The 72,089-nt window shown below is 43.5% G+C and overlaps 1 protein-coding gene across 1 annotated transcript; it reads right to left on the bottom strand.

Annotated features, from left to right (window-relative positions):
* Positions 1-19,240: 19,240 nt before the first annotated feature.
* PTCHD1 (patched domain containing 1) lies at positions 19,241-57,648 on the bottom strand. The gene is made up of 3 exons (XM_079304922.1): positions 56,695-57,648; positions 44,064-44,724; positions 19,241-26,133 (listed from the first exon to the last, which is right to left on the bottom strand). The coding sequence occupies exons 1-3, from the start codon at positions 57,121-57,123 to the stop codon at positions 24,479-24,481; spliced, it is 2,745 nt and encodes a 914-aa protein (XP_079161048.1). The 5' UTR covers positions 57,124-57,648; the 3' UTR covers positions 19,241-24,478.
* Positions 57,649-72,089: the final 14,441 nt, after the last annotated feature.

Below are 72,089 nucleotides of genomic sequence, written 5' to 3'. Positions count from 1 at the left end.
CCAATGTAGAAGGTCTTTAATAAATCACAGAACTCAAAACATTAGTTTTTGGGGACTAATTTTTACTTACTTAGCACTTGCAGCCTGAATTATTGTCTTTCTTGGAAAACCTCACAAATGTCAAGTTTTAAAAAAGATACTATGTGGTGAACACTTGAGGGTGATACCACATGTTTTGCATGTTAAACTACATGATAAAACTTAATGCATCTTAACTATGGCATGGCAACAGGTCTTCCAAAAATAACTGTGCCAGTTGCAAATGAGTCTCACCAATTTGTTCCAGACTAGGCTGGGGCACCAAAGTAGTTTAACCAAAGTCTTGAGAAGGAACAACCCTTGGACAAGTTAGAAAAATCCAAGAAAAATATAGGATGATAGTCGGGGTTGGTTTTTAAAAAACTTTTTCAGAATATTTCTTCTCTCAATCTATTAAAAACAGTGTTATCAGTTAGATGTGGACTTAATAATCTCAGAGAGCTTTTCCAACCTTCATGACTGTATGATTCTTCCCTGTCACGAATGCCATTTCATAAGCAGTGCCAAACAGCTGCAGAGCACTGTCATTATTCAAACATCCATAAAAACAACCTGGTTTTATAAGAGAATCTAGAGAATCCTGTAGAAGAAAAATGAATTGGAGAGTGACTAAGCAAATTCAAAGTCAAATGGATCCTTTTGATGCAGAACCATCTTATGCTGTTAATGTCTCTTATTTAGATAAATCTTCCACACTTATGGATCAATGCTCTGTGGTTGTAGGGCTGCAATAGCAATGGTGCTTCCATGGGGATGAGCAGCACAGGCAGCCCAAAGCATTTAATGGCACCAGTGTTTCCTATAAATTAAGTGTGCTGTATTATATTTTATTGACAGGAAATAGCTAATTTGTCTCAAGGCATCTGGCTCTTGATTTCATTAATCTGCAGGATGCCTAAACAAAGAAGCATATATATATAACATTATGTCAAAAGGATAATTATTTCTGGAAGAGTATTGCTTACATGAGACATGCTGGTGTTTCATATAACAAGCAGTGGAATAATTGTCAAGGCTGTACATAATCAGAAAGTATCTCAGAAGGGGATAAAAGTCAACTTTTCACTGGCTTCTTGAGAAAAAACATTATGCATATATACATACATGCATATATAATTGTTATATATCTTTATAGGTGCACTTCATTCTATCTTTAGCTATTTTTGTGCATTTAATAATAGCATTTCATATTCTGTCAAATTCCCTCCATTAACTGAGATCCATGGCCTCACACCTGTCACTTTGATGAGAGATGGTGGAGTGGAAATGGAAGGCAAATGAGGGGTCTGACAGTCAGAGGGGAGGGTGTCCCTGGGTGAGCACTGTGCTGGGAGTCTGCCTGTGATCACTTCCTGGTGCTCCCAGCTCCGAGAGCTCTAGTGCAGCTTTTGGAGTTTTCCTTGAAGCTTCTCTGTCTGAAGTCACATTACTGTATTGCATTATAAGGAGGCTTTCATTGTCAAAGAGACCAGCCTGGATAAGGATACTCCAAAGGCTCAAAAAGCAGGGTTTAAAAGAAGCAGTATCCTTTCTATTCAAAATATAATAAAGAATATTTCACAGGTTTCATAGAATCATAAAAAGGCTTGGGCTGGAAGGGACCTTAAAGATCATCTAGTTCCCACTCCAGTGAGTTCTGCAAGTGCAGGGCTGTTGGGATGTTCCCCTGAGCCAAACAGCAGTCATGAATCTCAGAGAGCACCAGCAATTTCCAGGAACAGGCTCCAGACCTCACATTTTTCCTTCCCAGGACTTTCAGTCCAAGCCTGTGGCTCTTGGCTGGATGGTGACACCTTCAAGCTCCAGTTGGATCAGTTCTGCTGATCCAAACACAGGGATTTTGGAACTGGTCCTTTAAATCTGTGCCTGTGGTACCTGTGCCTGCCAGCATGAGCCAGCCCAGGGCACAGGCACAGGTACTGGCAGTGGCACAGGCACTGGCACAGGCACAGGCACAGGCACTGGCACAGGCACAGGTACTGGCACAGGCACAGGCACAGGCACAGGCACAGGCACTGGCACTGGCAGAGAGAGCTCAGGGCTGTTGAACAAGTTTGAGCTCCTTCAGCAGAGGTTGTAGCACCCAGCTGAGTGAGAGAGAGCTCAGACAGCAGCTTCTTTAGCTTCTCACACATTTCTTTGCAAATGAACATCTGCCCTGCTTGAGCCGTGTTCCAAAGCTCCCCTTGTCCTCCTGGATGTGACCTGGAGCTGCAGGTGTGAGGGCTCCAGCCAGAGCCTTGGTCTTAAGCCAGATGTTTGCTGATGAGTTTGTCACAGCAGAGGCAGCTTGGGAGCCTTGCCAGCTGGTTTCTTGTCCAGAGAGCCTATAGCTGTCCCAAACTTCAATGTACACTTGAAGGTGTAGTTGGGTTAACTGATTATAAATTTATTACAAAAACAACTAACCAAGCAAGCAAAGAAATAAAGCGACCATTATGTTATTTATCATTGGATTGTATTTTTCTAATCTATTATTTGCTAACTATAATAAATAAACACATACCTAAAAAACAGATTATATAAGTGAATACTATACAGCTGGGCTAATGTTACAAGAATAATGCTTGTCAGTCAGCCAAAATCACTTTTAGGTGTGGATAGCAGGTATGATGTTTGCACAGCAGATGCTGCTTATGTAGAGTGAAGCTGTCTCCAAGTGCCTCTACAGTACAGACAGGCACAATCATCTGATTCAGCTGGGATTAGGACTGTGTAATTTAGTACTGTAGAGAGATGAAAAGATTTTTAAGAGGATGCTGTCTGTTAGTGGAAGGGATAAACTGGAAGTGCTGCTAAAAAGCTTTGGATTTTGCTTTCAGATACAGAGAAAGGACTCTATAGAGAGAATTCATCTCTTAATCTCTGACTAGTATAGGACTGGCCACCTGACAGAATTAAACTGAGTACTGTGGTCATTTAGTTACTGTTTTATTTCTGAGGTTATCTGGTTATCCAGAGATCACATGCATATCCTTTCTGTTTGAAAAAGCTTTCTTTAAATAATGCAGCCAGGTAATCAAGCCTCACTCCAGGATACAAAAATATTTATAATTGTTTTTCTATGTTTAATAGCTTTGCTATATATTATTATATTTAAAACTTTCACTGCCAAAAAATGTGCACAGTTTCTATTCTCTGAAACAATTTGCCTGTTTGCAAGAAAGAGGGGACAGCCTCGCTCAGGTAGGGCAGGGCTGGAAAGCTGGATGAGGAGCAGGGCTGCTGTCAGGATGTGTCCATTGTGAAAATACCCCTGAAATACTGAAGTTTCTGCTGGCTGTGTGCAGAGTGCTCATGGTGTGTGTGTCTGTGGTGGAGAGGGACATGGGAATGGGTGAGGGAAGGCTGGGATGGGGAAGGGGGAGGCAGGATGGAGCCCTGTGGAATGAGGGCTCAGGTGGGACTGAGCCAGAGGCATCGAGAGCCACAAGGTGTCAGGAGGGTTGAACCTGGCCTGAGGAATAGAATAGCTCAGGGTGCAAGGGCAAAAATTCTCTTTCTGCCATTGTGGAGTGTAGTTCCTTTTGCTGAGGACCCATTGTGGCCATTTGCCATTGTCATCTTTGGGACACCTATGCAGAAGATTATTCCTGCCTAGGGTTGCTTCAGGGCTGCAAGCATGAAACCTGGGAACTTGCTAGCCCTTTCTGCACTTGTCCTAAGGGTTTTCTTACAGAACCAGAAGGAGATATGGAACTAGAAAAAAAAAAAAACAAAAACCAGTTTTCAACTTGCCTGTGCAAAGTTGACTTTACAATCTTGAATGGTAACAATTGCAGTTTTGGGTTACTTGCTCACTCTTCACACACAGGGTTTTCCACATTGTTGTGAATAGTTCAGGGTACATGGGCTGGGGGATATGTCACAGCCATGGGGAGGAACTGTCACCTCTGCTTTATTTGCTGTAGGAACTGGGAATCTGTGCAGTGAGTAAGATGGAACAAGAGGAAGTCTTCTGGGATGGGCTGTTAAATACTGCCCTGGAGAGCTTTCTTGTCTTCCTGATGTGCCAGAATTCCTCTGGGATTTAAATCACATCACTTCACTAACATTTCTCTCAGGTGATGCCTGTGTGTTCTTCAATTTCTGGATGTCTTATCTGAGCCCTTCAGTCTAACTTGTTGAAATGAAATGAGGAATGCTTGGAGTTTCCTATGGAGACAAGAAACTCTGCACTGCTGTGGAGAAATGTAGCTCAATAAAATGCCTGGCTCCCTAAGCAAGTCAAACTATAAACTTTTAAAGTGAGTTAGCCCTTCTGGCATTAGTATTTCTGCTTTTCAAACCTCTGTTTGTAAAATGGATGTAAGGAAGTTTCCTCATTTCACATGACATTTGGGAGAACGAGGTCATTGTTCTTGAGAAAATGCTCATATGCTGAGAAGTGGTAGGGAGGTGAATAATTCTGTCTTACAATGTAATTTGAGTAATTTGTAATAAGGGTGGCATTGGTGGAGAACTGAACGAAGATGGAAACAATGCAGGGAATTAACAATGTGCTTTGTCATTCCCCCAGTGGGGAATATCAGGGGAGCAGTGCTGCCCTGTCTGTTCTGTGTGAAAAGGACAGGAGTGGGTAGGGAGGATGGTTTGTGCAGTTCAGCAGCACACAGGGTGGAGCTGAGCCAGGTTTGCAGAGCACAGCCCTGTCCCTGCTCCTGCATGCTTGGCACTGTCCCTGGGCTCTGGAGGTGCTGCACAGCACAGCACCCAATTAAAGGCACCAAAAGAAGTCCAAGGAGGGTGACAACAAAATCTGGTGTAGCAAAGCCAAGTGTCCTCATCCTTGGGTGCTCTGTGCACTGAAATGCTGCTGCCTAAGGGTGCCCCTGCACTCAGAGCCAGCAGGCTGTGGGAGCTCAGGTACCAGTGCAGACACACATGCAGCAGGGCTGAGGTGGAGAATTAATTTGCAATTCAAATGCAGTTACTGAGGTAGATAAATTTAATTATTTAGAGACATTCAAGCCAGATTTCTGAGTGCCACACTCATGTGTATTTGTCAAAAACGATCATTTGCTTCATTTACTCTGCAATGATTTTCATATTTTGAATTGTCACCTCAGCTCTTAAAGTTGTGATGTATGGCTGGCACTGAAATATCTGAGGAACTCCAGACAAAGAGTAAATGCTTGGGAATGTGGCCGAGGTTGTTCTTGCTCCAGTGTGGCAAGGGGCAGGCTGCACCTCTCAGTGCTTGCCATCACACCTCCATCTGCCAGGGCTGCCTGGGGAGAAAGCCAGACCTCCAGCATGCCTGGAGGAGGCACAGTTTGGTGCTACACATTACAGGAATAAAGCCATACATTACAGGAATAAAACCTCAGCAGATGAATTCCCTGCAAGGTAGTGGGGAAATCTTGCTCGCCTTATTTACCTTGGTGATTTTATTGAGGTGAACTTTCATGAGAAAGGCAGGAGAAAGCTCTGTCAGTCTGATGAAAGACTCAGAAGGAGCATGCTTAAGACAGAGATGGAAATTGGAACCCTTTGGTAGGGCAGAAATGGAAAGAAATTGGGAGTAGATGTGCAGCAAGTTTTCTGAGAGCATACATTTAATGTTACTCTTTTCAGATGCATCATTGTGAGCAGTACACAATTTTCAGCCCAGGCAGATCTGGCACTGGCATATTTTAGAGGCTTTTCAAGTGGAGTGGCACACTGCAGCTTCAGGCCCTCTGTTCCTCATGATTAATGCATCCTGCTTTCTGTGTACAAGGAACCTCAAGCTGCACAGGTACATCACAGGCACATAAACGGGCAGAATTCAGAAAGGATTTTTCTTACAACCCTGGTGGCTGAAAAATACAGAAAATTTTCCTTCTTTTAACCTAACCTCATATCTTTGGTGAACTCCATTTATCTCAAAATAAGAAACCTGCTTGTTTTGCATTTTGATGGATGATTCTGCTTTATGACATGGCATTTTACAACTAACAGAGAGTATTTCTGAAAAGAGTCTTATTGTGCAAATCAAAAATATGATTTTGTATTATAACCAAAAAAATTGTGGGACAGTGTCCTTAAAAATAATATTTATTCTATATTTTTATTTTATCATATTTGTTTTCTACCTGCTGTACATCATTGTGACACATTCTTTTTTTAAAAGACCTCTAGAGGGAAATAGCAAGTTTTCTTTCCTTTTATATTATTGCTTAGATACCTTGACTTTTAAAAGGGAGACAAATCCTCACTGTTTTAGGGCCTAGATATGGATATTTTTGGTTATATAGGCCACTCAGGAATATATCTGAATTTTTTCTGTTGCTTAGGTGTAAGAAGCACACAGTACAGGAAGCTGTAAGTCACTCCCTAGGGCTAATCAACATGATTGTGTATTATCTGTCTTCCCATCCCAAATGAGACATACAGAGAAGCCTAGAAGCATGACAGATCTCTATGGATCATCATGGCTATGGTATCTAGACTGATATTCAAATGCAGAACCATTAGGTTTATGCACAGGCAGAATGGTCTTGAAGACCCTGTCAGATTTTAGGATGTGCTTTTCAGGATTAGTGTTTGTGACTCAGGCTGATGCAAGGGGTAATGTGCTCCTCCCCATGTCCCAGCAGGCAGGCAGAGGGACTGGCAGCTGCTGGGAGCTGTGCCTTCAGTGTCCTGCTGCCCCTCCCAGGTGTGCAGCACCTGAGCTCACATGGTGGAAGCCACAAGGAAGGAGTGGGGCTCCCCTTGTGCAGCTGCACCCCTGGGGTGGGACAGGGCAGGGACAGCCTGGCAGCAGGGACAGACTGACAGCAGGGACAGCCTGACAGCAGGGACAGCCTGACAGCCCAACCACCTCCCCCAGAGGCCATGGGCTGGGCTCCCCAAGGAAGCAGGGCTGGAGCTGGTGCTGTGCCCGTCACAGACCAAAGCCCCACTAGAGATAGAATAAACTGGGAGATCTTGTGTAAGCACCTGTGAGATCAATGGAAAGGTAGGAAGGAAACAGGCATCCCCAGAAACTCCAGAAACCCTCTGACCCTCTGCCACTCCTTCTGGATTGTCATGGCCCCTCTCAGCTCTCTGCCCCTCCTGTCACACTGTGCCCCCCTGTGCTCATCCACAGCCTCCACCAGCCCAAGCTCCTGAGCTTCAGGCCTGAAAGGAGACCTACCCACTCATTTGCTCCTGTGCTGTCAATGCTCAGGATTTGTCTAATCAGCCAAGAAATCTTTGAACTGGTTCCACTAGTGAAACATTTATCTAACTTTTATGTGACACTATTGCTTCCTTGTCTGGCCCCTGTTTCCAGGTGTCTTGTCAGACCTACCAGGTGGATGGATGGATGGAAACATCCCTGGTCCAAGAAACGTGGCCTCAGTGTGATAATTCAAGCATTTGAGTACTCACTCTATATGATACATTGTAAGTCTGAGATATTGAAATGATTGAGTAAGTTTGGGCTGCTCATAAATTTTTCAGTGTCCCTTGCAAAGGATGGGGGAGAGGCCAGGCAGGCCTGAGTTGGCATTAAAAGAAATAGAAAATACCACTATTAATAGGTAGTGGAGAGGTGCTGGTTTACTAATTTATTTGGTTTTCCTGTACCTCCAGTTCGCATTGGGTCCAATATATTAATGAAATTTGAAAGAGTTTACAATATTTTTCAGATAAGACCAGTCCATGCACAGAGAAAAAAAGAAAGTAAGAGGTAGTATTCAATTATGCAAGAATAGGGAGAAAGTACAGAACAGCTGACTCAAGGCAAATAGACTGACAGTGCTGTGGTGCTGCCAATCTATCCTTTAATGATTATTTATTAAGAACAGACAATATGTGAACTCTCCCTCACTGGCTTCTCTTCAGCTGGATGCCATCAATTCAGGAAGGCTAACAACAGTGGCCTTGGAATAGACATATGTTAGAAAGTGTGTTAGAGGCTGCAAAAAGATGAAGAAATGGTGCAGGTATGGAAAGAGTATTGTATTTACCTTTTCTACAATGAAACCAGCATGGATTTGAATGCTGCTGTTTCTATTGATTCTTGTTGACTTCATTGAGAGACACATGCAGTCAGGGACATGGAGTTTGATTTTATGTGCTAAACATTTAAGCAAAGCTGTCTGTGGCTTTTCAAGGCAAAAATTCAATTACTGGGATTCTGACATCACTATCTATTTTCTCAGAATCATTTTAAGATCTTGTATCATTCCTGCCTTTCCCCAATACCTTTGTTTTTCTTCACTGTTTCTTCCTTTCTACTGATGGCATCTCTATATTTTGCCTTCTTTTTCTGCTTTTTCCCCATTCCACTTATTTCTTTGACTTCCCCCACTCTTTTGTTAATCTCTTTTCTCTCCCTGCATACTTTCTGTTCTTTCATTTGCCCCTTTTTGTTTCCCCCATGCAAGCTCTCTTACTTTTACATTGATAGACTAGCCACAAGCAGTCAGCAGTTTAGGCTGGCTTTTTACAAGAGTAAAGAGAATGATCCTTTCCATTTGTGAATAAAAATATTCTTGATAACTTTGAATGACTTCTGGCAGTCTGAGATGGTGAAAGAGGAAGTCTGAGGTGAGCTTCTGGGGCAGATGATTGTGAAAAGGCAAACACTGCAGTGTACATGGCATTCTGCATTCTGAAAATGTTAAAGAAGGAATTTGAAGTAGCTGGACACAGTAAACTTCTAATACAGTGTGTTTCCTTGTCAAGTGGCTCTAGCAACACAAATATTTCATTGTGTTCTTTTACCAAACCCCTTAACTGTCTGCACTGAAGTCACAAGAACATTTACAGAACTGCCTCTGTATAATGTGATAATCAAAAGATCTGACTGCATCTGGAAAAACAACTGCAGTTCAAGCTTTCCTTCCTATTCAGACTTTGTTTGCTGAAGGACCTTGCCAGTTCTCTGTCATCATTTGGCATTCTCAGTGTTTTACATGACAGGAACAATGCCTGTTGTGCTATCTGGTCTGTCTGGCACCCTTAAGCTTCATGACAGAGGTGAATTGAAAGTTCTCCACACATGCATTTAATTCTTTGTTCCAAAGAGCAGGACTTCCATGGACTGTGCCCAAAATGGCAGAGATGTCAAGTATGGTGGCAATTTCCTTCAGGTAGGAACTATTAAAATCAGATTCAAAACTAACCAAGTGTGTGCAAATCAAGTCCAAGCATACATGTACTATGCAGTTGGACTGAATGACCCTAAAGGTATTTTCCAATCTAAAGTGTTCCATGATTCTATGATGATGCTGACTAAGAACAGCCAATGGAAGGGACAGTGAACATTAACAGCAGAGATGGGATGCCTGGAGGAGTGCTTCTTTTCTTCCCCTGGGTAATCTTGCTTCTCTTTAGCCAGTTAATTTGGAAAGTGGGAGTTCAAGAGGGTTCTTTATTTAGCACTGGCAGTAATTCTCACCAGCCAGCCTAATCCAGACACATCAAATCCAGATGCTCAGATTAGGAGCTTTGCCCCCTCCATGTCATCAGTGGGCAGAGATATCCTGCAGAGCCTGGTGAAAGAGGGACCTTAACTCATCCTGAAGGAATCTTTGCCCTGAGGACCAGAGGAATTTGGTGGGACTCTTGCCACATGTAGGTGGTGTGATAACTGAATTGTGGAGCAAAGCAACTGCAGTGAAAACACACTCACCGAAGGCTGAATTAATATAATTTTGAATAATGAATATGTGAGAGGAAACCAATTTGTTTTAGATGTCCCACAAACAGAAAAAATATCAGATAAATTATTCATTGTGAATTATTTGCATAGACCGATAGGAACTCATTAAATACCAAAAGATAGATTTGCAAGAAAGAGATGCAGAAAGTATTTAATCTGGTATGTCTTGGCTCCTAAGCTTCCAATAATTGTCTATCCAGCAAATTAATTTGTCTCTCTTCTGATGTTATTCTGTACTTCATGGACCCTTCTGACTGAATGTTTTACAACAGAGATTTTCTGTGAGCTAAAGAGCTTGAATTTCACAGATACATATTGAAGTGCATCAGGAAACAGTAGAAGACATCACATTTTCTCCACTTATTGTGGCTGAATTGCAACAAATTTTAAATTGCCATACTTAAAAGTATTAGCTACAGATACATAAATCTCCCCCTTTTTTTTTTTTTTTTTAACACATCCCAGCCTCTACAGGCCAGGAATTCAGCTTTTATGCTAAGTAACATGACAAGCAATTCAAGGTGTTTCTGTTTCTGAATACACAGTCTGAGCCAATTTAAAGGGACATAGCTGGGGGCAACCTAAATTGCTATACCATACTTGAGTTGGAAAACACTGGATTTTTGTAAAAAAGGGGCTGAATTGGTATCTAGGTTGTATCAAGCAGTTTTTTGTGTAACCTCCTCTTTAAACCCTGCTAAACATGGTCCCACAGCCAGCCCAGACATATTCCCAGTGCATGCCTATTCTTGGAATTAGGATATACAAATTGACTTATATTTGCTGCAAATTAAACTGATTGTGTCTTGTCCCACCTTCAGGGCACACAAGAAATATTTGATACCTGTTCTTATATATCATTTTCATACAGAAAAGTGTTAGTGTGGTTCTCAAATTCATCTCTCCTAGAATAAGCAGGCTTTCCTGAAGAAAGTTCATTTTCCTGACTCCTCATTCTCATTTAATTCCATACTCTTTCCAAGGGTCATGCCCATAGTGTTCAGTTGAAGATTTATCTCCTCTAAGGAGAACAGAAAAAAAATGTCATCCATGTCTTCTGTATGTGATTCTTTTAATAAATTGGGTAAGGATTAGCTGTGGTGGCTTTGTAGCATTGCCACAGTTTTTATTCAATGTGAAGGAGTGACCAAGTGCAATCTCTGATACTCTTCTGCAAAACTGCTGTTTAATCAGTTTTTCTATATTTTGTGTTTGCACCACTGATTTATCTCTCTTCCATGGACCTGGCTTTTCTGAATTTCTTATAGTTGATTTCACATCATTTTTTCTTTCAATGGTATGAGTGTGTTTTGACTCTGTTCTCGGACTTCAGAATGCTGCAGTTCTTTCCAAATTAGGCAAAGAATGCTTTATTAATATATTCTTTTGTGCACTATCCATGCTGGTAGTAGTGAAAACATTGAATGGAGCTGGCCCTGAATAGCCCATGTGGGATCTCCCCCTCCTGTCTCTGCTAAAAGTACCACTGAGTTCACCAAATCTGAGCATGCACACACATGCAAAAGTAGAGATGGATTTGAGATGTGACCTGATAGTTCCTATTGTACCACAATTACTCTGGAATAGGAACACAATTGAATTTCAGAACACTTATCTTTTTTCAAAATAGTGCCATTTGACATTGTAATTGCTTTGTATTCAAAGCACAAACCAAAACTGCTGCCACAAAACCCACTGTAAGAAATAATGATATGCCCTCTCCACTCACTGTACTTAAACTCACAGTACATATTTTGTAAAAATTAGTAGCATGCTTGACTTTTGTTCCCTCTGCAGTATTTTGGATATCCATCATTAGAGCATCTTTCTGTTTCTTGTGGTGTATTGAGGAAAGGAGAAAATTGACAATTTTGCCAGAACTGTGGATTGCTTTCCTTTGCCAATGGAAGTTATGTTGGCTTAGGCCATAGGGGAAAGGACTGAGATCAGCCTTTTGCACAGGAATCTCTTCTGTGTGTCTGTGAGATAAATGAGGATGAGAACAAGCAAGGAGAGAGGAGGAGGGTGGCCTTGCAGGAGGGCAAGGTGCCAAAGACAGACAGAGAGGTTGAAATGTGCACTGTCACTGCCAGAGGAGAGGGGACAGTCCTGCTCTGCAGCAGAGTCTCTGTGTTTCAGATTTGGTGGGATAACCCAGGGCTCCTGGAGCACCCTGGCAGGACCTGGCTCCCTGAGGAGCTATGTCACCTCCCCGTTTTGAGGGTATGCCAGAGATTTATCAGCTCTCCAGTTGTAACTGGGAGACCTTTTTCTCCTTTCCTTTTCCCCCTCAGACTTGGTAACCGAGGGAGGAACCCAGGAATTAGAAACCCTTTGGTATTTCATTGCTGGCACATTGCTGGAAAAATGCAGTCCTTCAGGCAGTGACCTAGTTAAGGCTCCTATTTCTGCAGGAATTTGGAGTTCCCACCTAGGAAGCTCCTAGCAAAGAGCTGGTGAGCCATTCCCTTTGTCTCCCACACTCCCTGGAAGGTTGTATCCCTCTCTTTGCAGGTGTAAATCAATCCAAACAAGAGCTGCATATTCCTTGCTAGTCACTGCCCGGTTCCCCAGGCACTGATCGAGTCATTGCCTTCCCTTCAGCCTCAAGGGGAAGTTGCATAATGCTGCAGAGATACAATGGAGAAATTGATATTTTTAAATGTGTGCTTTATTTTTATATTTTTTAAACCTGTATAAATAAATACAAAATGACAAAGAGGTTCATGTTTACTAAACATTGCATTTGATTGTATGACATTACACAGTGTGTGTCACAATAGTTCACCTTGTAATTGTGTCCTTTTAGCTGTTGGTGCATAATTCTATAACTCATAGGATACAATTAGTCCTGAAGCTGCATCCAGCCACCCCTTTAGTGGAACCCCTGAGTACTTAAAATTGCAAGAGTGTATTAGGGCAGCTCTTGAGTCAACTGGCCAAAATTGGGGAATTTAATAAGGGAGGTCTGTCATAGTAAAAGGAGAAGATAATGGGAGGTGTAGGATAGATTCTTGAGAAAATAAAGAGCATAAAGTTCTGGAGCATTTCTATTTCTGTTTTTTTGGCCCTTGGTGGTTAACAGAAACATAATGTAATTAATCAAAGTCAGCAGAAATCACAGGCTCATTTAGGAATATGATTTTTTTCATGTTCACTGAGAGCCGGCAAATGGACAAACCTTGCATGATCAGTTTTTACCTGATGAGTTGCTTCATATTTGAAAAGGGTAAAAATATACTCAACCACTTGATGAAATGCTGATCCTCCAAACCACTTACCATCCTCACCCACTGAAGGTCAACTGCCAAGGTTTTATAGACATTCCCTGATCATGATTCGCTTGCTTGCTTCTTTAAATTGCACTCCATGTGCTTTTTCACATTCATTCTCTTGTTCATTCTCTTCAAAAGGCTTGAATAGAGCTACTTTACCCTCGCATTTTGAGCTTATATGAGCTTAAGTATTTGCTGCAATCAATTTTTCAATTCTGTTTGGCCTGTTTAAAGCAAATTGTTTTCACATAGGTTAGAATTTTGTACAGATTTTCCCCAGTATTCTGTGAAATTAATATAAGATTGCTGTAAAGGATGACCTTTGACTACTTAAGATCTAAGGTTGGCCACCTGAGTATGGTTTATATTTGGTCAATGGCTCAATGTATATGAATGGTAACTCTGTGTCTAAAAAAAACCAGTTACAGATTTGAATTGATTGTGAAAGCCATGGATCTGGTGACCTTACAAATAAGCCACAACAAGAAGTTAGAAACCGTATAAAAGTTTTTTTGCCAATCTTTTCCTGATGTTATTTCTGCTGCATCAGGACATTTTTGGTAACATTTAGCTGATTTTACATTCAAATCCATGTTTCCATAGAAGTGCAATGTTTGCTATTGTTTGCATTTGTCTTGATATCTTTTCTCAGTTCACATCTGGCCTCTCCTCTCCTGAACAGAAGGTTTTGTATATGATTTTATATGCTTTGAGTTTGTTAGACTTCTCCTTTCAGAACAAAGGTAAAAATGTGAAGTTCCTTTAAAAGAAGAAAACCCAGTCTTTTCTGCTGAAAATTTCAAAACCAGCAAAACTATTCACTTCTTCTCCCCTTCCCAATGTTTTTTTTCCACTGGACAACATAGTTTCAATACAGTGGTTACACTCTGCTTGGAGTATCCTGAAATCCATTGTTCTTCCTGGCTTGGGAGTGGAATAGTGAGCACCTTCAAAAATTTTTGTACTGGAAAATGAAGTTCACAAAATTACTGGAAACTGATCCTCACAAAACTAGCTGCCACTTTACTGAAATGATGGGACTTATGCTTGCTTTCCAGTTCTCTCCCTCCCACCTTCATTTCCAGATGTACTGAGAGAGAATAGAGATGGCAGGTGTGGAAAGCTTCTGGGGCGAATAGAAGAGTTCATATTTTAAAAAGATTTGTTTGTTTTCAACAAATTCCTTTTCACCAAAAAAGTATCTCAATGCAAGTTGCAATATGAGTGTCAGAGGCATGGCATGAAGCCAAAGGCTGAGGGCTAGTAAGACTTGGGAAGGCACAAGTGTGAGGATGCCTGGCCAGCATCCATGGCACATCCACTGCCTAGGGCAGCCACAGAGGCCAATTTTTCTTGTAAGCTTTTAAAGCACATTAGAAATTGGAATGCCCTCCTTTGCACAGCTGTCTGCTGAAGCAGGAGCAATGCTTTGCCTTGCCTTGGCTCAGGAATGGGTTTCCTGGGCTCGCCTCTGTGTCTCAGGTCCTTTGTCACCCAGACATTGTCAGAGGGATCATCTGCCTTGAAAGCAGACTGACAAAATGAAACTCAGCCTTTGGCTGCCAGGGGAAGGGAGAACAGCTGTCTGCAATGTGCAGGGTGGTGCTGTATTTAATAACAAATGTTATTAGCTGTAACTCCTGAGGAGTCTGTAGAAAGGTTGATGAACAGAAATACTTCAGTATTTTCCCCATAATTTCTCCATTTCTCCCCTACCCAGGTTCCACACTTTAAAGCTCTGTTGGTTGTAGTTGTCAATAATTTAATATTCTTACCTTATTTTTGATCTGGTGCTGGAACAGACCACCTGAAGAGCTCTCCAGGGATGTGAGAACATTTAGGAGATTTCTGTGCAGGTTTTCATGGAGTTCTCTACAATAAATCTAGACATTTCTCATCTGAGTTGATTTTTTTGTCTCCCTTCACTTTAAAGTTTCCAATATGTATTTGTCATTCCTACCTTTGAAATGTTCTCCATGAATTTATTATTTGCTTCTCACTTCAAATGTTTTGTACTCTGAGATTCTGGCTTGGAAGCATATGCTGGGAAAAAAAAAAAAAGGAACTCACAGATGTTAGCAATCTTGTCCATAATTCTGAAGTCACATATCACTACTCCACATTTCCCCTTTCTAAGCCAAATTCTTTTAATATTTTCCCATAAATTAGGTTCTTCAGCTTTATCACCACTGACTGTGAGGGAAGAACTATTCCTTTGATGGAGAGGTTTGGAAAATGCTGAACGAGCAGTTTAATTGATATTCTCTCTTTCCCTCTCCTCTCCCACTTCTGCAAATTCCATATAATAAATCTGCTGTATAAACATCCTCACAGATGGTGATATTAAATATATGATGTCCTGAAAGTGAGCTTTGGATGGTTCTCCTTGCTAGATCTAATAATGTTATGTCACTCATGTATATATATCAGAAGCATGGCAGGTCAGCAAAATGTTGTTGGCTGTCCTGTGACAGCTGTTGTAGGCAGCCTTCCAGAAAGATCCAAGATATTGACAAAAAGGGTCCCATGAGAGGGGCTAATGAGCAGGAATAATACTGAAATTATAATGTGGCCACTGCCTCTGGAGAGGCTTGGCAGAACCCCACCTCTCTTGCAAAAAGATATAGATATACTGATAGGATATACTGATTGGTAAAGCTGTCATTAGACAGCTTTGGAACAGCCTGCAATATATGCAGAGGGGAAAGAAAAGAGAAATTCAATTGCAGATGGATGTCCTTGAATCAGGAATCACCTTAGGAGAGCTGGAATTTCCCACCTTTTGCTGTAGGTTATGTGCCTGAGGGCTCACTTCGTCCAGAGAGAAAATTGATCGCATCTTCAAAAGAAAAGAAAATAAATCCTTCCAACACATGAGTATTTTGTCAGGAAGGTATGGCTATTTCAGAACATTAAAGTCAGCTGCTGTTCTCCAAGTAAGAGCTGCAGTAAAATAGTGAGGGTCAATTTGTCATTTTTAAGTAAGTTATGAGCCAGCATCCATGACCAATCTCTTTTTCTGTATGATTCTGTTTATGTATCATGTTAAATTCTCCAGCGCTGGGCTCCAGATTAGATTAGGAGTGATATCCTCCTTTTATTCCAAAACAATGAGGTACTGAATCTATATTTGCAATCATATAATTAGGCAGCTGTGATTTTTCATATTCCTTGTAGGGACAGATTCTGTCTTTTATTTAACAGCCTTAATATACATTACAGCTGCTACTCTTACATACGTTCATATGATTTTTCTGTCTCATACTAGCTTAGACCTTCCTTCCCTTTGCAACTCAGAGGTTTTATATAATTTCCTTCTCAACCTCCTGTCACAAAAAGCCTGAGTTTTTTGACAGCTCTGCATTTTTGCAGCCAGTTTCTTTGTTCCTAAACTCCTTACCAAACTTCTCTGTTGCTCCTCCGCTGCTGATCCATTACTAATCTCAGTACAGATAAACTATTCTTCCTACCAGCTTTCAACAACATTTCTGGGTTGGCTTTTCCTTCTCTTTATACAGAGCCAACTTGTGTTGGGCGTATAAGAAATACATAATTGGTATGGGGGTGTATGCACTATATATACATTAGTGGGGCATCTCATTTTCCTAAATATAGCTGACAAATAAAAATCATTTTTTACTTGTAGCATCAGGGAACAGATTGCTTATTATGAAATATAATCAGTATGTGAAGGCATATTTTTTACAAATTGTGTTTTCTGGCATCAGTTTGTTTGTACACATTTAAAATTTTGTTTCCAGCAAACTTCACCTGTGCAAATTGGTAATTTCTGAGAAGATAAATGTCATTTTTGCTCAAAAGTATGCCTCCTCACAGAACAAAGCATATTTTAGAGGATTCAATGTGGGCAAAAAGAATCAGAATGGGATATTCTGCATTAATATATAACACATGCTATGTTAGTCTGGATACCCAGCTAAGACCTTTAATATGATTCTTACATTTCTCAAATGTATAAATTTTCAAGTGAACTTTTTTTCCTGCTGATGGACTGTTGGATGTCTTATTCCCTGGTTCTTTCTAGCTAGTGCTTGGCATATATTTCAGTTATATTCTGCCAGTAAACTGAAGTGAGAAAAAAAATCCTGTTCTTCTCAATGAGTTCTATATTGCCATTAACCTTTACAAGTTTAAGTGATATTTACAGGATGAATGTAAACATGAGCATACTTCACTGCTTTGGGTCCACAAGCCTGCCTAGTTTCTTTGTGCAAATTAGTTGTGTAAATTAGAAAATATGGTATTTTGGAGTGAAAATATTCTGACTTGTATGCAGCAGTGTAAGAATTGCATGTGGAATTCAGACATGCTGCTCACGAACATTTGTCAGGCTGAACTGTATTCCTTGATAAGCTAAAAATCAGATTTAACATGCCTTTATTTTGAAGATATACGTACAGATGAACTTTCAGAATAAAAAATGCTGATTACACATTTGGAAAGCCTGAATTTTGTAAATTAGATCAGTGCAGATTGGCATGAAGGAGCTCTTGCTAACACAAATGAGGAACACCAGCCTGGTAAGGAGGTTTTGCTTTTTGAGTTCCTGTGTGATGCTTAGACATAGCCTCTCTTACATTTCACTTACAATTAGGAAAATTGATATTGTTTGAGTTTCAGTTTCAGACAGAATTTTTGGCGACTGCTTCTGGATTCTGAATTTAAGGCAATGACAGAAAGAATGACTGAAAGGGACAAGGCCAGCAGCCATAAAAGGTGACAGGAATCACCTTTAAATTGCAACCCCAAACTTCCCATTAAGTTGAAGTGGCTGAAAGTCCTTGGTAGCCAAAAACCCCAAACCCCTGCTATTTGTTGCAGTGACTTGGGATTGGATCTGGCTCACCTGCTTTCACAGTAAAGTGATGCACATCTTATTTCTGCAGTCAGGTGTGACAGACCACCACATCCTTTGGTGAGGTGGTTTGCCTCTGCTTTGAAGCAGTTTGTCCAAATGGGCTTGTAGGGATGCTGCTCCCCTTCTCCAAAACATTAGGGGAAAAGTGTAAGTGGGTGATCTGCTTGGGCATGGGGAGAAGATGATTGAACACAGTCATCAGAAGGTCCTGGAGCAGCAGCTGTGGTTCTGCTGGTGGGAGAGGTGGGTCACTCAGTGATGATGGGGCTTCTAAGTTTGTGGATGGTAAGATCTTGGTAAGAAAATTTTTAATAGCAATAATTATGTTTAATTGCAATACTTCTGTTCAACAGTAATACTTCAGGTCTACCTACCTACCAGATCTTAGAAGGTCTTGTTCTTGTTTGAGGAAATAACCTGTAGCTTTTGATCAAATCAGTTTCAGATTTTTGCCTTAGCTGTTGGTTTGCCTGCTGGGGTTCTGCTGCTGGATCATCTAGAACAGCCCCAAACAGCACTTGGGTCCCAATAACATGGAAATGAATAGATGTGAGGTGGTTTTCCCTGTGCTTGCTGCTGAGCAGTGTGCAGCCTGGAATGAGAGGGGGTCCTGGGGAAGCAGCATCATCCTGGGGACATTGCTGGCTCTGTGCTGAGCACGTGCCCCTGAACTACTCCACCACCCCTCTCTGTGGGGACTTGGAGAGAATGCTCCTCCTGACTATTTGGGTTAGGCCAGGAAAATCAGTTTGTTGCATTGGTGATGGCACGGTATTTCTGTAGCAGTTTGGGAGCACAGGAAGCAAAGAGAGAGACAGCCATTTTATTTTAGGCTTATGCTATACATTGAGATTCATTATACAATTTTTTCCCCTAAATTAATACAAAAATAGTAAAAATAGGTTAAAAAAAGCCTAAACGAAAACCCCTGACATCTTGCAAGCCATTTATTTGATGCACAGATTAAGACTTCTTGGAGCTTAAATAATCTAGAATTGTTTATGCCGATGATTTTATTTTTTTTTTCCCCCAAAAATTAAAAAAAGGTAATGACTTGCAGAATGCCACCGACATCAGAACAATTTGTGCCTGAGAAGCGGCTGCCCCAGGCAGGCGCACGTGATGCTGAGGTGCCCTCTCTCCAGGCAGGAAGCTGTGCCAGGACAAAGGGCAAGGGCTGGCATGTCAGGGCAGACCAACCATGGACAGGAATTTGGGTTCAATGCCCTCCTGGGATCCTTCTGCCATCCCTATCTCAAAAAACCCCGACCGAACAAGAAGGTGGCCCTGCGCTTTCCTGGCAGTGGATGGGCTTCACAAGGGCTGCCTGGGGGCTCATCCCCACAATCTGGAGCTGAGGCTTCTCCCTGCTCTCTAATAAGATTGGGGAGGGGGGATTGCACCGAGCTGGGGTCACTGGGGGTGCCCTTCAGTGATGGTGTAGTGCCTGGCCATGAGTGGAAGATGCTTCCTACCTTTGGGAAGGGGCTCTCCCCCCTTCCTGCCTCCTTCTCATCAGACTTATGTGTACCCCAGAAAGGCTTACTTATTTCACAATATTTATAAGAAAATAAATGACAAGTATTTTTAGTGATAAATGTAGGGATAAAGCCATGGAAGAAATACTTTGTCCCTACATAGCTGAATTGTACAATCTGATTTTTATGGATCAGAGTTTTAACGTGTGCAAAGGCAGGGGAGGAAAAGGCTCTGGGTAATTTTTTCTAATCAAGAGCTTCCAGAAAGTGGTTTCCTACAGGCAAGCACTGGTTCAGGAAAACCCACCAGCAGGGCTGCCACAGTGTGAGAATTGTGAGGAGCTGATGCTCTCTGCAGGTTGCACACCACAGGAACTCCGGGGCAAGGCTGTGGGATGGGGACAAAGGAAATGGCAGCACCACAGCCCCTGGTCTGGCATCCCCAGTGCCCACACAGCAGTGCTGTCCCTGCCCCTCCCACACTCCCATCCTGCTGGCAGTTCCCAACCTGGAGCCCACAGCAAACCCAGATCTGACCCTTATTAACTCAGCTTCCCTTCCCTGTGTCTCCCTGAACATGCTGTCTGCTTCCCGAGTTAACAAAATAGGAAAAACTACCACTTTGCTAAGTTTTGAAGTCACCAGGTCTTCCACAACCCAGTTGCTTTGCTGGCTCTCTGTTTTTCAGAGAAGCCAGTTTTCTTTCTGGACTCCCCTGATCTCTGCCCAGTTGTGCCACCACTTAGTTTTGTTTTCCCTTTGAATAAAAATAAAGGTGTTGGCTGATGTGGGATTTCATGGCTCACAGGAGGACAGTCAGCCTAGGGAAAAACATTTAAAAGTACACCTTTCAATTTACAGTACATGTTTTACCTGAATTCAGCGCTGGCTCAGAAGGCTTCTGAGAGCAGATGTGAATCCTCTTGTGACTCACCATAACCTCAGGCCACTTTGGTACTGTATTCCCTCCAGCTTCATGCAGTTGACCATGATAAACGTATTTGCTTGTCTTTGGAAAAGAAGCTCTTTTTCTTTGATAGACAGGTTTTTCTCAACATTTCCAGCTCTAATTTTAATCTACCTAGAACACTTCCCCATTTTTGCTTTGGGCAGAAATTCTGTCTTCATCAATTAATTTTTATGGCAGAGTTATTCCTGCTATAACAAATTTTCTTTCTTTATTTTTTTTTTCTCCAGTTAGAGTAATTGTAAATTGAAAGTGGACTTGTGCTAACACAACATCAGAAGTTATATTACAAGAAAACTGGATTGGTCTTAAGGGCCATATGCACATAGGTTGGCTCTTTTCCCCCATGCTTACCCTGTAGTAAAAATATACTGTACACCATACCTTACTGTATGGGAACTTTAATGTTTGTAGAAGATATATGTGCTCAGTGAGCCATAGTCCTATATAGTCTTGTTAGCCTTAGCTAAAACTTTCACTGTTAGATTTTAGTCAGTGCATGACAGTGTATAATACTCTGTTCTACCCACTGAATTTATAAAAATTTGGATCATCTATATTGCAAACAAAACCACAGTGATACTTGGGCTAAAAAGCCACTTAAGAGTATGACAAAAAAACTGCTGAAGCCTAGGTAGTCTTCCAAACTGGAGGTTCACCAGTAAGGGTAAAATCTTATGCACAGTTATTCACTGGGAGTGCTTTGGACTGAGAACAGAGCGCTGCGTCTGCACCTACTCATCAATCAGTGCAGGGAGGTCCATTGACTTTGGTGAAGATAATTGCTCCAGAGGAAAAAGTTGAAGGAGAGGAAGGCCAAAGTGGCTTAGCATAGTCTGAAACCTTGAGAACATGGTTCATGTTGAGGTATTCAAGCTAACTGCAGAGAAGGAGCATTTGGTGCATCCCTCAGACACATCAGGATCCAGGCAGGAGACTCAGGGACCTGGGCTGAGTGCACTTTGGACACTTTGGACACTTCCAAGGCTGTACCTTGCCAATCCTGGAGGTGGGGAACAGAATGGCAGCTTGATATGAAACACAGTGAAAAATGTATCTAAGTTGGTTTTGGCTCTGTTCTGGGTTTTCTGTCTTTTGGGGATGCTCCAGGCTGTCCTATCCCTGTGTGGAGAGAGGTGAGGCTTCTCTTTTCCATCCCAGTCTTGGGTGGCTAGCAGGAGTTACTGAAGAGAGTAACATGGCACTGGGGGAGAACTGCTGGGACAGGAATCTGCCCTTAAAAAGACTTTTGGGAATGGGCTGGACAAACATCCTTCAGAAATTATTTAAATGTTGTTGGCTCTGCCCTGGGGGCAAGGGCATGGACTGCATGACTTCTCACCCTGCCTTCTGTGAACACTCAAGCCTCTCTGCAGCACTTTATCACAGGAATGCCTCCACATTCTTTTGTGACAGGTTTGGAGATAGAGAAGTAATTTTATCCCTGGTTTTATCACCTTTCTTGAAGATCTCTAAAGGCCTCACATGGTGAGATTTAATAAGAGATCTGTGAAACTGCAAGCTTGCCTTTGGACATCCCTTTAAAGATGCTCCTGTCTATGCACTGCAATTAGATGTGAGGAGGTTTACGGTAACTATCTTGTCATCTGGTGTTTGTAAGTGATAGCATGAGGGATAGCAGAGGTGTAAATCAGTGTTTGCCATGTATTCCTCTCGGCAGTGTACAAACAACCTCTTCGACACATGTCCCATTTCCAAGTGTCCCAAAAGTCAGTAGATTTCTGCAGAGGAATTGGAATTCCTCTGTAACTCTCAGCTAATTTGCTAATGCCCTCAGAAGTTTAAAAGCCACTGCAGCTGCCTGTTGAACAGCCAGGGGACAGGGTGACTGGTATTTAAACAACATACTGATGATCACAGAAAATCTACAGTGAAGTATAGTTAAGGAATATTTTTTTGGCTGGAAAACATAGCCCCAAGCCTGAGTCTAAAGAAAACAGGGGAAAAAGATATTTTTCCTAGCCTTACATTCATTTGGCTGTCTTCAAGGTGTCTGACTGTGTTCTGCCAAGGCTGAAGTTGTAGCTGCAGCTTCCCAGCTGCTACCTAAGCAACTGCTGTTTACTTTAGCAAAGAGCCTGTGCATTCCTGGACACAGCTTCCTTTCTTCTGGTCAGGAAAGGGACTTAGCCAGGGGAAAGTAAATGTTGCCAGCTGCACTGCTGACTTGTTTTGCTAGTAAGAAATGTTACATTTTGCTTCAGGGCAAAATATCTGGTTATCTTATTTTCCGCTAGAAAGGATGCATCAGAAGTATCTTTTTGCTTGAAAATTAATATTCAGTAGGTGGCATTTTCAGGTTTTGCACAGGGCATTTGGGGGTCACTGGGATTTGGATGCTAAAGAGGTGTTTCATGCAATGAAGCACACCCTGGGTTTGTGACCATGGATGTCCTGGTGACCATACAGGTGCCACAGGCAGCCCCCTGAGCCATGGTGCTCCCACGGCTCTTGCAATACCCATTCCCCTCCAGATACTGAAGCAAACTTTGTGCCAAATGCTGAAAACTGTTCCAGCACTCTTAGTTTCCAGATGAGCTGCAAAAGGGAGTCTGGTTGGAATACATTCATCTTGCACCACAGAGCACCAGTCCATATGAAACCACCCAACACACCAGCCAGCTTCCTGCTGCTGGGTTTTCACAGGCAATGTATGGTCGGAATACTCTCAGCAAAACCTCCAGAACCGGCTCACATATCCCCACTAGGGTTCAACCACATGATAAAACCTTGCAGTAATGAGCCTGTCGCTCTTATGGGTGGAGGGGGCGGAGGAGGGAAGAGATGCTGATTTTTCTGTATTACTCCACATCACAGATGCTGACAGAATTATTAATTTAGAACTCAAGGCTCCAAAAAGACTCAGTAATGTAATCTTTTTAAGTTGAGGCTTTTTTTTTGTTTTTTTCCCCCTCTCAGATGTGAGGTTTTCAATAGGCCCCTTAGACAATGGGCTCTTTGAGGACATTGTTAAACTTGCTGCTGCTAAACCACAGTCCCAGCCTTCAGTTTGTTCCACACAACTCTTACTGTCTACTGTCTCCTGGAAGAGCCCATAGCTGCAAGGTCTATTGCTTCACAGGTACTCTAGGAAGATGGAGGGATTAAGTTATACATTATGTAAAACTACCCACTAATCCTCTTAGTGTGCATTACCAGTGAATGGCCTGAAATAGGCTCTCACTAAAAGAGCCCTAACATTCACTTTCTCGATGACATTTTACTATTTGAGGTTTGTATCATGGATTTTGGTGCTGAAATATTCAGTACACCATCTTCTGTCTGCTGCTAGATCCACTCCCATGTCTTAGTAGAGTGCTAACAAAATTACAGTTGGTAAAGCAGATTACATGTTTAACTAGTAGCGAGACATGTATAAAATAGAATTATATATTTTCTAGAGTGACAGAGTCACATGGATTTTTTGTTCCTTTTTTTTGTTCTTTTTTGTTTTTATAAGAAAAAGAAACAGCTATAAAACCATGATTAAAAATGTTACAAGGGATGATTTCCATTTTAAAATAATGATACTTTTAGAAAAAAAAAAAGTGATTCATAACATAAATATGTTTGGAAAGCACTTGGTTGCTGTGTACTGCCTTCTTTCCCAGTACAGTTTGCTATCTTTTATATAGTCTTGCATAAATGTTTAGATTAGGGGAGAAAAGAAAAATTAAATGCGATGGCAAAGACTTATTAGAGCTGACTCACTGACTTGAGTTATTGCTGTGCAGAAAGTTTGTAAAGCCTTTACATCCAGCAAACATTTAGTGCTACTTCAGCCTTGACAGTTGACCTTTCAACATGATTTGGTTTAGCCACAATAATTGCAGCATCTGCAGTACAGGCGATGCAGACGACTGCTTAAGAACCCAACTTCTTCCATTAGATCTTACTTCATGCATTTAAAATTTAACCTCTCTTTGCATGGGTGTGCAAATTCTCCCATAGTCCCTGTTACAGGAACTGAGCAAGGTACAATACCCCGGCTCTTTTAATTTTTTTAAAATTTATTTTTAATTTCTCCCATAATTTTGAATATTCCTGGATTTAGCTTAGAGGAGGGAGGGGAAACCTCCAAACTCCTTCCTGTCCCCACACATTTAGTCAGTAGTGGTTTCTTTTTTTTTTTTTTCTCAGTAAGACCTAGTGTAAAAAAGCAACCAACAAATCAAGTTAGACTGTTGTAATTTGGTCAACCACTCGGGTGCTATCCATATCCACCATTTCAACACACTCTATTTCCTCACGGTTTTCAGGATTCTTCTTCTCTTTCCTCTTCTTCTTGGAGGGTGGCAGGAAAGTCAGTATCACAGGTAAAATGGCAAAGCAGTGAAAGAAGGTGACTAATGCTATTAAAAACAAGCACCTGAACAGTGTACGGGTCAGATTTGAAGGCACAGCTGCAAGAGGAATCAGACCAACAATATAGCAGAGGTAGCTCTGCAAAATAGCTACCCCATGCACTTCCAGGGCATTTTTCACCCATTTAGTTCTTGTGAACTCTTTGCCCAGGACAAAGGTTGACAACAGTGGAGCACAGTTGTCAATTGTATAATTAATTCCGTAAATTAAGCACAGCACAGAAATACAATCTAGTTCCACTTTCCACAAGGTCATAAAACCTATAACTCCAAATTCAACCGAGGCAACAGTTAGAGTGAGCCAGACATTGATCAGAGAGTCTGCCACCAGGAATGCAGAGAAGAAGAGCAGAAATAAAGCACTAATGCAGGAGTTTTGTAAGGGGGCTCCCACTGAAGAGGCATAACGATCCATGTACACAAATGATGGATTGAAAACGATGAATTTCACCTTGGAGGTGAGAGACAGCTTCCTCAGAGTCTCCAGGAGGTCATAAAGTTCTTCCCTCTTGGTTTCCATTGTCTTGGCCACCAAGAACATCCTGGAGGCCACAACATCAACTTCATTGTTGTACTTCTTGGAAAAGATGATATCCTCTGAAAAATGGGCAAACTGAGGGGTTTTCAGGAAGGAGTTCCTCAACATATCAGTGAAATTCTTCTTCGGCAATCCAGTAGATATGTTGAGTTTCCTAAGGTAATTTAAGTAGCTTTCGAACCACGATATCCTCACAAAGCCCTTGGTATACTCCAACACGTCCTCCTGGACACTGGTGTTCCAGTACTCGATGGACTCGTAGATGTAGAACCCGATGACCGGGCTGTAGTTACTGAAATACTTCTGCTGGGCACTCGTGTACTCGATGGTCCGAGTCGCAGTCGCTACGATGTTGCTCAGGTCTGACCCCTCACTGACCTGCAGGTAGCCCATTAAGGCAAAGGAAATATAAACAAGGTAAAAGAGAACTACAAAAGGCTTGACATAAGTGTTTGTTATCCAGTCACAATAATAGCGTTTCAGGAACCACACCAGAAGATGACTCTCGTAAGTGTTCGTTTCCTCTGAATCATCCGTGTCCTCGCTGAATCTGGCTGTCAGAAGAAACCTATACCATGCAGGCTTCTCTTGCAATACCTCTGGCTTTGGTACCTTTCTGCAGAAGATACTATGCTGGTAGTTGTTTTCTATGTAGCCAGTAAACACCAGGCTGGAACCATAAAAGGAGAGTACATAGAGGTAGTTGAAGAAAATTGCAATACAGGAATTGCAGCAGAAAATCCTGGCTGCTTCAATGTTAGTGAAGGGGCTGGCACCTATTCCAAAAGTGACCAGGTACATGGCAGTGGTGAGAGAAAACGAGAGCATGGAGTCTGCAAAAACAGCTGCAGTCCTCTCTTTAACGTGTTGGTCTTCTCTAGTTTTTCTCCAGGAGGACAACATTTCAAAAGTCCCATACAACCCATGACCTACAATAGAGAACAAAGTGTTTAAAGTATTCAAATCCTGAATTACACAGAAAAAAGTAACTTGGACATGCTAAAAGACTCAAAGGAGACACAGCTGGCTGCTACCAGTGCTTGAAGGAAACGTCCTGCAGAAGAGAGAAATGATTATGGAGTGTAAACCACAGGAGCATGTTTGTTACCTGCCTAGCAAACCTTACTGCCAGAGCTTGAGGAGAGTTCTGCACTGCTGGCACAGGATGAATGGGTTAAAGAAACAGGATTTTTTTTACTCTGCTTGGCCGTTTCATTTCATTATTTCCGAATGCCTGTGATGGAAGATGCTTTCAAATTAGCTTTTCCTGGTGATGGTATCTGACCTGTGGTGAAAACAAAGAAATATGACCTTGAAGTGTCTATGCTGGAAGCAGAGCATTAGTTGGCTGCTTTGTAGAAAATCTGTAAGTAAAAAAAAAATTCAACATAAGATGAAAATTATCCATTAAATCGGTTACTGATTTCTCCACTTCCTGTACAAATTTTCTGTCAGGAAAAAAGAAATCCTAGAAATGAAATAAACAAATAAAAGCACAAATAATTTTCAGAGAAGGAGAGTGGTGAAATTGATATGGAGCTGCTTTAGGCATTGGTCTTCCTTATGTATCTAAGACCTTATAAAACCAAATACAACCCTATATTTTTTAGCAATTTTTAGCCTCCACTTGATAATGTATTTAATTGACTCTCAAAATGGATATACCATTCACAAAAGGAAAAGAAAACCTGTTGACCTAAACCCCTCTGTGTAACCCCCAAGTGCAGGTAATCAGGAAAAGTACATGCTTTTATTTTAATCCCTGGTTGGTCATGTTCTCTTACAGTTTCTATGTTGTGAAGATGCATTTGGAGGACACAGACCTCTGCTGTCTGGCAGTGAACCTGAGCTGGGAATGCAGCCATTGACCATCTACATGGTGAGAAGAGCTGAAGTAAATGTAGTTTGATAATTTACAGAGATAAACAGAATATAGGCTTTTTATCACACCTAAAATGCAAGATGGTAATATTTTCTCATAATAATTCATTATAATGTTCATTTTACTTATGAGATCTTTTCCATACAATCCCAGCCTCTTTGCTGCCACTTGTGTACTTCTCTGGTCTGCTCTTGGATTATCTTCAGACATTTCCAAAAGTCAGTCCACTGTGTTTTGCTCTTACCCATCTTCTCTGATAGTATTAGATAAAATGATCAGTGCTAAATTACTTGCTGTAACACTGAAGTGAAATCACTGAACTTTTGAAGCTGATGCTCCAGTCAGGAAGGTCAAGGTAATTCACAGATCTCTCTTAGAATTTCAGGCTGTACCAAAATTGCAAAGTACCAAAATTGCTGTATCAGCTCTGTTCTCTCCACCTCTATAGAATTATCACTTTTGCTACAAGGGCTATAAATACCAGTCAAGAAACTCCAAGCAAAGGAGGTGTTTTGAAGAACTGGAACACCACAAGACACATTAAGGATGTTGGAACTAGATGATCTTGAAGGTCCTTTCCAGCCCAAACCATTCTATGATGCTGTAAAGTCTATAACCATGTTTATTCTTAAATGCCTCATACAGGCTAGGTATTTAATTAACTTGACAAAATAACCCTTTTGTGGTCAGCACCTTTTACTGTAGGGACAGTTGTTGCTGATTCACTCCACCCTTCCTGCAATCTGTATTTTGGCAGATGGCAGAGCTGGTCACTGTTATGCTGAAAAGAATAGGTATGGAGTATTTTATAAAGAGTTCACAATACAGAGCTCATCAGATGAGATAATAGCACAGCTTGTGTATCTCCTTATCACCTGGTGTTTAGTGAAACAAAGTCCACACTCTCATGCACATCAGATATTTTACCTATTTTGTTATTTAGAGTCGTGGCATGGACCTCAAATGACCAATTTGTAGAAGTGTTACAGACCTGGCTTTGGCATTCATCTTAATTTTCCCCAACAATGTTTAACAGCTGCTTTCAGAGGCCAGGTCAAGACTGTCAATTTGATAACTAGCACTGTGCCCCCTCTTAAAGCTAATGGGGAATACTGGAACTCCCCAGACATAAAATCAAGCAAAAAGCACAATCAGTGACTGGCACCCCGTTGCTAATTATGCTTCAAATAGTTATGTTCTAGGCTCAGTAGGGAAAGCTATTAAGCTTGCTTTCAGTGTGTTCTTTGTAAAGACAGACTGACCTTTATTTAAATGTAACTGATCACTTGCCAAAGTAGGGAGTGAGAGGTTTAATCCATTTATGGCTCCCGTGAGTCCTGCAGACAGGCTCGTCTGCGAATTTCACATGGCATCATATGCATTAGCATTGAGTGAGCAAAACAGAATAAAATGAGGTCATTGAATATTACAAATTACTTCCATCATGAGATTTGGCTATAGCATGTTTTTGTAAAAAAAAAAAAAATCTAGCATTAATAGGCGCTTGCCTAAAATACTCAAATAGCCATATAATTTGAAGAATCTTTGACTCTGCAATGAGAGAAGGAAATTAGAGCTAGTCAAATATGATGCTGAACATGATGTTTTAACAGGTATAAGGCTTTGGATAATGCCTGATAACGTGACTTCTGACGCCCCATTCCTTCTTTAAGCAGAAAAGATAAAACCACAATTTGCTCTTACATAATCTTCAAGACTATCCTAAAATGGAATCTGATTTAGAGAACTGCTCAAGTAAATGCATGAAGAGGCGTCACCACATGTGCTCAGTAAAGTCAAGAGAAAAATATTTGGATACTCTCCTATTTTAGGATAGGTTCCTTTTGTTGTTTGCTCCACAATCTGTGTACTAGGAACTGGTATTTTCTTTCCATTGTATAGTTTGTGATTTCTCTGTCCATTTATACGATATCTAAAAAATTATCATTTACATTTAGGAGGACATGCCTAAATGACAAAGTTGCAGACTTTTTGTACCAGTGGCACTCCTGACCTGATCCAGTTTCCTCCATGAAAAAAATTTAGGCCCAAATTCAACCACAAATTAGGCTTGGCAGTTAAAAGATTAGCTGTATTTAGCTAGGATTGGATTTACCTAACCTAATTTGCCTCTTTAAATACTGAATGTAAACACAACTTGGGTAACAGTCTCCAACACTGTAACTTGCTGATGTTCATAAAAGTCTAACCCACAGAGATGAAGGGAAAATGTCTCCATGGAGGCATTTTGTGAGAATTTTTTTCACTTCTGTAATTTCAGAGTTTTCATTTTTTTGCATCCCTAATCAATTTGCACAAATTACCTCCATTTCTCTTGCCGTTGCTGCATCTACTCCATGTAATATTAATGAGACAAAGGGAATTTTCCCCTTGTAAATAAATTCTTTAATTGCCTCAACTGATTTTCCCTTTTTAATAGAAATTTAGCCACAAATCTGTAATCATTTAGAGCAACTTGTTCATTATTCACGGTCATTCAGTAAATAATAAACATGACCTCAAAGAGCTAATGGGCTACTGGAGATCTTTTCCTGCTGACATTTGCTGTTATGATTCACTGGTCGTGCCCTACAGTCAGCTAACAAGATCATGAGCTAACAAGAAGTGCACAGAAATATGGGAGTTTTTTAAGAAAAAGAAGTTCAGGGTCAAAGGAAAATGTTAAAGGGATAGGAGAAAGGTATTGGACAAAATGAGAATCAAACTTCTTTTTTCTTGTTTTCTTTTTCTTCTACTTTGCAATTAGGAGATGTTCCTACCATGTGTTGCAGGACAGACATTCTGACTTTTGTAGCCAAAGAAAATGAAGAATAAAGTTTCTGTTAATGGCAAGGATCTCAAGGGTTTTTCAGCTTGAGATGGGCTACCTTTAATTGTAGAACCTAATAATAATAGTAATACGACCAATAAACCAAATAAATTAGGCCCAGCTTAAATACAGAACTTTTATGGGTAGCCTGAAAATGCTATAAAAAGTTTCATTAGCCTCCTTCAGAAACAAGTCTTGAAATTACACATGCCCTGCAAAATCCATGCAGAGCATACATCAGGAAAAAAGCACTTGTAGGAAGTTGTGAAAATTAAAGCAAAATTTTCTCTTTCTTAAAATTATCAAACCATTTACCTGCTTTTAAAATACTACTTATGTGCAGGCACTGAAATGGCTCTTTTCAGTACCATTTTCAAACCTCAAAAAAGAAATTCATCCTTTCTGCTGTTAAGTGGTTGTTCAAGCAAGGGGCCTTCATGAACTGGCACAGGCAGCCCAGGCTTAGTGCTGGCTCTGCTCCTGACTGCAAACAGCCAGACCAAAGCAGAGGGAGGAGAAGGGATTTAAGCAGCCCCAGAACTTGTGAGAGGGCAGCAAAGTGACCTTCTGGCACTGGAGTCATAAACCAGTTCTCTATTTGCTTGGCTTAATTGCTTACCTGAAGCAAGGGCTGCTGCCTGCTTTTGTGAAACAAGGGAGGGGGATATTATGTGAAGTTTTGATCTTATTGTGGTAAGATGAGGCTTGGATATCCAAACAGAGTTCTTCCATCAGAGAAATTAAGGGGAATGACTAAGAAACAGGTTTTTGGTTCTTTTTTTGCACTTTTGTCCATCTATGAAAGTAGAGAATAATAGTGCACTGTGAGTCTCATCTTTTTTGTCCTTATTGTTTTGAAGGTTGTATGTCTCTGTGTGTATTTGATACTTGAGTAAAATTCCTCTGAGTAAAACTCCACTTACAGGTTGTGAAGTTCCAGCCTTCTATGTGGAAGGTCCCATTTCAGGGGTAATAAATTTTATTAATCCCATTTTAATGCAGAGGCACACAAAACACTAATAACAACAGCTGTGCCCCTCAGGCAGGCTGGGTGCTGCACCAGGATGTATGGTGCCCATTAACTGCCACAATTAACACCAATAAAGCATCAGACTGTCTTCCAGAGGGAGCAGACTTCACTAGTGGCAAAGCTGGGCTATGGGGTGTTTCTCCCTTCTCAGGCATTACTTCCCTTCTCCTATTAACATTTTCTGTTCCCACATGGCTACCAATTCACCTGTTTTAATCTACACTGGACTAAAGGAATGGTGGGGGGTCAGAAAATAGCCCTTTTTTTTTTTTAAAGGTTACTTTTGAAACAAAATCTTTTCCTGATGCTGATGGCACAAAAGACTGTCTGAAATGGCTAATGACTCATGGTAGGATATATGGGAGCCTTGTAAACTGGGTGGATGAAAATTTGAAGTGGAAGCATGCTCTGATAGAATTTCTGAGGTTAAGTGTGGATTTTGATTTAAGGTTTTAGCTTGCACTGTAATGGCTGCATCTCTGTAACACTGTCAGTTCAGCTGGACCACTGTTGTCCCACTCAGGTTGATTTAAGCCTGAAATCACCCCACTGAATTGGAGCACTTGTCTGAAAGAGGAATTTAGTGTCCTGTGAAAGAGAGTGTGAATGTACAGAGGGCAAACTGTGTTGCACCAGCTTTCTTTGTGGATATCTGGGAAGCACAGCTTGATTCACATTCAAAGTGGAGTGAAATATCATCTACAGAGACAAACACCAGATGAATTAACATGAAATAGCTAGGATGCTGTAAATTCATATCCCAGCTTGCTGCCAATGCAGGCAAGGTCTCAAGAACTGCTCTTGTGCAAAAATAGTACATAGGAGATCAGAATCACATCGCAGGAATTGCCCTTCCCAAAACGGTACCTGCAATAACATATGATATAATGAAGGTGCAATGAATTTTCCTAGCTGACAGCATTAAAAATAACAATGTACAACTGCTCAACTCTGCGACTGCTTTCCACAGTAATGCCAACAAAGAGGCTGAGATAATTTCCCCCTGCTGACTTATTTTTTTCCAGCTAGATCAGTGATCTCATCAGCTCCCATATTCTGACAAGCCAAGTGAAACCTCTAATCCGGACTCCTTTTGTCACAGGAGCTGCAATCAACCAGTTGTTGACTAAATACCCAGCCTGCCTCATGTGGCCTCTCCCAGCAGGCACAATTTCAGCCCAGAACATATAGGCTCAAACTGCTACTGAATGTGACAGGCAGAGCAAGAATATTTGCATCCAGCTGAAGCAAACATCTGGCTCCATACCCTGTTCTCACTAAAATAATAAAATACTACAGCTAAAAAAGATCCTTCAGCATGCAGACAGAATCAGCACCAAGCCTGATTTATACAACCCTTTTCACAGAATAGATAACAATTTACCAACATAACAAATCTGGCAAGGATTAAACTGACCAGCTATACTATCATTAGCATGTTGTTGTAACAAACCCTAAGCAATGTCCAACTTTGTGGTCCATAAATGGTGCAACACTCCTATTTTGCTGCATGAATGTCAGACCTGAAGGAGGGTGTGTATTGCTGAACATCCCACAGTGCAGACTTGTCTGTCCCAAACATTTGTGCTGAGCTGAGAAAATGCACTGTGAATCCTACTTGCTTTTCCTACACTTGCTTGTTTGTGGGAGCTCAGTTCAGTGAGTAGCACTCAGTACAGTGTAAAATCCTAGAGGATACTAACATCCTGTAAGGTACTCATCTAAATAACCTTTTTCAGGTAGCAGTGTTCATCTCAGGGAAATTGTGACTAGGGGACTGCAGGCTGTGGAGAGTTGAGAAGTGCTAAATGCATCCTCTTTGGCAAAGTGATTGAAGTGCCAGCCACATAAGCACAGCCTGAGCTCATTTCATACCTCCAAGCACAGGGTTAAAGGCCAAGTAAGCCTGAATGCTATGTGCAGGCATGGTACATGGATTCAGGACACATGAAAAGCAACATGGGATGGGATGGACCAGTATAAGCATAGGCTGTACATATTGCAGGGCTTTATTTACCTCCTGTCACACAGACTCCACGTGTCAGTATTGCAACTGCATTACAGGTATGACAACATACCTCAAAAACATGGTAACAGCACTGTTGGGTGGATTCAGTATTTGCAATTATTGTTTTAAAGGCTACTAAATTTTACACATATTATCACCTGAGATATATTATAGCTGCAGGTACTAACATCTGACTTGGGATCTTCCCAAGAGAGAAACATACTAAAATGAGGTAGGTGAGCCTGTTAGGTGTCTAGGCATGAAACCATTTGATCAATCTCTGCTTTTGCTTTACATTTGGTTATTAGCCATTCACCCTCAAGTGTCAGACTGATCTCTCCAACCATGTACACAACAGCACTGGCCATCCCAGTCAGCAAGCCCCATGCATGCCCAAGTACTCCTCACCTTACTGCCAGCATCAAAGCAGCAGTATCTTGGTGCATGCACACCAGATAAAAATCTGCCTCAGTCTCTGGAGAGAGAGTTGTGTTTTGTGCTTCATCCACTTGGCAACAAAATAAGAGAAACCGAAATGTTTAATAATATGCTCTCAGAATCTGCTGTGTTTCACAGCTGTGGGTGGCTGTGCCCACAGAAATGCACTGTGAAGAGAAAGTGTCCCCGTGCAGCACACGCTGGCGCGGCTGGGGCGTGCAGAGGAGATGTCTTCTCAGTCTTCACACTGAGAAATGCTTCACACTGTGAGACCACAATGGTATTTCCAGTCATAGATCCTGCTGAAAGACTCTCTGGGCCATTAAGCCTGCACTGAAATTGCTTAATGCACAGTCAGGAAAATGGGGTGTGCCTGGAAATCCAGCACCAGGTTGAGCCCCGCTGAGGTCTTGTGCAGTACTCTCAGTCACAAAATGGGAATAGCTCCTCATAAGAGTCGTAGGGATCTGCTGCACTGGAGTAATTTAGATCCCAGTCTTCTGGCAATGAATTTCTGCCATAATATCCTACATTTTTAAACTGAGCTTTGGGAAATGGAGCACACTCAATCAGCTCTCTGCTCTCCTGTGAAATGCCTGTTTTGGTCAGGTGTAGCCCTTTCTCACCTATACTAAAAAGTAAACATTTGCACAAAGCAGGCACAGACTAAACAAAATTACACGCTGGTTTCACCCTAAATTCTGGGGATGCAGTCAGCAATGCTTGAGACACATAAACTCCCCAATACTATTTTTTATCATGGCAAACAAATAACGAGCCAACCTTTCAGAAAATGGTACAAGTCTCAAGTTAATTTTAAAACCATGATCACATATTACACATATATATATATATATATATATCCCATGATGACATATAACCATTGAAATGAAAATCATTCTATGTATAAATCTCTGGCTTTGAAGAAATGCATACACATACACAAACACACATAAACACTCTGTAATTTTTCTATCTATATAAGAGGGAAAGAAACAAGGAGAATGAGAAGTATTTTAATTAAGTATAATTAAACAATGCCTTCACCACAATCCTTAATGAACAAAGGTGGTAACACGGTTCACCCCTTTTTATTTTTGGAGTATGCAAAAGTTATTTACTAATAAAAAAATCTTGAAATTTAATATTGCATTTCCAATTATTTTTTTAAAGTATGCCAAATTCTGTTTAAATTAACAGCCTCCTATTTAATATTGCATTTCCAATTATTTTTTTAAAGTATGTCAAATTCTGTTTAAATTAACAGCCTCCTATTATAATGATTATACATGCAATTCAGCACGTATATTGTTGATCTTGAATAGACCCCTTAATTTCAATAAAATAAAAATGACTGATTTAGGTTTTGGGTGAATGATGGATATTTTTCTTGTAGCATCCTTTCTTACTTTTGAAACAATATAATATTTGAGGTTTTTGTCACAGTGATAGCAAGAATGTCATATAAACACATTTTAAAAATACAGATACATTTGAGAGAAAACTTGAGTTGCTCTTGTATTTTGATAAGCAAACTAAGTTATAGTTCAAAATCTACTTTTATATATAAAGAGAACATTTAATTCCACTTAAAAATCAGTAAAATGTTGTTTTGGCACTTAAATAGCAGGCTGTCAACTCTGTTTAAACATGTCACTTGCTATCTTCTGTTTTCTCGAAAGACCTGGCAAAAGTTAAAAGTCATATTTCTTTCAGTGCAACAGAAGGAGCTGTGTGTTAGCAAAATTTGGTTTTAGCGGCTGGAATATTTAAATTTGCAGATCCCAGCCGAAAGCATTTGAGCCAAACCTGTGCTGTAGGTGCAAGTCTGTGCATCTGGAGCAAACACCAGGAGCACCTGGCTCTGCCTGGCCTCCAAAGGGTCTCCCTGCCCCAAAGTCCTGCCAGGAACACCTCTTATCCTCTTTAGATGGAAACACCAGGAAACCCCCCAGGAAGCAGAGTGCCCTGTGCAAGCTGTTATTTGAAGAGAGAGGGAGAAAGCTGCATGGAGGATGACAAGAGCAGGAGGGCAGGGGTCTGCTCACCACTGCTGCTGGCAGGGGGTGCAGACCCCAGGGTGTGTGGGGAGCCAGGACCACCCTGTGCACCAGGGGAGCTGAACAGGATGGGACAGTGCCATGCCAGGACAGTAAAGGGATGGCAGGCGTGGCTGGCAAGATGAATTTCCCCAGTGCACACAGCTCAAGCCTCACTAGCTCAGGAGATGGTCACGTGTGGAGGTGCCCTGTTAGGAAACCCGGGCTCATCTCACACATGACATGTTATGCCTCTTCTCAGCAGACAAAACTGAAAACTGATTTTCATCACTAAGTGATTTTTGGACAGATGCTGTGTAAAAGAAGCACTTAAAAGTGAGAGCCTCCTGCAATCACCCGTGCTAGGTTAATGTCTACCGTGTTACAGAACAGCCAGGTGACACACAGCAAACCTCCTGAAGATGGAGTAAGACATAGTGGGTACATTTGGGGCAAACATATTTTAAATCAGCTTTAAATTTCTAAGGCCACAAGCTAAAATATCATTTGCTTCTAGGAGTGCTGTCCCAGTGGAACATGGGCCAGAGGAATATAGATTTGTTTACCACACTTCAGGTTTCTCATTTTCTGGTGAGAAAGCTACAACTGCAACATACACTTAAATTCTCCTGTTTTAGTGATATTTGTCACTGCTCTTACTCATAATATATAGATCAACCATATGTGAAACAATGTTCAGAAAGTTGCAAAAACTCAGTTAAAGCACATCCAACCAACTATTTTTACTGATTAAAAAAAAATAAATTACAAGTTTGGAACTCAGGTTGGGCTTTTCACAAAGCATCCAGACTTATTCCAATTTATTGAATCTACCTCTGGATTCTCCTCCAGAGGTTTCATGACCTGAAAATGACTGGAATGACTGGTCCTCTTTCTGCACACAGGCTCCTAGGCTATTGCCTATTTGGGGGATGTCATTTGTTTGAAGTTCACAATATGCACCATCTGTCTCGCAGCCAGACCTAAAACGAAGTCACATCAGTTCCTCCTGACATTCCCCAGGTTTTCATTGAGCACCCAGGCCCAGTTCATAAAGTGTACCACAAACATACACATACACATATACAGACATACATACACACAACACACATCCTACATGTATATATAGAGATAGAGAAACGATTTCTTTCTTTAACCTCTGAACTGCCAGTGTACTCTCCTATATGTCAAAGTTTCTCTGGAGGGACTGCACTACTTGAAGAAAATCAGGATGTGAGTGAACTCTTGCACTGCTTGGGACACCTCTGACAAAGCCCTCCATTGAGCCCTTGCATGCACAGAGTTCCCTGCAGTTAAAACAATGCATTCAGTAAAAGTGTAGCAGCTTTCTGTTACTCTTTGCATAAATTAATGTTCATTGAACACACTGCATCACCTGTAACATACTTCTCACAAATGTATACTGAAGCACCAAAAATGAAGAGGAAATGGCTGTACAGCACTTGGTTGCAATATTAAGATGTTCTTTGGACTGACTTCCTATGGATACAGCTCCTCTCTCCAAAAGCACTAAATTATCTGAGTCATCAGCAGTCTCCTGAAGCCAAGAAGCATGGAGGTGCACAGGGGTTTCACTGGGCTCTGTGGTGCTGAAGCACCTGGCCACCATGCTGGCTGTGTGGCAAGAGCTGCAAGCTCTACCTGCTGCTCTTGCACTGCTCAGGAAGGGCTGGTGTCCAGAAGAGCCTGCCACCATTTGTTTTTCAAGTTTATTTCCTTCCCATACAATAGTAGCTTCTCTGGGTTCCTCAAGGGGCTTGAGACATGATCCTTCAGGAGCAGAGCTGGAATGAGGAAGACCAGCAGGGGAAGGAGGTGATTAATCAGCTCCACTTTGGGTGGAAAGTGCTGACTTTGGTGGGAGGACTAATTGGTACACTGAGTGAGGAGGGGTGGCCTGGGAACCTACTTCTGCTCTTACTCCCTCTTCCACATGAGGAACAAATACCAGGTGATCCTGAAGCACTGCAGAAGATGCATGGCAGCTTAGAGACGTCATAAAAGACTGAGGGAATGAGGACAGAAAAGGGAGAAGAAAAAAGCATGATGAGCAAAGTGACATGCCTGGGATTCTGTCTGTTCAGGGGAGATAAAACCAGATAATTTTATTCATTTCTTAGAAGAGAGATGAAAGGAACAAACCACAAAATGCTTTAGGACTGTAACTGAGCTGTGCAGGGTTGAACTGGGAAAGCTGAGCAGATGGAGTGACAAAAAACCAAGTGTACTTCCAGGGCACTCTTGGAGTGCTTTGGCAGTATGAAAAAAGGAAAGGATGAATGGTGGAAATCACTGGGAAATCAGAAGTAGCTGAGATACAACTACAGTTTATAGTGGGGACCTATCTGAGAGTCAAGGAAGTTGTTGAAGAATACAGGGAAATGGTGGGAGAATGGGCCCAGCTGTGGCTGAGGAGAGGGGAGGATGAGAGAGGAGAAATTTAAAGAAAACTCAAGCAAAATGGCAGAGGGGACTCACTGACAGCAATGTGAAAAACAGCAGAAAAGATGAAGCAAGCTTAGGGAGACCAAAAGATGTTGAGAGTTGTGCAGACATTAGGAAGAAGATGCCATGGGCTGGAGCAGGGAGATGGGTGAGGAGGAGGCTGCCAGATATTACAAAAGAGATGGATGAGGTGGGAGAAAGGGACATGGGGGCAGCCAGCTGAGCTAAAGGAGGACATGCTTCTTCCCAGCATGAAAAGACAGCAGAGGGACAGTTGGACAGGTAGAGTGAGAAAGCTTAGCTGGGGAACAGAAAATCAGACTCAGTAAGCTTCACATTTTTATTAACTGACAGCAGGAAAATTGGTGGAAAAATACTATACAAAATCAAACATTTGGGGATGTGTGGACTGAAGGGCACTGGGGAGACCTGTGGAGGGGCTGCTTCTTTCTCTTTGAAACTCTCTATATGTAACCAATGTTGACTCTTCAGCTTTATGGAACATAGCAAACACTTGGATGCTTTACAGGGAGGATAACAAATGCTTTTTGGGTGTATAAACTTGGCATAAGTTGCAACTCCCTACCAGCATGTTCTTCCAGAGAACTAAGCAGCAGCCAGGCCAGGTGCCTTCCTGGCACTGAGGCACAGCACCAGTGAGCCCCATGTACTGGTGTGTGCTGGTGTGTGCTGGCCTGAGCAGCCTCAGGTTTCTGTGCTGGCTGTCAGCTGCCCTGCTTGGTTTAGTTGCCTGTTGCCTTCATGGTCTCTAACCTTCAGCAGTCCTCTTGCTTGCTCTTCTGTGCTTTTCATTCCTATCATCAAACACACTGACCTCTCCTTTTTTCTGGTCCCATTTTCCTTCCAACCTTCTTTCCAAACTGTGTCTGACTCAGATCCCAACTATGGTGCTCCAACTTTTTGCATCTATAAAGCCCCTCTACAGGTCTCTCATTCACTCCTCCATCAGCACAGCTCTCCTCCAGACAAGCCATGTGGAAGGTGTGCGTCCAACAAATTAGTATTTCTAAGAAGTGACTGAAACTTCTTTCCATCTGTAAGTTACCACTATGTGCCCTGGTTCCTCCAGGTACCTTCCAAAGTGTTCCACCCCTCACCTGCTCCTGTGCTTCCTCCTGCCAGACTCAGCCCTGACTTTCCTGCCTGGGTCCTGCCTGACACTTCCACCTGCTCCTTCCCACTCCCCCCTCCCTGGATCTCTGTTGACTGCTTTTCCTTTCTCTCTTCCCAGAGCGGGCACGCTGCAGGGCAGGACACGGTGGAGTTTGTAAGGGGTTTTCATTTGTCCCTGTTTTTGCAGAGTTTCACACACAGCTGGCTAGATTTCCTTTTACAGTGTGCTACAAGCTCAAGCCACTCTCATAACTACCTGTTTTTCCCCTGCCAGCACTGGAGGCTAAATATAAGCCCTGGGAGCTGGCCCCATGTCCCTGCCCATATCTGGCAGCGCCCGGCGTTCCACCGCGGCTTCACACAGCCCGTGCTTTTCACAAACTTGGCAGCTCAAGAGAGCCACTTCTCCCCGAGTAAGCTGTGCTCATTTCTGGAGAAACAGCAAACACATTGCTAGTTTGCAGTGCAAAAGGCTGTGTTGTAATTTTCTTTTGAGTGCCTAGGTTCCACTCTGCCTCTGGGAAGGGGAAAAAAAAAGTCACGCCAAAAACTTGAGCAGACAGCGCTGGTTGTTGTCCAATGATTTGTTTGGTAACACTGTGATTTTTTGAGGAAAACAGTATTTTTAAAGGTTTGGCAGTTTTTGAACAGCATTTAATGTGTAAGGAAACTTATGATGGATACATCAGCATCTGTGCCAGACCAAACATCTGTAGTTTTTAATGAAGAAGGCAATAGGAAATCAGAATTTTAATTCTGCTTTACTGCTGACACTATAAATCAGCTATTTAAAATCAAACCTAGTTGTAGAATTAATTATTTTTGTTCCTATGGTCAAAAATGAACAGTCTTAATTCAGCAAAGTATTCCACAAGAAGTAGACATGTCAGCAAACTTGTCCTTAAATTACTTGTTTGCACACTGATAGATGTGGATGGCAGTTTTAAAAAACCAGAGAGATATGTTAATTTAAACTGCATCCAGATGAATGGTGGGAGCTTGCTAATTTTCTTAGGTTTTAGGCTTAACTTTCAGGTTAGAAGTACCTGTGTTAACTTACAGCTGGAGAAGAACAGTTCCCAGTTTGACTTGACAAGATATCCCAGAGAAACGAGTGGCTGCAGCCAGCCTGCCTCCGGCTGCCTCCCCCCACAGCCCCTCAGTCCATGGCTGCACCTCCAGGCACCAAAGGAGCCTTCACTCTTTTAGTATCTGCTGGGGAAGGGGGTCTCTGGCAACATTTCACCTGGCTTCAGTTTTTGCCATTGAGTTAGAAATCAGGGACAGAGAATAAGAAACCCGCCCCACCATAAAAATCATCACTGTGGTGACATAATCAGACTATGCAGAGTCATCTGTTGTAAGCTGGGTTACAGTAATGTGCCTTAATTAAAAAGTAAAATAAATTAGAATACACTGAAACAAACTATCATGATTAGAACCAAAGTATGAAGTGTTTAAACTGGCATGTCATATTTAACAGGTGGAGTAAGCAAAAGATATTTCTGCCTACACTTATACAGCCTGAGCTTAAGACTGCAATTTGGTAAGTCATGATAATTTAGTAACTTTTTAAATTCCCTGTTGATGCAAAAGCTGAGGATTCAACATCTGCAGAGGCTGGTACCCTTCACTGTAGCTTGTTTATTCTTGGAAATGGATGATGAATAAGGGATGTCAAAGAAAACAGGATGAATGAAAGAAGTATTACAAAGCATTTTGATCAGACTATTTTCTAGACATACTGCCTATATTTGTAGAATGGGCTTGTGACTGGACAACCTATTCAGAAAGTAATTCTTGAAAATATGAAGAGGTTGATAATTGCAAAACATTGCTGACCAGCTAATACATCTTGGAGACAGCGATGGTCTCCAGATAAACTTATTGAGGAGAAATGGTGTGAGATAAGCAAGCTATAATTCAGCAAGGACAAGGGCAAACTTTTACGTGTTGTTTGGAATAAATGACTGTGAAAACAGGGTAGAAAACGACATGAAGGATCTGTGAATTACCATGTATCACCAACCAAATGCCAACCATTTCATACTGCTGAGAAAAAAATGAATGACATATGGCGATGTATGAACAGCAGTGCCATATGCAAGATGTGAAAAATCATCCTCCTACTCTACGTGCTGCTGAAAGCCTCAGTCTGAATCCTGTGCCTGGATTTAGACACCACACTCCACAGAAGATGTGGAATGGTCAAAAGTAAGAAGACTGCTGGAAGTCTGGTAAACAGACTGAGGAAAGCTGGGATGAAAAGGAAGAAGACTGGGTAAGTGAGAGTGGTAGCAAATATGCAAAGAAAAAGAAAATAAATTATTTTCCAGGCGCAGTGGATAAATAAGGAGGACAGCTAAGCTGCAAAAGGGGAACTCAGGTTAGACATGATGCAAATGCTGTAGTGGTTGTACAGTGAAACACAGGGGGAAGTGGTCCAAGGAGGAGACAAAGTGCATGATGAAAACTATCTGTTATGAAAGATGTAATCTCATCCTGAGTACAATGATGTCTGGAGAGTGTCCCCCCGCCTCCGCAACACTGATGAAAAGTTAAAAATCCTCAGCTGCTATAAACTAGGGAAACATCATTAATGATGTATACCAGTAAAGGGGCTGTGCCTGAAATGTGTCCGGTGTAATCTTTTTTTCTATCTCATTTCTGCTTTTAGCCTTGAGATTATGAGTAATAGATACAGGGCTACATCATTAGCCAGAAATCCTTTAGCTTTCTAAAGGTCAGTTAATCTATGATCTAATCTGACGGTCACTGAAATTAAGTGGAAGCAGTTCAGCAGGCTATAATGGAGGATTCTTGCTGTCTGTAGCCTTCAGCTGCCTTGACTTAAAACATCCTTTATAAGCAAAACAACACATAGGTACAAAATACATTTCAAAACACATGCTGAATCTTTCTGCTGTAGTTCAGGAAAAAAAAAAAAAAAAAGGCCAACCTGCCTTTCTAGCCAGTTTTAAGTTTCTCTTCCAGTTTAAAACAGTTCTCATTAAAAACTCCAAAATGCTGTCAGTGCCTTCTGTTCACCTGTTGATATTCCCATCCCTTGGGAGATTTTATGCAGCTGGGGGAGCGGGCAAGATTTACAGGAAGTTGGCTGCTCTGTCTTGACTTGTTCACAGTGGGAGCTGAGCTGCCCTTTTAAGAGTGGAATACTTCAACTAAGCAAGACCAAAAAAAAAAAAAAATCCAGAAAAAGAAAAAAAAAAAAGGAAAAGAAAAGCAGAGTTGACTATACAGCTTGGCACTTACAGAGGCACTAAAATAGACATGTGAAACTTTGCATAGCTATCTGTAAGTCTTCGAGGATTTCAAGTCTCAGCATTGTCACTACTAGTAAATTAAAGATCTGAAAGGTTGTCTCAGGAAACAGATATTTGATCCCTAAACAAAGTTAATATTTCATATTTTTGAGTCAGTTTCCCCATGTACTTTGATGTCATATGTCTGAACTTTAGACTGCTTTTCTGCTACTCTTGTAACACATCTGAAAATCCCCTCCCATCTAAAGTTACACCTAATGTACACTACTTAGTTTGAGGAATTGAATTTTATAATACATGAACATGCATAAAAACCCACTAAAGAAACTAGAGACTCAGGTCAAAAAGATACCCTTCTTTTGACTCTGACTTTCTTGTGCTGCATTTCCTCTAGATTACAATGTAGTTTAATTTTCATGGATGTCATCTGAAAATGACAGCCGATGTAATGTAGCTGAATTCTGTTTGTCACTGAATATATTCTGTATGTTAACTGGTAGTGTGATGCACTGAAGCATAGTCTTTAATTAAAGTGCAACAATACCACAGTGCAGCAGCACTACAGTACAGCACGGCACAGGAACCTGGTGCTGGGTATAAAAATAGCTGTGCTCAAAACGTGTCATATCACTACATGATGTGACTAAGTCAGTGGAGACACTCTTACACTTGAAACCTGAAGTATTACTGAGCACTGATTTTCAGCTGGGGAAGCTGTGATCAAATCAATGCATGTATTATTCTCCACAAATGAATAATGGCGTGAACAAGGACATATTAAACACCTACAGTGCACAAAACCTCTCACACTGGTTATGAACCAAACACAAACAAAGAGGCTGTGAACTCTCCAGAGCTCTCGTTTTGTCTCCCGTGAAGTCCTCCTGCCTCTTTGGGTACAATATGCAGAATTTCCACAAACGCCCTGGTGCCAGCAGGAGAGGGCTCTGACTTTGGGATGGGAGCAAAATGACCACATGTCTGTCCTCCTCCTTCTTACCCTCGAGGAAAACAAAACAAACTAGACTGAAACCACTCCATACTCCACAGTGAGTGAAGGTGGTACAAAACCCAAGGAGATTAAAGATGTTTCTGCTGGCACAGGAGCCAGGGAGCAGCCAGTGCTGCTTCCCTCCATGACCCTCTGCCGTGGGTGGCATGTGCTGGTGCTGAGCTTGCAGGTCTATCCCTGACCAGGGGTATCAAAGTTTTCTCCCCCAGGGCTGTGAAACTCTCTATGCTTGCTCAGCCAACACAGGGTCTTCTGGAGAAAAGCAACCCAGAACCAATCACCACTCTTATTCCACAGACAGGCACCTGCCAAGCCAGGACAGCACTGCTCTGGTCTCCAAAGGAGCCAGCACTCCTTAAATGCCCAATATGGACAGCCCTTTGATTTGCCAGCACAGCTGACACTGTCAGTGTTGCATGGGGACCACTGCAAAGGTCTCCCTCCAAAACCAGAACCAAACATCCACAGAGGAGCAGCAGCTGGGCTCCCTCTTGACAAAAGGCACGGCATTTGCACATCCTTGTTACTGCACAGGCTCCACATCCCACAGCATTGTGCTGTGCCACACTGGAGCCCCAGGCATGATTTAACATCCAGGCACCATAAAAACAGTGGATTTGGCATGGGGCAGTGCTGCAGAAATGAGACAACAGGAACCATGCAGTGATGTTTGTCTGCTTGCTGGAAATGCATCAGGGAGGCACAAACACAAAAAAGAGAGAGAGGAGATAGTTACCTAACATGACGAAGGGGATTCCCAGGAAGGTGGAATTGTATTTCCCACCAGTGAGATTGATGATCCCAGCAGCAGTCAGGGTGGCAAGGGTCACTGTCAGCAATCCCAGCAGGCCCAGCCAGGGTTTGCTGCGGACACAATCCTGCATGGAGCAGCAGAGAATGGCCAAGGTGACCACAAGGACCAAGCTTGTGATCAGGTAGCGTTCTGACACCCTGCTCGTCTTCTGGAAATCCTCCTTCAGCGAAGAGGAAGTGAAAGGATACATTTTGACTTTCCTGTTGGATTTCTGGAAAAGTTCAACAGTGTCACAAAAAATGGATTCCCACTTCTCTGCCACCATGTCATTCAAGGAGTTGATTGCCTGCAAGTAGTAGGTGAGCTGAATGGCTTCTGCAGACTTCACCCGGTCCTTGCTGTGCACAGTAACCCCACCGAGCTGGTGCCCATTATACACTTCCCTGCCATCCTTTAAGTGAGTAATCGGGTAAGTGATTGCAAAATTAGTTCGATTAGAAGAACGAGCAGCCTTTAATTCCTCCAGTACATGCACTATGTCGTCCACTATGCATGTCTTGTCATTGTTCAGGATACATATATGGGCAAACGTGTAATTGAAACCAGGTCTTTGAACTTGGATCCTGGTCACTGCAGAGTGCAACTACAAGGGAAAGAGAAATCACACACGTTATTCATCAGTTCATCTTGCACAGCAGCAGCCAGGACAACAGCAGGTCCTCACCGCCGTCCCTCTTCTATTTGATCTAAGCAACAACAACAAAAGTTCTGGTGACTGTGGTATTAATAGCACACTCATTGCAAAAAAAACCCCAACAAACAAAAACATGCATCAAATCAGCAGTATTATTGCCCTGTGTCTTTTGCTGGTAACTCTGGCATAATGTGATATGCATATGTGCCACGTGCAGCTGCTGTTTGGCCTCTCTAAATAAGAAAACTCAACAGGTCCAGCTAAGCCCAACCATGTCCAGAGACACTATTGTGCTGAGGATTGTCCAATTACTCTGAGAGATAAACCTGAGGTCCAGAAGGCAGAAGAGCCCCGTGGCCAGGTGTGCCAGCTGTGCAGGATGTGCTGGCAGCCACAGCTGCATGTCCTACCTATAGAGACACAGCAGGGAAAAGAGATCTGGCAATAACTAATCTGGCCTCTTTTCCCCTCCCTCTTTCCCCCATCAAATCCTCAGTAGTCTGAGAGCAGGAAGCAATGGCAGAGACAGACACTGCTTTTCTCTTGCTCCCTCTGAGAGGTTCTGTTAATTAGTGAGGGTCCCCAGCTTTAGGGTTTGTAGGTTATTGTTAGGTATAGCAGCTCTTAGTGCCCCTTCCTTTTTGTTTCTCATCCTTCTGAAATTTGCCATGCCTGAGGTCGGACCCCAAAAATATTCAGTTATTTTTGAGCACCAGAAAGGCAGAAAAAATTGCCATCTCTTCTTGAAAAAAATATAGAAAACTCTTGCAACATGTTCTGAATCCATTTTAGTCAACCTAGAAGAAACAAGAAATTTAAAATATGGGAAGAGAATAGCTCTAATAGATTAGGGTTACAATGTTTTTCAAAAATAAAATATTGAGTTTGCTAACATGGATCATTCTGTCTGATTAGAAACACAGCTTAAAAAAATAGAAGTGCACAAGAGAGCAGTAGAGTTTATACACTCATCTGGGGGCAATGGAAAAAATGCTTAATAATCCTGGCAAGCCTGCATCTGTTGAAACTAAACAGTCATAGTGACTTTTGTGTGGTATTTGAGACTTATTTGCAGCAGCCCTCTCGCCCCCCCCATCATTTCTATGGTACTTTCAATCTGATTGTTTTGTAATTACATTGCACAGTCTGTGATGGGTATAAATTTAGTTACGTTGCCTCCATTCCATCATACAGACAAAGATTACGACATTTCTGTACTTTCATCTTGTTTCTCTAGCAGTTTGGGGGTGCATTTTTCCACCTTTGAGTAGTTTTAATTTTTTTGACAGAAATACCAGTTGAATACTGACATTAGGAAGTTTGAGAAATGAACTGAACTAACAAATCTTTTCACAGTACTGTGAGAACACGATACCTGTCCATGGTGGGAAGCAAAATTTTCCATTGTGGTGGGAGAAAAAATGCAACTGTCTGTGCAACAGATTAGGGTCTTATGCAAAACTGTCTTCTAAAACAGACCAAAATAAAATATTTGCAGGAACGTGACAAAGAAATTAACCTCTATGGAGAACATTTTCCATCTTTTCAGTTTGTGGTTGCAAAGTTCTACCCTTTTGGGGTACAAATTCCATTGTACGTGACCACAGTTCAGGGAAAATGGCCTGATTTACCAGATCAAACACAGATATCTGATTTTAATTATTTTGCAGTGGGAGCTACTGAATGGTTTTCACTGACAACAGCTATAAAACAAGATGTCACATAAAGAAGTGCAGCTGAGGGAAACCAGAAGGAATAGAAAGAATTTCCTGCCTTTATTAGATTCAGAATACAAGTCCTTCAGAGAGGATCTATGGAGTGACACAATGCAGAAGAAACTAAACCAACATACAACTTTTATCAAACAGTGTGTGTTGCTATTTACCCAGCTTGCCTCACTGCAGCATTTGCTTCCTTCCACATCTGAAGCACTTTCTTTTAATACTTAGGTTATAAAATAACCTCATCTATCACAGCTATTACTTCATCTTTAGTGAAAGGCTAGAAGCTAAATGTCATATTTAAAATACTCCTTTCCTCTTGGAAATGATCATTTCAGGCTGAGGAGTTTGTTCTGCAGCAGTGGCCTGGTGCTTCTGAGACCGTGCTGAGCTGGACCAGGTGCTGTGAGGGGGGACCTGCCCATCCCAGCCCTCAGCAATGGGGCTTGGGGGAAGAGAGGGAAGCAGGCAGACAGCTCTGTGTCCTGGCACATCCTGGCAGCTGAGCAGTCCCCAGAGCTGGCTGCAAGCTTGTGCAGTTTAGAGCAGCTATGAGATATATTCTGAGCTTTGCCAGTGACCACAATATTTGATCTCAAACTGGTGGCAAACAGTCAAGGAAGAGGAAAACTTGCCATTCCCTCCATCCCAACAAAGTATGCTGAGAACTGTACCAGCACACCCAAGGATTGAGCAGTGGGAATCCTGACACAGCCTTTCCTTCTCAAGACAAACCAGTATTGATGTGCCCTTTTTCCAGACCCGATGCTAGGAAAGCCCTCTGCTGCCCCAGTTCAGGGCAGGGCTGTGCTGCAGCAGGGCTGTAGGCTCTCTCTCCTGTGGCAGCCCATGAACCACAGGATGCTGCCTCTTCCCCAGGAGAGCTGCAGTCCCCATGGCACTCTCCTTTCTGCTGCCATGCTGGGAATTCAGCTGTGGCCACACAGATTTTTCCACCCATCCAGACACTGACAACCTTGGGTGACTGGTTTGCACAGAAAACAGAAGCTCCAAGAGCTTACAAGGGCACATTCTGTGAGTTCAAAGGATTGCACAGTCTGCAATCTGATTTGCATGTCGTCCACCAGAAGGTCCCAGGAAATTTCAGTTTGATGGTAAAGGCTGTTGTGTGATGGGGACAACATTAACAATATGCTAATGCATAATGCATATTACACTCCTCAGTGCAGAGGATTCTAATAGCAATAACTATTCTCAGAATAAACCTGGCACCTAGTTCTGGGACAAATGACTGACTACCAGATTCTCATTTATTCAGCTGTTCTTATCCTTACTGATCCTATTAGGAGAAAGGGAAATTTAAAGGAATAACAAAAGCTGAATGAATGTTTTTTTCTTGAAGGGATACATGCACTGCTTGCTCATCACTCTCAGCTTTTTTCAGTTAGCTAACAGTGCAAGGAACCAAAAAGCAGTTTACTGCTGAGATGCCAGAGCACTGCAGCATGATAACTGCACAGCACCACCTAAGCTCCCTCACCACAATGGCACACAGTCCCTGTAAGTGTTCAGACACGAAATAATAACATCCACCTCTTCCTTTCACCATTGTTACACAGTGACCATTCCTTGGACTTCCCCTCTCTTTCTGAAAATGACATTTATGTGTGTCCTGCACCACCTTAGTGATTTCTAGAACAGTCTTTTCCTTTAGTTTTTTAGTAATTTGCATTTGGTAAAATTTTGATCTTGGTCTTTTTCTTACTTTACATCCCATGCTCACTTGGTTATTTGTTTTAGACAGAGAGGAATGACGACTTCAACCAGGAGACAAATCCCTTTCAGCAAATATCTCCAGATGAGGGCTGTACTGGTCTCACACCTCCATACCAAGCTATATTTAAGTCTGTGGCACAGCTGACAGATGAGAGGTGGTGAAATTTCACGGCCCTGCCAGCTGGTTCTGTCCATGGGCCCAGGAGGGGATGCCAGAAAGCAAAAAATCCTTCCACTTATCTGGGATAAGCCTTCTGCACCAAGGCCTCAGAGAGCCATGGCCGGGAGTTCTTCAAGCTGTTTTATTTTTGCTGGCCCTCCTACCTCTGCCAGTAGCACAGGAAGATGGGTGCCAAGAACCAGAGCCCTGCAGCAGGTCAGTTTGGGTGCCCTGGGATGGCCAAGCCCCACACTGGGCTCTAGGACACAGCTCTCTGCTGTACAGAGCTTGGCACCACTGCCAGCAGTGCCATCAAAGCTGAGCCTGAAGGCAAAAGCGTTGTACTTGGAGATGTATGGTCAAGACAGAAAGGAAAGCTTGTTTTTATTCTTAAATCCCAACAAAAGATTCAGGAAGTTACAAGAAGGGATGAGAAAAACCTGTACCCCTTTGCTTTGTGTAGAAATCCTTTAATTCAAAAGTGAGAAGGTATTACCAGAATTTTGTTAATTTAATCAGGTAACACAGAAGTCTGCAGCCTCCCTGTGAAGGAAACAGATCCTTTCCCAGCAGGGATGGGTTAGAAACTGCTGATTCATCTGCAAAGTGGTCCAATCCCAGAAACCCTTTAAACTCACATTACATAATCTCCTACCCCAATCAAATCCATGGGCAAAGGGGATGAGAACCCAATTACCAGCATCCCATTTGGGTCTCACCTTGCTGATGGTACAGCTTTGCCCCCAGGGAAACTCTACAGTGACAGCAAAATGCAATGGGACCATTCAGTGTTTGACAAGCTCCCATGCCCAGCTCATGGAAACACATCCTCCTTTGGAAGCTGGGTCAGACACAGACACCATTTTTAATCATAAGGATGTGCACAACTACCTCTTGCTTATCACATATACCTCAAAAATATGTTTGGCTTTGCAGCTGAGTGGTGATATGTGGTGTTTATAGGGGACATCACTCACTGTAAAGACTCAACTACACTTTGTACTTGACATACAGTCAATGAATGGCCAATGAGACAAAACCAGCTGGATATATGGATGTCCTCCTGCACTGCAAATGATCTGGCACACAGACATGTTTTACTCTCATGAGCATCATCTTTGCAAAGCTGTATCAGTTTGTTGTTTCTGCTATTATTTGACTTATTTAGTCTTTTAATCTCCATCTGATGGTTCAAACTCAATATTAGCTTTGCTCTTCAGTGTTGCCACTCTCAGAATTTTTTGCTGTCATTTTCAACAAGATTTTTTTCCATGAGTCTTGGAGCCTGAAGTATTGTGATTTTTTTTTTTTTTAAATCTCAGTTTTCATAACAACAAGAAAAAGGAAATAAATAAAAAAAGAGTCTGATCTCCTGGTTATGGAGGAAAGACAGAAGCTCTGAACTCATTACCTATTACTGTTTAAAATTTTATCACTGTTTTGAGTTTGAGACTGAAAAACTAGAAAGCAGGAGGAAGACAGTAATTTTAAATATACACTTCATTTTTATAAGAAGCTGGTTTACTCTTTTAGTAATTTTTACAGGTAACTTGTGCCAAGGAAAATGAAGAGGAGAAAATGCCTTTAATGGATAGCTATAAATTTCTCCACTTTTTCTATGATCTCAGTAATCTTTGGCATTTCATACCTTTGCAATGTACTTTTTTATTCACGTCGAGAGGTGGCCTCAGTCAAAACGTAAAAAGGTTATGAGAGGGAAGAGACTTGCACAGCTTCCAACTTCATTTACAAAAAAATCCCTACTGTGGTTTCTGCAGATACGGGCAGAATTGAACTTCCAAGAGTGTGTTTTCATCAGAAGGGGCAGAGAGAGAGGGCAGGGGAGCTCTGGCCAGGGCTGAACCCTGCTGCCAGTCTGAGACCGAGGGTCCAGCCCAGAGCTTCAGAGGGGGGGGAGCAGCCCCCTGACCACGCCAGCCCAGCAAGGGATGCAGAGTGTGCACACAGCTGAGGGAGGAAGCCAACAGATCCTAATGGCTGGGGATAAACATTAGAAATCACAGCTGGAGAGCAAGCAGCAAGGATCGCTATGAGTAGCTTGGCTCTTTTTCTCAGTCAGGTTTCCTGAAGAGATGCTAAGATACTAATTATGCACGGGATTTATTTTTGTAACTAATTTTTTCAGCTGTCCAAAACACAGTGATTTATCTTTTCTCCAAACAATTTTCAGAAAAATAAAATCTAAAAATTGTTCCAACTACAAGTCATCAACTGAGGGACAACTATTAGTGCTCGAAGCGGCAGATGTGCGTGCATTTACATTTCCATCTGTCTTTTTGGTAGCTACAGAAAATCGCTAGATATGATTTTTCTTTTCTAATCTGAAGTGGAGAAGCTTTTCTAATCAATACCATCTTAATTCTGACACCTTGTAAATCTGCCTGAATTTGTTCCACCGAGAGAAGCCCACTCTGGTTTTTTTTGGGCTGACTGCTGCTGGAGGACAGGACACCTGGGCAGCAGAAACCTCTCTGCGCAGCCTGGTGTGCGACAACAAGACAATTTTTTCATGATGGGAGAAAAAAGAATAAAACTTCGTTCCTGTGACTGATCTTGCATCAGTTCCACCACGGGTGGCTTTCTCCATGCACTTCAGATGTCTCCATGAACACCCTTCCATCTCTATGCTGCTTCTCAGGGGGCTCTTACCAAGGGCTCCTCCAGCAGAAAGCTGAGGAACAACCTCTTCTGCACTGCAGGGAAACCTTAATAGCTGCAGGTTCACAGCCCACGGTGTTAGTTAACAATTCAGCTCCTCCTGTCTTCCAACAGGAGAGAGGGGTTCTCCTGCTCTGAACCCCAACTTAAGGCAGGGCCTTGTCACAGCTGTTAAGCAGTACAAATGTAGCCACTGGGGAGCCCTGGCAGCCCTCTTTCAGCCCTGTGACCCTGCCTGGGGGTGGCTGCTCTCGGTGGCAGTGATGCACAGATGCCCTGGCCCCTGTCACCTGCCCTGCTCACTGTGTGCTCTGCCTGCGGGCTGATGCCCCCAGCACACACAACACTCCAGCCACCTACTGAAAACACTGTCCTCCATGTGCTCAGTTTGTCAGAGGGGAAGCAAAGTTTGACCTTCCAAGGCAGGAAAGGCAAGGTGACACGGGATGCTGGGCATTCCAAGCACGGGCTGTAGGGAGCATCACACACGGAGTGAGGCAGCAGGGACAGCAGAGGGGCCTGTCCTGGCCAGTGCTACTGGGGATGGTGGGCACCCGTGGGATGTGATCATCCTCCCAGGCACGGGCAACTTTGGGAGTTCTGCTCCAGGCGCTGACCAGTGCCTGCGGGAGAGACCAAACCCTGCTGCCTGCAGGAACCACGCTGAGCTGCTGCTGCTGACACTGGAGCTCAGGGGGGTTCTGCACACACTTCCACACTGTCCTTGCAACGTGCTATTTACCTTCCCTCTTCCTTGGCTGTGCCCGGATCTTACCTGCGTATCTTAATTCTCATCTGTTTTCGCATAAGATACATTTTAGCCCTGCAGCATTGTGCTGCTATGACAACAGGCTTGCACTTCTGCTGCTTTCACACCCTTGTTTTTCTTGTATTAGGACTCTTCCCCTCATCTTACAGCCTTGCTCTAAAGACATGACTTCATCCTTTATTTTGTTTTCAGCAGAATGCACTGTATGTTCTATTGACTATTTCCCAAGAAGTGTTTTTAGCTACCCTGAGAAGGTGAAGACCTACTATCTCCATTGCTAGATCCACAGCTGATTGCCTGTGTCCAGGCATTCAGGAGTAGCCAAAAGTTTCTAAAAATGGGAACCTGCATTACTGAGGATCGCTACAGACCCAGCTTCCAGCTCTGCTGAACTACCACAACCCACATCCACTGACTGGAAATAATGGTTCAAGTGTGCCATGTTTGTACAGCAAAGCAATTGGGAATAGACAGACAAGGGAATGTAGTTATTTCTAAACAGGGTTGTTTCCTCCACGAATTTCCTCACACATACAAAGTAAGTGAGGAAATCCGTGAGGACCATAGGCAGAGTGTGCCAACACACACGTTAACAGGAACAGAATAATTAAGGAGCAGAGAGAGGAAATAGTGTGAGAAAAAAGTATGAGGTCTGCAAGATTTCGAAGCGAAACTGTTTTGTTCTGCAGTAATCAGAAGTTATGAAGTTTTTAAATAAAGCTGTCCTTAAACAGAAATACCTGACTTTACTTCATTTGTGAGTACAAATACATTTCTAGTCAGTTAACTAGATCAAATAATGGCCAGTTTATGAGAGAAGAAATCTATAAACACTAAAAATCTGTAGTTAGTAAAGGTTTCTTTAAGAAAAAAAAACCCTGTCATCTACAGATTTTTATAGAAGCAAATTGCAAATACAGTCCCCTTCAGTAAAGCATGTTACATTTCAATCCCTTTTCATCTTTAGGTCTTAATACCTTAAGTGGAGCTTTTGCCAAAAAATATTAGTACTGTGTTATTGCTATAAACACAGTAATGGAAATGGAAGAGAGAATATTTTTTCTGCAAAAAAAAGGGTAAATCTTTAATTTTAAAAAGTCTTTAGTATGGTGCAGTTAAATCACTGTAAGCATATAGGAATAAACAGACTCAAAAGGATCTGTGTCAAATTCTAAGTTAGAACATATTTTCTGAGGTTCAAAAATCTGTCTAGGTCTGTATTCCCAGAGAGTCTGTATGACTTTAACCTAACAAGCCTCTTGCTGCAAGTGAAAATATCACCATGAAATGGTAGGGGGGCTGTTCTAAAATTATTTTTAGGTGGGACTCTAGGTTTTCTTAGACAAGTTCTACAGACTTTATATAATCACCTGAACCTCTGCATGATGGCCCACACCAAATACCCCAATTATTTTTGCTTTTTTAAGCACTTACTGGAAATACAGGGGTAAAAGCACACTTTCTTCAATTAGGTGTTTTTACCTCCTACCTCTCTCTGTCTCAAGACAAATCTTGAGGAAGAAATGTCCTGTACACCAACAGCACAGGATGCCAGTTCCCTGTGCTCAGCTATAGAGCAGGTACTGCAGCAAGCAAAATTTCATTATTGACCTCCCACGGTATCTCAGTCTCAGGATGCATCTCTTCTGTATCTGAGATTCTACCAAGGCTTTTTATTGGAACACCTATTCAAGACCAGAGGTTGAGGATATGTTTAGATTTCTCCCTTCTGCAAATGGCTGTGGCAGCTGGAAACAACGTTGGGATGGGAGGCCTAGAATGGTATGAGCACTCACAGGGAGCTGGAGAACTATGGATAGAGATTCACACAAAAACAAGAAATAAAAGAGTACTTGGCATTGTCTCAAAAGCAAAACTATTCTATCAGGCAGCCACACACCTCTCTGGTAATGAGGAGAGGTCTCTGTGTGGAGCAGTTTGTGTGTCCAGCAAGTCTGGGGCTGTCCTGGGAGCAGCCAGCACTGGCAGATGTGTGCTGACAGCAGAGCCCCCAGCAGCTCCTGCTCTGGGAACGCTGCCTGAGACCTGGGCTGAGACAATTCTGGGGCTGAGCCCTGCCCACAGTACCTTCCCAGCCAGCAACAAAGTGTCGTGCAGCACTGGCAATGGTGACTTTCTCAGGCTGGTAATGTGCCCACTAACCAGAGTGTTAGAGATGTCACCACAAGGGTAATTTCATTGAATAATGATTTTATTTGGATGTTAGACTGATCAGCTTTTGAGAGTACCATCTATGTTTTAGTTTCAACTGCTCAGAGCCCAAAACTTTGTATACCTTTACTAAGAGACAGTAAGAGAAGCTGACTTCTTCCTCTGCTTAAACCAGGGAAAATCTCCTTTCTTTGGCACATGACTAGGGAAGCTGTAGCTGCTCAAGGCTCATTCTTTTCCCTCTTTGGCAGATGAAGTGGGATATGGCAGGTAAGGAAACCAACATGATGTGCTTCAACAGCAGCCAGCATCTGCCTGAAGAAACCATCCTCCCGTGCCTCCCATCCTCCTGCTTGTGGGTGGAGATGCAGCAACAGCCATGTGGGAGGAGCCAGCATCCAACCTGACATTTATTCTAAAGCAAAACCTCTCCCTTGGGGAGGTCATCCTCCAGAAAAGGAAAGAGGAGCAAAAGCTGCTGTGTAGGCTCTCTGCCCTGCCTGTGCTCACACGGCAGCTTCAGAAATGTGAGTGGGATTTACTCTGTGGTTTCACCCAGGACACTTATTCACAAGCACAGTCCTTTGAGTTGGTTGGCTCTGGACTGCAGCTGGGGCTGCCTTTGCTTTCTCCCTTTCATGCAACTGAATGTGTACAGGAAAACCTTGATGGTCACCTCTTCCTCTCTCCTTCCCTTGGTGGGCCCTGTTAACACAAGATGAGTAGCCCTGCATCACCACAGATACAACAATGCTGGGAGTTAGGAGCCCTCCCTCCTGTTTTGGTTTCTTTGGCCCATGGGGCTGGGCTATCCACAAGCTGCCTGAGCCTGTCTCTGCCCATGAACAGAAGCATAGTCATGGCAAGAACTTAATCCATTCTACAAAAAGCATATTGGAATTAACTAGATAAGTAAAGAGTTGGAAATAATGCATCAGACACACCTGACAATGTCGAAACAATCAAATGGGCAATGGTGTTCATTATCTTACTAAAGGAAAAATAATATTTTTTGTGAATTTTGCCTATTAAAAACAAGGCTCTGTTAAATACTGTCAGAACTTTCTAAGTTATACCTCTTTTGCTGATGCGATAAATCTTATGCAGAAGTTTGCCTGCAGAAAGACTGAGTACCATTTATTTGTGTGTCACTCTGCTATTGATAATACTACAGATCTCCAGAGAAAGGAGAGAAAAAAATCCATTATCATTATTATCCTATGACTGAGTAAATGTGCACATACTGGATGCAAATGCAGTTCACAGTGCAGGAAAACGAAGGAGTGAAAATAATTTCTCTGGAGTTTTCTCATTTGCCAGTAACATTGCTGTTACCATACTTAGTGAGTCGACACTCATTAAATGTTTGCTCATTACTGTTGGGTAATATGGCAAAAGAAAAACAGAAAATACTGAATGGCTCTGTACCACAGTTCTGTGCATGCCTACAGTGGAAATAAAATATAAATAAATTCATTGTAACAGTTATTTCATTGTTTAGTAGAGAGAGAGGTCTCCCTGTTTTTTGCATGTTTTTTCATTTTAGAAGAGACACTCCTTGAAGCGATTAAGAAGAATTAACATTGGCTTTTATATGGGCTGACAGTTTGACATTTGGGAAAGAAAGAAAAAAAAAAGAAAAAATGGAATGTTGAAATCTTTTGGGCTTCCACAAGGCAACAGCAAAAATGTGCAGTATTGACCTAGCCACACCTCTGGTTATTTTCAAATGCTCCTTTCCTTTTTCTTGAGTGAACTTGACCCTCTTAACGTTCAAGTTTTTACATCTATCATACCTGCTTTTCTTCCCAGAACTATTCAAAACTACTGGGGTATAAACTAGAGTAGCAGCTTCAAGAAAGGCAGGTTTCTGACATGATATGATATATAGTACGGTGAGACGTCCTGTCAGATTGTGACTCTCACGCTCCGTGCTGCTCAAGTGGGAAGATGCTGCCCGCTCTAACTTGAGCCGGCAGCACAGGCTGCACCATGCCTGCAGTCTATAGCTGGGCTGGATTTTCTCCTCATCTTTGAAACCGGTGGTGGTGGGCTGGGAGTGGAGGGGAAAAAACCACTACCCACTAAAAATAAGCTGCTGAGTTATGTCATTTGCCTTGATGAGCAGTGAGAAGAAGGTTTTGTGCTACCCCTCCCCATGCAGAAGTGCAGTCCAGACACCGCGGCAGCCCCCAAAACCATTCTCGGCATCCTGATAGACTGGTACCTAACTGTTTTTGAAGTTTGAGTTTATCTAAGCCCGAGACGCCTTAACTCGGGAGTACAACTGCCACGCGAGTAGACAGACACCAAAAAATTATTTAAGCAAGCCAGACTGCCCTTCTCGCTCACCCAAAGCAAATAAAAGCAAACGGGGAAAAAAAGAAAAATATGGGAAAAAAAAAAAAAAAAAAAAAAAAAAAGAAAAAGAAGGAGGGAGAGAGCGGAGCCCGCGGCGCTGGCGGGGAGCGCGGTGCCGGCTCCCCGCGGCGGGCTGGCGTCCCAACTGTTGCAGGGAGGTGAGCGGGGAGCCGCGGGGGCAGCGCCCGTGCGGGCGGGCAGAGCGCGGGTGGGTCCGGCCGGGGGCAGGTGCGGGGAGCGCGGCGGGATGCGGGGCGCGATGCGGGCGCCGGGCCAGGCGCGGTGGCGATGCTCGGGGCCGGGGGACCCGCCGGGGTTACCTTGAGGATGAGATCGGTGTGGTGCTGGTCCAGCATGTTGGCCTTGCGGAAGGAGGTGATGATCACCCGGCCGTACCTCCCAGGCGTCTGCAGGTCGGAGTAGAGCCGGTGCTTGGAGCGGTTCACCGGGAAGAGGCTGTCCACCAGGTTCCTCTCGATCTTGGCCAAGCTGTGCGTGGGGGCCAGGAGGTGCTCCACGCTTTCCTCCACCTGGTAGCGGCTGAAGCTGGCGCCCAGCAGGATGGAGATGAGCACGGGCGCCGAGGCGAAGAACACCGGGTGGCTGGCGACGAAGTGGCCGAGCCGGGAGAAAGACGTCCCCAGCCCCCTGTGCAAGACCTGCCGCAACATCCTAGTGCGGAGGGCGCGCAGGAGAGCGAGCGCCGCGCCGGGGCCCCCGCAGCTCCCCCACGGCCCCCGCAAGACCATGGGGCAGCCCCGCCGGGCGCCGCCTCCCCGCCGGCCGCGGCTGCGGGGGGCCGGGGCCGCCGCCGCGCGTGTGCGGGTGTGTGCGGTGTGTGTGCGCGCCCGCCCGCCCGTGTGCGTGCGCGGGGCGCCTCGGGCGCTCGTCCTCCCGCAACGCCGCCGTGCCCGGGAGGAGTTTCCCAGCCCCTCGGTGCCCGACTTCCCAACCCGCCGCCCCTCGCCGCGGAGCGGCGGCGCGGACCGCCGGGGGGGTGTGTGAGGGGGGGGGCAGCCCCGCCGCCGCCCCGCCGCGGGAAGGGGAAGGGGCGAGCGCCGCTCCCCGCCCCCGCCGCGGAGTTTGCGCGGGAGCGGGGCTGCCCGCAGACTGCTGACTAATCCCCCGGCCGCGGCAGGCGAGGCGAGGCGGGGCGGGCGCGCACAGCCCTCCGCGGCGCCCCCGCCGCCGCCGCCCTCCGCCCAGGGGCGCGGGGCCACGCCGGGCGGCGCCGAGCTCGGGGCGGCGGGCGCAGCGCCGCGCCTCCCGCCGGGGCCGCCCGCCCGCCCGCGGCCGCGCTCGGGACGCCGCGGCGCGCCCCGCCCCGCCCGGCCCCGCCCGCCGCCGCCGCCGGCACCGCCGCCTCCCGCACGACGGGCGGTCCGCGGCCCCGACGGGCGGGCGGCGGGGCGCGGAACGGCCGCCCCCGCGGAGGGGGAGTTGGGTGTATTTCGTGGGCGGCTTGGTTGCGGGGACGCGCCGTCAGAAACGTCCGGGCGCTTCCCCCGGCCGCGGGGGCGGGCCGCGTTGCGGGGTGCCCGACGGCGCGCCCCGCGGTCCCGCCGCACGGTACCGCGGCGGCGGCGGCAGCGCGGAGCGGAGCGGCACAGCCCGCGGCCCCGCGCCCGAGTGGGCATGTGCGAGCGCCGCACATGCCCATTAGGGAGAGCGGGTGCCGGCGGCGGGGCTGTCCCTGCCCGCTCCACGGTCCCGGCGAGCCGGCATCGCCTCCGGAGCCGCCCCGGCAGAGCCCCGGCACCTGCCGACACCTGCACCGCGCCGTGCCCGGCAGCGCTGCCGCTCCCCAGCGCGAACCGCAGCCCCGGTTGGGTGGCTGAGCGCTGCCCACCTGTGTGCGGTACCGACCCTCCCCGCCGGATGCGGTTCGGGGGCACGGCCTGGTTTTTAAACACGAGTTCTATCTAAATGGCAGAAATGAACACAAATGCTGTTGGCATATTCGGGCACACTGATTCCTATTGCTGTTATGTGGCCCGAGCTGCTACTTCCCAATCCAAAGGTGTTGGTAATGGGAGTTCAATTACTACCCAGGCCAGTGATTTTACAAATCTGAGAAAAGGAAGTTTCTGTTTGACAGCTGTTTCATGTACTGCTGCATAAAATGGCAGTGGCTCCCTGTTTTGGTTGTTGATGAGCTGACAGTCATCCTCCCTTTTACATCTAAGCAGTTTGACCTTAGCTAATGTTTTGTCATGGACACTTCACGCACAAAACCTTGACATCATTCCTGTCTCCTTTCAGCTAGGTCACACAGCTTGAATGCTAAACTGTTTCCATGTTTCACTTGTAACGTGGTGAGCAAGTGAGTGGCTTGATTGGGCACAGCCAAGGTTGGCTAGGTGCCAACATCTCCTGGTTCTTCTGGGTTTCGTGCCCAAGACCAGGAATCGCTCCAAGAGTGATCTGCCTGTGTGGTCAGTGCAGCTGCATCCAGAGTGCCCAGCCCAGGCATACTGGGGTTTGTAACATAATTGTGCTCCTGCTCAGTTCCACTCCCACAGAGGTGGGTCCCCACTGCTTCTATCAGTCCTACGTAAGTTTAAGAAAGAAAATTTAATTTGAATCTATTTTAAAGAACGTTTCAGACATAAAAACAAAAGCACGGACATGGGAGAGGACTGGATCTGAGTTTAGGTGGCCATTCAGTATTAGGTCAGGCCTCAGAGCCCTGGTCTCTTGTCTCTCAGTCCAGCACTTTCCCCTCACTGCCCATGACTGCACACAGATCTGAACACAGGCTTACTCCCCTTACTGTGTGTTGGGGGAGCATTGGGATGTGATTAGTGCTCTACATCATTAGCAACAAGTAAAGAACTTTTGTCATTGCTGCAGGCAGTATCATCTGTGCTGGGTTTTTTTTTGGGTCTCCACTAAAGATGTTTTATCATTATTAAAAATGAAGGGAGATTATTAATTTGTTTCAGTAACCATCCAGTGGCCAATTCACGGTTCTCCAGGGTATCTCAGAAAAACTAGTTTGAGGATCTGACATCCAGCCCAGTTCTCAGCACATCCACTTTGGGTAAGCTATATGTGACCCTAGGAAGAGTCAAAGAATCATTTGAGATCGTTGAACCCAACCATTAACAATATATATGCATTTTTGCAGGGGCATAGAGGAAAAAACTGATGCATCAGCAATTGTGCTGGATGTTCCTCTGTCTTCCCAGAGCAGTGCCAGCTTTACTGCCTGTTGTAACCAGCATCAGGCTGCACTGTCAGCTGCAGTGGAAATGATGTCTTTCCAAAGAGAGTCATAAGTTTTCACCCCACGAAATTCTTGGGCCTCCCTTTGGCCCAGGGAATTGCCCTCCCTTTGACTGTGGGGCTGCCCATAGGGGAGGGACATACAGGGCAATATGGGGCAGCTTGGCACTGCTGGAGCTCAGCTGTGTGTGCTGGAGCTGCACTGAGTACATTATAATGCCACAAGCACCCTGTGGATGTTTCCAAACCAGAGGGGAAACCTGCATACTCCTGACTCAGCAGGTAGAGAAATCACCTTGTTACTGAGCATCATTGCTCTGGCACTCCAAAAATTGCCATCAAAATGCATTCTGTGGGAATGTGCTTGTCAGGAGTGGAAGAGCTGGGGGCCTCCCACAGCACTCTGTGAAGACCAAAACCCAGTGAGCTCTTGCCTGTTGTAGGGGAAAGCTGGCAGCACGTGTCACACAGCGAGCACTGAGCCTTAACCTGCTCTGCATTTCTTTAGGAGCAAAGTGGGAGGGTAGGATTTCTGTCACGTATGTGTGCCACTCTGCTTAGGCTCTGAATGGCGCTTTACAAAATAGATAATGATGTCTCATTGCTCCAGAGAGTTTCCAAACTAAATTAAGAGAGAATGATGGGAAGAGATGACCGTACAATGAGGTGCAGATGCTGGGAATAGGGATAATGAGGGGGGAACAATATGATTATATCCTTTCAAAGCAAACGCCTCGGGGTAGCTACTTTTGGGGACAGAGTATAAAAGGGAGATGGGGAAGATGTGACTCAAAGGCAGCATCTGCACAGGGTTCAAGTCTGCTCTCAAGAGCAGATCTGTCTGCTGGGGAGCATTTGTTGATTCTCAGATCCCTGCAAAAAGACTGCCTTGACCCACAGGCAGAAGCTCTCAAGGCTGAGCAGGTCATGTGGATTAGCATGAAGCCATGGTGTCATTCCCAGGGCCTTCAAAGCCTTGGTGGATTCAAGTAACCCACAGCCCAGGATGACTTGAACACTCAGAAATGAGCATATCTTTATGCATCTGCACAAATCTTGCTATGATGGGAAGTTTTAAAAATAATGGGAGAGGAAGACATTTTATTTAAAATAACTTCTTTCTCCTACCTCCCCAAAAGTGGTCCACTGAAAGAAAAAGCTGAGAGAAGTGATGGAGGAGTGGATTCCTGATGAGTAACTTCAGATGAGTGAAGAGGGCCTAGGGGAAAGGAAAGGTGTCAGGAGCAGCTGGGCTGGCTGTGGGAGGTATGCAGAGAATCAGGATTTTGCATTGTTTAGTTAGGCATGAGGAACCACAGAAGATATTTTAGGAGCATGTGCAGGGGATTTAGTGCAGGGGATGGGGGATGTTTTTTGCAACAGGGCACTGAGCAAAGTGTAATGCAGGTTCCAGCTGGAGCTTGCAGGGAATGAGGTTGCCCATGGTGAGGAGATGGGTAACAAAGATTTTTTTTTTTTTTTTTAAAGTGAACTAAAAAGAAAAATTTCAAGGAGAGTATAATAATTGTGGTTAGACTCTTAAGGTTGCAAAACTTTTTTTATTGACATTGGTTATGTTATTTATACTGGCTGAAAGTCTTGCTGGTGAAATGGAAAGACCCTGTGCTTTTTGCCAAGGGATCAAGAAAATGTAGCCAGTCCAGGATGGCTGGGGAGAGAAGTAGCTCTCATTGCATCACCCAACCAAGCTTTGCTCTATATTTCTTGCCCTCAAGTCTGGGACCTGGGCCAATGCCAATTAAGTTGGTGAGGGCACAGACAAGGTTAATGATAAAGTTAATCTGCCATTGCTGATTGGCTGTGAGGGATCCTCACAACTTACAACTTTTGTCCATTTGCAATTAACAGAAAAGTGTGGCAGAAGGAGGTGTCCTCCTTATTTCCAGCCCAGGCTTCATCACAGTAGGAATATTATACAAAAGTATCACTCTTTTTGCTCTTATGTGCTGCACTGCTCCTAGAAAGCTGGAAATATTCTTGTACTGAAAAGGGCTTTCTAGAAGCAACCTTGGGAAATTGAAAGCTGGTCTCAGTGCAGTTGGTTTATATTCAACTAGTGAAATTTCACTTGCCTCTTTTCCTCTCCTCAGTCCCACCTTCTTTGGGCTGGCACCAAGGAATGTGACATCATGGGCACAAACAGCATGATCAGAGCTTAAGAGCCCCAAAAATGAGGTGACTTTTAAAATTGTGCAACCAGAGAAAGAAGAAATGAAATAGAGGAACAAAGCAGCATCAGAGCATGTGTATTCCCTCTGTACACCAGTCCTTTGAGTTGTGAAGGATGGGGCTGTCTCAGGAGCAGCTGCCTTCTTCACCCAGCATACAAACCAGGAAGGAATACCCTGCCAAGGATGGCCACACATTTTGCAGTCTGCATCCACAGATTCCATTGCCAGAATTCAAGATGGCATATTTCTTACCTCCCTCAAACAGGCTACTGACAAAATCAGTCGTGTTGGAGTTTTTCTTCAGTGTGTGTAAGCCCCTAATGTCCACCAAACAGAAAGGAAGAGAGGAACAGAGATGAGGAGGAGCTGTGGCTGTGCAGCCCTTTGGTGTTGCTCTCCCCAGTGCCCTGATGTGCTGCCACCTGTGACAGGACACACTCCACACGTTGGGCTTGCTAATGCAGATCTTGGGAGAAATCACAGAACTGAAATACCTTTTGGATCTGCTGAAAGGAAAGAAATCTTCCCTCCTGCTCCTGCTCTCTTCTTTGCAGCCTGTCCTGTAAAATGCAAATATGGAAATGCTCCTCCCTGGCCTGTTCCTCCAAGTGGATAGAGAGATAAACAGGAGCAATGTAAATCACCAAGAAGTACTTTGACAGCTGGCACCTATTTCTTTCCCAAGTGCCCTGGTGGTCACTCTTGGGAAGGTCTTTGCTGATTCATGAGGTCTGCTAAGAGAAAGCATGTGTAACATCTTTCACAGAGTGTAATAAAAGGAGGAAAGTGCCCTGTGTGGCTGGAACTGCAGTTCTGTGATCTGTCTCTGAGATGCTCCATTAGCCTGCTCTTGGCAGTGATGATACAAAAACTAGAAATCCCCAATTGTACCATTAATATGAATAGATTGGAAAAAAACCCTGGAATGTAACAGGAAACCAATGAGCCTGTGCTTTTTGTTTTAAAATTTTTCTTTTTTTTTTCCTTTTTTTTCTCTCTCTTTTTTTTCTTTTTCCCTCTCTGCTTGTATGAAAGCTCAGTAGAGGGGAAGGATGGATCTGTTCCCTTGCATACTGGCACAGGCTGCACAAAACCACAGCTCTGCTTTATTTGAGTTCCCCTGTATATTGTTAGACCCAGATTTGCTTCTTAAGCTAAAACCTTTGGGTCTCTCTGGCAGCGTTTTTGGCTCCACTGTCTGATATTTGTGATTGACCAGACTATTAATCATGGCCTCTCCTCTGTTTATTTTAAAAGAGTGTCTGCTGACACTTCTGCCAGACCTAGGGAAAGGCCTTTCTTCACCATAAATAATAATGGCCTGATAAAAAAAGAGTCCTTCCTTGCAGAAAGATGGATTAAGTCCTTGTTTTGAAATGCAGTCTGAATGGTCCTGATGTACTGAAATGTTACAGCTAATATAAGCAGACGAGTCAATTTACAGCTTTCATACTACATTTTAGGAAACAAAACAAGGAGATGACAACACAATGAATCTGCTTGGTGTCCTGGTCTGGTTGATGTTAACTGAATGCAGTTGTATTAGATAACTGGATGAAGCAGCTTTCTAAAAAAAACCAGGAGATGCACTAATTTTATCAAGAACACGAATTTGTCTAAAGAAGAGGGCAGACTTAAACAATATATCCTTTGGGAAAAGTCTCTGTGAGCCAATGAAAAAGCATTGCTGTATATGTGTTACTCTGGATGCACAATTCAAAGTTGTTATTGGAATAACCCTGATTATTCTGATATTGGAATACTACTAGGAAAGGAATTATAATATTCAGGGTTCAAGGGACCAAAATAGAACAGAGATTTCATTTGTGGTAAATTATTTTAAGAAAATAGGTGTTTTAAATTTAACTATCACAGTGAAGTGTATAAAAGGTATGACTTCTCTACTTTAAAGGTAAAGCACTGCTTTAAGAGCCAAGTTTTAGTATAAAACAAAACATTAACTGGGAGTTTAGTAAATATGTCTGGAGATACTGGGATTTTTGGCAGAGTGTAACTCCTAGAATAGTGTGAATGTTTCTCCTTTGTTTATATGCCTTCTTACAAAAATGGGCAAAAGAAGTAGGTTGCAAGTGAAAGCAGAAGAAAACACATGGAGCTATTAAAATAGGTTAGCATCTGATTTCAGATTTAGGAATGAATACATACATATGCACACATACATGCACGTATATGGTGAAAGCACACACACACTATATGTATAGAATATATGTCAATGCTTATTTATATACTTTTTATATATATTTACATAGGCTTAAATAAAAGCAGGAGATGTTTAAGTTGGATACTAAAAATGCTTTTTAATGGTTGCACTTTTCTAACAGTAATGTGGAGCAGCAAGGTGCAGGCTTTCTAGTACTGGTGGATTTTAAAAGCGAGCTGGATAAATGTATAAGGTGTGATGTAAGTATTGCTAATCCCACTTTGGTGCAGAAGAATGGACTAGTTATCTTTGGGGACTCTGTCAGACAGCATTATTTTATGTGACTTCAAGATATGGGCAAAGAATAGGGCAGATATCACACTTCCACATCTGATGAAGTATAAGAAAAATAGCCTGTGATTTGTGGAGGCAAAGAGACTTATTACTGGGCACAGTGAACAGCTCCTACTTAGCTCATCTACTTTCTCTTTCAAGAGAAAATGTGGGTTTGATGGAAGTCCCTGGCAGAGCAGCCAAGTTGTGTAGACAGGGCTGATCAACCTATTTCTTCCCTGCTTTACTGCTTCATATTCTGACTTACATCCCCTTTACAGCCTTTGGCTAGAAGCTGTTAGTAAAAAAAAATTATCTGAATATATATTAGAGATGTACAGCTTTGGGACAGCACACTGACTCAGAATTGTCTTCATATTGCTCTGTCACGTTCTTCCACCTGCATCTAGATTGCATATTGAGTCATATTGACAGTGTTGTTGGCTGTAAAGTAGCAGACCTTCAGTAAAGGACATTTTATAAAACCCTGTAATTTTTCTCCAGTCTTTCAGAATGTCTTTATGGACTGGTATCAGATTGAGTAGATTTTAGACAATATCACAGGGGTTTTGCATCATTTATAGGATGCAGCACAGATGACAGACCAAGGACTGAAAGCTGCTGGAATCAAGTTCTACAACTGCTGTGTTGCTGTAGGCAATTAATTTCTATTCTCTCCTTGCCTCAGTTTCCCCATCTTTAAAACTGGGATGATAAAGGTTGTCTGCCTCTTACAGGGAGTGGAATGACCATAATCAGCAATTTAACAGCATTTAGGAAATACAGTATGATAAACCAATGTAGAGTTTTATTCAGACCAGAGAACCCTTACTATAAGATTATTGTTAACATTATACTTTGGTATGTTTTTTCAGCTGTTTTTAAATGCTGTCATGATCCAAGTAATATAATGAATTGTAAAGGGAAAGTGAGTTTTACCTACTCCTTAACCAGTCCATTTTCAATTTCCCACAAATACAGATCCCAGATGGCCATTGTCACAGCCCTGCACCAGTGCTTTCTTGACAAACACCAGAAAATTGCACCAGGGATGTGTTTGCCAGCAGTTTGGATGTACCTGTGTGCTGCTGTCCTTTCTGCCTGTCACGAACATATCTGTCCCCTGCATTGCTGCAAACACCCATAAATGAAGCCAGGGACTGGCTATAAGCAGGAGAAAAATAGAAGAAGAGCTTCTTAGGACCTTTAAGAAGCAAAACAACAGACAAAACAAAATAGCAACATTATCATAAAGCAAGGGATTTGCCATTCTTACACCCCTTTATATTAACATGTTTTCACTAAAAACAAACCACAACCATTTTAAAATAGCTCATAAAAATGTCCCATTGCTTGCTTACCCCACATTGCCATGTATAGAATATGCAGGACGGTAGGAGAGGGTTTCTCAGAGTATTTAGGGTAAGACAACAGTCTGCCTATTTTTATTTTCAATCACTAAAAGTCTCTCATGACAAAGCACAGATTGTACAGTGCTGGAAGAAACCCACATCAGTAAGTCACAGGTGCACCTTTTATGAGCAGGTGAAATGCATACAGGCTTTGAGAGAGGTCAGTTATTCCTAAGGTATACATTTTCAGTTCAGAACCATCAGATAATTAAGAAGATGTGTATTCAAAATAAGAAAACATTGGATTCCTTTTTCTCTTCCATGCTTTTCATAGGACTGGCTTGATTTTCCAATTGTTCCTGATGTTTCTGAGATAAAAAGAGAAGCAGGGAATTACCCTACTGTATGATGTACATTTGATCTTTATGGGGTTTTTGGGCTTGCTTTCTATGAAAGCTGCATTCCAAACTGCACTTTCTGCTCATGAATATAGAATTACATTACTGTAAATGTTACATGTTGCTTTACATTTTAATTGAGGAGCTGGTGTTCTACCTGGGTAAGTGCCCATCAGCATTAGATGACACACAATTAAAGCAGAGTGTCTAAACCTAATTTTCTAAGGCAAATGTTTAAAATCACATCTGTGCCTATTTTTGGATCAAAACCCCTTATCAAGCTGTACACTGGCTTTCCTTGCAAATCCGAATGTGCAGACCATGGCAGTATGAATCATCAGCCTGCCTCTGATCAGCATTCAGGGTATATTCTGGTTTGTGTATAATACTAATTGAGTTTGGCTTTGCACCTGAAAGCACACACTTTATTTTGACTGCATGGGAATATCATACAAGGAAAGACTGTTCTATATTTCAATGAAATTTTCTGTACATTTGAGGAAGTCATTAACAGTAATTTTTTTTTTTTCCCCTCAAGGCTGCTGCAAGCTTACATTTTGGTTCATGGGAGATTAATTCTATTCCTAAAACTAAAATCATTATTCTATAATACTTATGTCACAATAGTACTTAGAGCCTCGTCTTGCTGTTCCTGTAAAATTCTTCCAAAATTTGGTAAATCATAATAACCTCCAAAGTCACTATTTGCACATGCTAAGCAGATGGTTCCTAAGAGATGGCTGCTTAAACCACACTGTATTTAGCATGCTCAGTTTGGAGCTTTGCAATTGCTTTTTTTGGAAGCCAGGGGCTGCTCTGGTCCCTGGCAATTCTGGTAAATTCAGGGAGATTGTTTTCCAGGTTTTTCTTTTTTTTTTTTTAAGGCATCCTTCTCTGATATGATGGAAGGTGAATTAGCCTGACTGCAATGGAGAGGAAGAGAGGTGCACGAAGATAGAGAAATCTTAGGCAGCTGATGGAGAATAATGGTGCAGCAAGGAGCTGGGACCAGCAGGTGGGATAAAACAGTGAGAGGATGAATCCTGGTCTTGAGGAACACATTATTTACAGGAGTGGAAAATGAACAGGGAAAAGTGTCTTTCACCATCACCATACATCACCCCTCTTTGTGTTGCTGTGTCTCTTTGGTTGCCAGAGAAGACTAGTGACAGTCACAGTAAAGGGAGTGTTTTATTCTCCCTCGAAAAGTTTCCTTCTCAGCTTGTGAGGTCTAAGTCTGTATATTAAGTCTTTAGCTCTCTCAGTGGGTCCTCTGGTAATAATGCATTCAGGGACTCGTGTGGGGGATGGGAAGCCATTTGCTTTAGAAACTTCTCCCTCCACCCCCAGCCCAATTCCAGAATTTATATGCAGATGTGTATTGAAGAACATTCATGTTGCAGAATCAGGCACTGAAATGTTCAGAAACACCTACATTCAGCTGACAAAACATTAATTTGACCTTAGTGTAAATATCCATTTTACCTGCATGCTGACCCATTAGCTATATTTAGGATTAAGCCATTCCTTTTTAGGTGTCCAGGGTCAATTAAGGAAGGAGTCAGAGTTGCATATGGAATTAATCTGTTCCCTGGAGGCCAGACTCTGTGTCATTTGCTGTAGGTGCTAGGATGCTGCTGTGACTGGAATAAGAGGAAAGATGGTTTAAAGAAAAGACTCAAGAGTTACATAGCTGTACAATCAGACTTTGTCCTTGCCTCTCACTGCTGTGTCTGACTGCCTGAAGACATATTTGAGAGCTGGGAACAGAGTTTTGTCTGGGTAAAAGTGTGGGAGAAAAGGGCTAGAGTGAAGAACAGCTGCAGTAAGGTGGGTGAACTCAGCTTTGGCTTCTGAAATTTGTTATCTGTCTTCTTGTCAGGGCTGGGAGATCCTCTGAGTGAAAGAGAAAATCAAGATAAGTGACACTAATTCCTGGGTCACTGATCTGTAGCCAGAGGTCCAGGTGGCATGGAATGGCCTGGACAAAGGTGAAGCTGGCTGCAGCTTGATAGAGGAGAGGGAGTAGGATATGAAGAGCAGCCAGGCATTGGCACAATCAAACTCACAGATGTGAGAAAAAAGGTAATGAAAAAGGGAAACCTTCAGTAAGGTGGAGTTCAGGGTCGAGAGTGACCGCTAAGCTCCAGCCTTTCTTGGTAAAGCTTTGTAATTTCTTCCCATTCCCTCTCCTGAGTCTCTGCTGCTTTCACCGTTCTTTGGGGATGCCACCAGCCCGCTGAGGCATCAGCCACAGACTGGAAACAGAGGATTACCTGGGGAAAAAAAAAGAGTCCATTAGTTCTTGTAAGGAAAACTGCGCCTTCCATTTACACTGGTTGTGATTCTGTGGGGATCCCTTGCCTCTGGTTCCTTGAAAGAGCCTGCCAAGGGGCTCGCTGGCTCTGGGGACGCGCTCGGCCAAATCCTGGCCGTGTGATGGGATCACATCCCCGCCTTTGCCGGGCAGCTGCACAGGGCGCAGATGTGTCCTATGTCCATATCCGATCCCGAATTTCCCGCTTTTCCTTGCTTTCCTTTCCTCTATCCTCAGTTTCTCTTTCCCCCTTGCCTCAGACCCGCTGTGAGCTCCCACCGCTCCTCTGCCGCCTTCCCCACGGGAAGGAGAGGGGAAGGCGGGATGGGGGTGCGGGAAGGGAGGTGCGGGCAGCTCGGGCACTCGGGGCTCTCCAGAAATACGGACACGCCGGGCTCTCTGGGCACTCCGGGTGCTCCGGGCACTCCGGGCTCACCGGAGAGCTCCAGGCTCTCTTGGCGCTCCGGGTTTTCTGGGCACTCCGGGCTCTCCAGACAGCTCCAGGCTCTCTTGGCACTCCGGGCTCTCCGGTCTCCCCGGTGTCCCCGGTCTCCCCCGGTGTCCCTCGTCTCCCCGGTCTCCCTGGTCTCTCCGGTCTCCCCGGTGTCCCCTCTCTCCCCGCTCTCCCCGGGCTCCCCGGTGTCCCCGGTGTCCCCGGTGTCCCCGGTGTCCCCGGTCTCCCCGGTGTCCCCGGTGTCCCCGCTCTCCCCGCTCTCTCTGGTCTCCCCGGTCTCCCCGGTCTCCCCGGTGTCCCCGCTCTCCCCGCTCTCCCCGCTCTCTCTGGTCTCCCCGGTGTCCCCGGTGTCCCCGGTGTCCCCGGTCTCCCCGCTCTCTCCGGTCTCCCCGGTGTCCCCGCTCTCCCCGCTCTCTCTGGTCTCCCCGGTCTCCCCGCTCTCCCCGCTCTCCCCGGTCTCCCCGGTCTCCCCGGTCTCCCCGGTGTCCCCGCTCTCCCCGGTCTCCCCGGTGTCCCCGGTGTCCCCGGTGTCCCCGCTCTCTCTGGTCTCCCCGGTCTCCCCGGTCTCCCCGGTCTCCCCGGTGTCCCCGCTCTCCCCGCTCTCCCCGCTCTCTCTGGTCTCCCCGGTGTCCCCGCTCTCCCCGGTGTCCCCGGTGTCCCCGGTGTCCCCGGTGTCCCCGGGAGGCGGCGGGGCCGCGGGGCGGCGGTGTCGGGCAGCGCTGCCGGGCGCTCCCGCCTCGCCCCGCCGGGACGCGGCACCGCGCAGGAGCTGCCGCCGGGCACGGGCAGCGATCGAGAGCTCTGGTGTGGCACTTTGGGAAAACCGGCCAAAAATCCCTGAAAAAGCAGCTGGTGCTGCTGGCGCGAGCATATGGGAGTTACCCTGCCAGCATAGTGAGAATGAAGTAATAGAGTATTTCTGCCCCGAAGAAACGGTCCGGTTCTCCTCTTTGGGGTTTTGTTCACCTTCCACATACACAGGTGGATGCTGCTGCCGAGAAGAAGGGCGAATCCAATGCCGTGGAACAGCAAGGCAGAAGCAGACAGGGAGTGCCCAGGTGCGGCACTGGAGTGTGGGGAGTCAGGGGATTCCTGAGCAGCAGCGGCAGCAGCAGAGTCTCTGAGCAAGTGTCAGAGTGTCTTGGCAGCAGTACAAGATGTCTGCAACTTTCCTTCACTTATGCAGAAAACACGTCGTGTAGGCAGTGCAGTGGTGCATGAACACAGCAGTGTAGGCTTGGGTTTGAAATATTTGCATTGAAAGCAAAGGCTTGTTTGGTCGGTGTAGAGAGACTGAAAATTTTGTGACAGAGGCTATGGCATTTCTCTCCCTGGCCATTAATTGGTTGTTACAAATCTGCAGTGCAGTAATTCTCTCTCTCTCTCTTTTTTTTTTTTTTTTTTTTTTTTTTTTTTTTTTTCCCCTCTCCTTTCTCTCCTTTCCTCTCCTTCCAATTATTTATTCTAATAGTAATATTAGTTTTCAGTAGTGTAGAACATGAACTAGTTTCTTTGGTAACCAAGTCGGTTACACACCCACACAAAGTTAGAATCTGCTAGGTGCAGACATTTTCTCTTTTAGAAAAGATGTGGGTTTTGAAAAGCACGGCAGTAGGGCAGCAATATATGTCTCAAGGAGTTGCTTCAGAAGTCCCATATACCATATGCAGATTTAAATGTAAGTCCTGATCTTCTGTTTACACACACATATGGAACTTGAATATACTACCAATATATTGATTTCTACAGTGACTTCAGGATTATAGACTTCTTGTCCAAATATTTCATCTTCCTACTTTCTCCCTCTCTCCTACTCCCATGTAGAGAATAGGTGGCTGTGAAAGAGCATGCAGTAGGGCTACAGCACAGGTGAATAAGCCTGCAAATACATGCTGCATTTCTTCTTAATTGACTTGCTGCAAGTAAAAATTTGGCCTGTTTCTTAATCTGCCCCCTGAAATTAGAGATATGAAATGCAGCAACTTTTGTAGATAACTTCATTTTAGGGATTTAAGTGAAAAAATTACCTTTCTATTCTGATTGGATTTTGAAAGAACATAGCTACATGCAGGATTAAACCAATTTGTGAGTATGAATTCTAACGACTAATGTAACTAATAATCCCTGTCATATTGTCTTGATCATGATCAGTAGCTTATTCTATAGCAGGAGTAGAAACTTGTAGACTTTTATTGCATTTTCTCTAGTGACACATCAAATCCTGACAAAATTAAGCATGTACATTTTTAAACATGCTTCCCTTGTTCTTGTATATGAGGCAAGAAGGAACCAGTACCTGAGAACTGAAAGGTAGCTATAATCAGAGGCTGAGCCTGGCAAGGCCATTTCATTGCTCTTGTCTGATTTAAGTGTTAAGAAGGAAACAAACAGTAAATAGGTATGAGTGATTTAGAAGCCTTACTTTCTTTTCTTTCCTGTTCTGAATCATCAGTTATAATAGTAGGTATGTTTTTAGTTAAATATGGTTTTTATGCTAATGTAATGCCTTTTAACTGCAGTTCTTCCAAAGAGGGAAAAGCCTGACACAAGTATAGAGAGCACCTGAAAGTACTTTTATGCAATACTTGTTATTTCATAATAACCCTTCCTGTGCTGCAATAAAGTACATAACATGCAGTGCAGTTCAGCACTAGAAAGCTGGAAAGGTTACATTTCACAGTTTTCAGGAGCCTGATGGAGACTGAGCTGGGTGGTGTGCAGTAAGCACTTTTTACAGTACTGCATGGTTAAAATTTAATCCATTATAAAGAAAAGCTAATGAAAACATTATGGTAAAGAAAACCTGACAAAAAAGCCAATTGACACATTGCTATTTTCCTTTTGGTCCCTTATTGTCATACTGTGGCCACATCACTTTCCTGCAGGGAATGTTTCCTCTGGTCTTCTGCACATTCTGCTGTCTCCTCCTGGTGCCAGACAGCCCTTTTTGCAGCATCTTTCCCAGGCTCTTCCTGTCTCTCATTGCCATAGAGACAGTGTGTGCCTGTGAGAGCCACTGCAGAGATGTGCTCATTCAGGCCCAGGGGTGGCTGGAGAAGGAGCCCATGGGCAGACCTGGAGGCTTAGGGTGCCTTGGAGAGAATTCTGTGCCCAGGTCCTGGTCTGTGTTTCAGTACAGAAGGGCAACAGGCTCCAGAAATCTCCATACTGAAATGAGCTCATGGGTACAGCCAAAAGGCTAAAGGAACTTATTCCCAATGCCCTGGGTCATCTAAGACATTTCTGTTAAAGATGATGCACAACCTTAGCTCATATTCTC

Source organism: Erithacus rubecula, assembly GCF_903797595.1.
Source record: "Erithacus rubecula genome assembly, chromosome: 1".
NCBI classification, from domain to species: Eukaryota; Metazoa; Chordata; class Aves; order Passeriformes; family Muscicapidae; genus Erithacus; species Erithacus rubecula.
This window is presented reverse-complemented; position numbering and strand designations above follow the sequence as displayed.

Excerpts from the sequence above, each read along its gene's own strand:
- PTCHD1 (XM_079304922.1), bottom strand. The coding sequence starts at position 57,123 with ATGGTCTTGCGGGGGCCGTGGGGGAGCTGCGGGGGCCCCGGCGCGGCG. Across the intron at positions 44,725-56,694 it reads ACACCGATCTCATCCTCAAG|TTGCACTCTGCAGTGACCAG; the intron begins GTAACCCCGGCG and ends TTTCCCTTGTAG. Across the intron at positions 26,134-44,063 it reads AATCCCCTTCGTCATGTTAG|GTCATGGGTTGTATGGGACT; the intron begins GTAACTATCTCC and ends TCTCTATTGTAG.